Genomic DNA, 72,089 nt, shown 5'->3' with positions numbered 1-72,089 from the left:
AGAAGTATAAGTTTGCCTTATGTATATGTGGAAGATGAACCTATTCTGGACAAGACTCACAGAAACGTGATGGCCTTATGAATTATTTGAAGTTCAGACAATTATGAAGCATTTTTATTTATTACTTTACAGAAAATACTCAAAAGTACAAACCCAAATTAGTAAAAGTACTGATGTGTACTAATTAATAAGAAAGTTAATACTTTACTAAAAAAATTCCTATTATAAGAAAAAATTAAAATCTGAAAACAGCATTCACTATAGTAACAAAATTATCAAGTTTTAAAATTAGACTTTAAAGTGCCATTTCTATAGTTTCTGATCTCTGAAAATTTTCATTAATCTTTACCTGGAAATATGGTGTCCAAATCTCCAAGCCCCTAGTCCAGGATTTTAACAATGCAGATTTCCTTAGAATTTCTTTCCCCAAGGAATTTTTTCTTTCTGTTTTGGGGTTTTCATTTCATATTTTAAACAATTCATTTATTCACACAATAGTTTAATTTCCTTTGAAAGCCAGAATATATCATTTCTTCACCTTGTTTTGTTGTCTTTCCATATGGTAAACATCGATCTTTCCCTAACTCTCATAAAGGTCAATTTTTTAAAAATCTATGCACACACCAAAATCACTGATGAGGAATGTCCAAAGTTCTGGGAAAACTAGTACTTGAATGTTCTTTAAGTGCCAAAATATCACAACTGGGGGATATACCCTTCTCTTAATCATATGGGAAAGAGAAGAAGAAAGCAGATTTTGGTAAAGAAAGACATATAACCTTTCATTGCCATTAAAAACAAAACAAAAAAATCTTTTGGCAGTTGACAACATTGTTTAAAATGTAAATATTTGTATTTGATATTACTTTGTATTCAGCCCAACATTTATCTTTTTTAAAAGCTGCTTCAAAAAATTTTGTCCCTGTTTTTCCTTAATTTTTGAATCAAAGTGTATTTTAAGAAAAATGAAATCTATACACTCCTAATTTATTCCTCTTAATTCTTCATCATTTTGTTTTGGAAGATCATCTGGTGGCCAAAAAGCCTTGGTCTATTTCCAGATTTTGTCATTTAATTATTAAATTTTATTTAACCAACAATTTTTAAATCATAAGTTTGGAAAACTGAGTATTTATTACAATCCTGAAACCTTTAGGTCTTAAACACTAATAAATTAATAAATGAATGAGTCAATGACAAGGAGGGGACAACTCAAAATCAACCAGATAGTACTTAAATAGGTTTTTAAACTCTATCAGTTAGTAGTGGTTGAAAATTTTATCCATGCTGTACACCTTAAACTTATATCGTGCTGTATGTCAATTACATCTCAATAAAAATAGGGGGGAAAGACAATTTTAACCCAGTGCCAAAGAAAACCTTTCCTTCCTTCAAGTATTAATTTGGCTGATATAAATACAATTTTCATACATTTTCTAGGCTATATTATAAATTCCCATATGATCTATATAAGCCATTTTTTTGAAACATAAATCTCTCCAAACTTTGAAATAAGGCACATGTTTACAAAAAAGTGTGGAACATATTGGCAAAATGAAACTTCCCATTTAAAATTGGAATGTAAAAGAAAAAGTTGCTAAGACCTATGAGCTGGACACAGAATATGATCCTAGAACTCCAACAACAGCCACCGTGGACTGAGAGCTTATTATGTGCCAGGCACTTTGCTCCATGCACCATGTACATTATTTCATTTAATCCACATGAAAGCTCTGAGAGGTCAGTAATACTTTTATTCCCATTTTGCAGTTCTGAAAACTGGAGTTTAAAAAGACTGAGCCTTGGTTTAAACCTCAGACTGTGTAAGTCCAAAGCTGGCACTCTGTAGCATCCCTAAATGAAGCTGCAGTGGGAAAGGCCTGTAATGTCACAGAATGCAGCTGCCATAGCAACAAGCAGTCACTCCTCCTTAAAGGATTTTTCCAACCCACCCTGCCACTTAGACTGTTGCTCCTTCCTTTGCCTCTGGGCTGTTTTTAGGTTACCAGGGAAAGTAAGTAAGTGATTAATGTCCAGGCTCCTGTAAAACACAATGTCGTAAAGGTACTGTAATGTGAATCCAGATTTTATCCAGGCAGATCATAGACATGTTCCCGGAGAACCACAAAAGTAAAATACAGTTATCAACTATGATCACTTTTTAACTAGATGCAAGGTGATATGTTTCTAGGCTTCAAGGAAGCATCTTGTGTCTCTATTCCCCCTAGGACTAGACTGATCCCACTGTTACAGCAGAAGCTTGCCTAAGACAATTTCTTCCCTTACACAAAGACTAGGCAAAGTCATAAATGAAAATATACACATTACCCAAGTGGAAAAAATAGAATCCTTTTTCAATGACAGAAATCATGATTTAAGAGCACCAGATGTCCAGTTCCTTGTCTAGGTGGAAACTAGAGACTACAGGAGAAAACATCACTTCTTTCTCAGCACGTTCATAGATTATTACTTCCAGTCCACAACTGACACAGTTTTAGTTCTCCAGCTTGCCCCTCCAAGAGAAACAAAATGAATACCTAATAATCATGAGCTGAAAGTAACCCAATTATAGAATTAAAGAGTCTACTGGTTTTGTAATTAGACAGACAATTTATCAGAGGGAGATTCATACCTCTGGTCCAGAGAGACAGAGAGCACTAACTTTCAGCAGGGATAGCACTTGCAATTACTCCCAAGACTTATATAAGAAGAAAGTAGAAATTTTAAGATGACTTCCACGTCTTGTTTTAAAACCAGAGACAATTTTCGAGAAATTCAGTCCCCTTGCTTGGGGTTCTTAAGCAGTAAACCCCCTTTATCAGATTGAAGTGGCCACAATTTCCAACCCAGATTTCAGTTCTTTTTTTTCTTAAGGAAATGTATTCCCCTTTTCAGATGTGCTGTTCACTTGATCTGGAGTGATTGTGATGTGCTATGTGTTTTGTTTTCAGTTTTGTTGAAACAATAAACCTGTTTAGGACCAAACCACAGCCAAACTTAGTAGCCTCAGTCCATTTCCTTCTTGGAGATGACCTTCATCTGCTCCTCTCTAGATATAAATCCTACATATCTTGCAAAACAGCATAAGTTCCCTTTTTCTGCTGAAGTTTTCTCTCATAATCCTCACATGAGGTGTTTGCTTCTTCCTATGCCTCTACCCATCTGTAGCACGCATGTGGTATAATCATGCATTTCCTAGCACAGTTAATAATTTTATATCTAAACATCACAATTTCACTTAAATTATTGTTTCCTCTACTGAAGGAACTAACAAAAAACAAACTTGATCTAAATCCTCCCCAAACTGCACCTGCTTCAGTGCCCAGCATGATCTCTGCCACACCCATTATCTGCTAAGTCAGAATCTGAGTTTTCTATACTCTGTAGACAGATCTTTGTGCTATCATTACCAGGATTGGATTGATGCTCTTTAAAGTGAAACCCAAAGAATCCAGATAAACAGTGAAATCTTAAACAGCCCAGCTACTAAGAGTTAACCCAGGGGTCTTGGGAGGAGTCTAGGGAGCTCGGGTAGGATTGGTTATTCCTCTCTTCCCCATTAGAATGTCTCATAGTCAGATTGGTCTATATTGTTTTTCTTTCTCACAAGCGAAATTATTTTTACAAAATATTTATATCTACCACTTTTGGTACGTCTTTTCCCTGAACCAAAGCCTTCAAGATCTGCCAGCATTGGGCTTTCTGGGCTTGTCTTTAGGTTTGATTTGGGCACCATTTTGAAATTGGAAAATAATAAAGCTGGTGGTTGCCCAAAAAGTTAAACATAGAATCACCATATGACTCAACGATCCCACTCCTAGGTATATAATCCCCAAAACTGAAAACAAGCACACAAATACTTGCAGAAAAATGTTCATGATAGCACTATTCACAGTAACCCAAATGTCCACCAATGGATTAATGAATAAACAAGATATATTATGTACGTATGATGGAATATTACTCAGCCATAGAAAGGAGTGCTATTTCCTCAAAGCATTAGTCTAAGTCAAAGAAGCCAGACACAAAAGGTCACATGCTGTATGATCCCATTTTTAGGAAATATCCAGAACAGGTAAATCCATAGAGGCAAAAAGCAGATCGGTGGTGGCCAAAGGCTAATGGAAGGGGGAATAGGGAATGAATGTTTAGTGGCTACAAAGTTTTATTTTGAGCTGATAAAAATGTTTTAGACCTAGATAGAGGTGGCACAAAACTGTAAATGTACTAAATGCCATTGAATTATGCACTTTAAAATGGTTAATTTTATATTGTATGGATTTCACTTCAATTAAAAAAAAATAAATTTTGGCCCTTTTAGTCCCTATTACCCAGGGAGCTACAGAAGCAGGGAGAAAGGGAGCCTAACTCAGAGGGGAAAAGTGTTTGGAAAGGATTCGATCTAAGCCAAGACCTGAAAGACAAGTAGGATTTAAACTAAGCTGGGAAGGTAGATGCAGATAGAGGAAGGAAGGGGGAAAGAAAAATATCCTAGGAAGATGTGTATATGACGATCTAATAATATAACACTGGCATAAGTTACTTCTCTTCTCCCATAAAGTGAAATTAACAAACATGTATTAATCATCTATTTGTGGGGAGCAATGCTAGGTGTGGGGAGAAACACAGGCAAAAAATGGGCATACAAGAGAAATAAAACTAGCATTTATTGAGCACCACCTATATAATGGATGTTTTACACATATTATCTCAATTAATTCTTTAAATAGACCACAGAGATGAGTATAAGTAATTCTATGAAGTTAAGTAACTTGACCAACACTGCACAACTTGTAAACGGAAGAGACAAAATTCAAATCTAAGTGTGTTTGACTCCAGAGCCACATACAGCAGGACATAATTAGAGCTGCTGAAAGTTGAATAACTTGTAAGACATCAGTGGAGAGATGTCACAGCATAGAGCACAGTGCTCCCTGCTGGGGGCAAAGGACATGGAAAGAACTGGGACCAGATCTGAGGAGAAACAGATGTTCCAATTCCCAGGGCCAGAAAGTAGAGCTAAGGAGGAAAAAGCTTGGTCATCAACTGCTCCTGAAGCTCTCCCCTGACCCCACTGTTCTGAGGTGAGGGGGCCTCCTCTCTGCACTTTGTACTTACTCCATCAGAGCACTCCACAGATTCAATGTTTGGCTTTGTATTTTTATTCATATCCCAGTTCCATTACTTACTAGCTTTGAGTAAATTACAGAAAAGTACAACTCTCTGTGCCTCAGTTTACATATCTTAAAAACTAGAATAATGTCAGTAAGACATTCTGGATTAAATGATTCAATATATACAAAGGGCTTAAATGTCTACAAAAGTGCTCAATAAACATAAACATTTTTGTTGTGGATGTTGTATTAATATTTCCCTCACCAGGAAATCTCAGCTTCTTAAAAGTAAGGACCTTGTCTTTTTTTTCTATCTCCAGCCTCTAGCACAGACACTGGTAAACAGAAAGTTCTGAGTTAAGGTGGTGGTGAACCCAGTTCTATACCGGTTAGGGAGATTTTTCAGGACTGAGGCTATGGCATCGTCTAAAATCATACTCTTTTGTTGTAACCACTTGACAGCTATAAAATAGAGATTGTCTGTCATCAAACATTTACTGAGTACCTACTATCTGGCAGGCTCAGCATTGGGGATATAGGGTTCTCTAAATTGCCAGGACTGAATCTAGTCCAAATGATTGATTTACCATTCAGTTTAGACAGGGAAATACATAAGAAAACACACACTTGTACAGCCTCAAGAGAAATACGTGTGCAGTGTCAAAGTCTTGGCTATCATTAGAAAGAAAGCATTGCTACTCATATACAAATCAAACTATGATCCACTAGCTCAGCACAGAAGTCCTTTTTGGCTCCAAAAAAGTTGGCACCCAAGCAAGTTTTGTAGTCACACTGCCAAAAAATACCTGGCCGATACATTATAACGTGCTTCATTGTTTTCTTTCAGACATATTTCAGTAATTGCCTGTCTGCAGGTACAAGATGCTTACAGGAAGTGATCAATCTTTCATGAGATTATTCTACAATTCCTTAATGCAGTACAATAAAAGCTTGAAGAGACAGCCACAGTCATGTCAGTGCATGCTTCAAGGAAAGGGTGTTTTAATGGGAGATAAATCTGATCACATAATAGCCATCATGATAAAATCTCTTTTTCAAAAGATATCAACCCAACAGGAAAAATCCACTCCCTGGGAAAAAAAAGAAAAAAACAACAAAGCCCACCTCTAAACCTAAAACCTTTCTTTTTTCTGGTAGGAGGCCAGATGAGCTCCTCAGATGTCATGAAACACTACTGCTGGAAGCTGAATGGTTCATCTGTCCCCCAGATCCCCACGTGGAGATACTAAAGATGAGAAAGGCTCTTGTTTGCTGCTTGAAACAGATGTGGTGGACTAAATGGGGAGATGTCCAGCTGAGAGAACCCATGAACCAGCTGCCCAGGGCAGTCAGCTTAGATAAATACCACCTGTTACTAAAGAGCCAGAGAAAAATTAGTCCTATCCCAGGAACCTGCTGATTATCTGCCTATTATGCTGAGGCTTTTGTGTCTTTCAACCTCCCAAATTCCATGTGTGTCTCAGAGCGATGGTCACATTTGCTGTGCTTAATTTGATTCTGGACAGTGACAGAGGCTTTTGGAGCATTATGTTAAAGTATTTTCTGGGGGCCGAGAGTGCATACATGAGAGAAAAATAAATAACACCTGTAAGCAGAGAGCGACGACTCCAAAAGGCACCTTTTAACTCGACAGTCTCAGTGCCCTGTGGAGTCTGGCCACCTTGAAGGATGGGCCAAGACCCCACCTTCTGCTCGCTGTTCCCGCGCTCTCCCCGCTCCTCAGGTAAAGCGGTCCTCTCTTACGCAGTGAGTGTGAGTAAATACACAAACACATCCACGCACTCACTCCTTTGTTCCTGCTGTTCCCATCCTTATAATGTCTTCCCCTGAACCTTCCAAACCCCACTCTTGAAGACCCAATTGAAATCTGCTTCTCCTGGAGTCTTCCCCGGAATTTTAGCCCAAAATCATTTTCTCTGCACTGCTGCTGCACTGAAAGTCCACAAGGTACACTTAGTCACTCTAAGCTGCTGCTTCCATCTCTCATCCCAAGTAAATCTTTCCTCCCCAACAAGACTCTTTGAGGGTAAAACTCTTCCCTCTGAGGCCTAACCCATCATCCAACACAAAGTTAGACATATAGCAAATCAATAAATGTATTCTAAACTGATACAACACTGTCAAAAGTTATTTGGGATGACAAAATGCTAGATCTAAACTAGAGATCTTACTGGAAAAGTCCTCTAAAGAGTTCTGCCTCAAGGCTACCAGGAGTCAATGTGCTGGGAGTCCTAGACATGTAGCCAGAAAGCTTGGGACTGAATCCTGGTTTTCCTAATTATTAACTTTATGATCAATTATTTTAACAATATCAGTTCCCTCACCTGTAAAATGGAACTCACAGTGCCTAAGTCAGGGGACTATACTGGGAAGCACCAATGAGGCAGTTTTGGACTACAGTGTTCACTTGCATCACAAAAACCAGGCATAATGGTTCTTCAGTAAACTGCACAATTGTTTCAACATCGAACTGATCAGAACACAGTGACACTATCCTAAACTGATGCTTTTTAGGCTCCACAAATTTGACTAAGAGAATCATCTGGGGAGCTTGTTAAACTATAGATTGCTGGATCTCAGTTTTGAAGATTGTGATTTAGGAGGGCTGGCTGTGCCCAAGTGAGTCCAAAAATTAGCCAGTTTAGGAACTACTGGATGAAATCATTTTTGTCCATATTTATTTTGCCCAGTATCTGACTAGTGAAAAGTTATTAGGATTATGATTTTCAGAAATGTATCATAAATGGTATGCACATTGATAATGGCATTAGTGATATTCAGCTTAAAAATAGGTTTTATCTCCCAAATCTTTCTTACAATTAAAATCTATATAATCACACACACATATGCAGGGACATGAATGGGTGTCTGTGTGCATGTGTGTGAATTTCCTGAAGGTATGTGCTGTAATTACCCAGTATTCCGGAAACTCTCATATATCAATTTATCTCTGTAATCTGATCATTTGCTGCAGTCAGGGTATGTCCCATTTCTATTCCCCCACAAAGTTCACTCATGTTTGTAAAATAATTACTTTAGCTAAAAAAGAAGACTTTTTAAATTTCAAAAAGGAAAAAAAGTGACACACAAAGAAAAAAGAAAAAATCGTCAAGGATATGAAACTTACTTTTTAAGGAAGCAATTTAGGGCACTTTTCTACCCTGAAGTCTACCTAGCTCAAACAACCTTGTGCTGAGAACATAGGCACTCTTAAGAAAGCCCTCAACCCAGAGCATTTTGTCCCTCAACTGGGCAGGGGTCAAAGCAATCAACAGTAGATTAGACTAAACAGGAAGAAAACCAGCTCAGTTCATGTGGCAGACACACAAATGGTCATCCCATTCAGAAACAACCTAAGTTTGAAAAGAATTTAGGTTGCAATGGTTGGCTTATACATGTAGATAAATACCTACACCTTCTGTCTCTTTTAAATGTATTTAGTAAGCACACTCAGCCATTATATTGTGCAGAACTTTCCCACAGAGACTCCATGAAAATCAACTCAATGCCTTTTTTTTAAATTATCCCAGACACTGCTTCTGGTACAGAGGAAACAAAGCATCCCCTTTGCCTGGGCCCCCCCCAGTGTAAGGAAAGCCACTAAGTCTTTCACAGGAGCAGGTTGTTCCAGCTTAATTGAATGAAGTAAACCTGGGGAAACACCTGACATTGCCAACTTGACCTCTGCTAAGCCTTCTGAACGTCAATCACCATCCTCCAACACAAAGCCTTCTACTAGGCTTTCAGCCATTTCCCCTGCTTACACAGGTAGCTTATCTTAAGGATTCCATGGTTTCAGTTATCATTTCTGACCTCATTGTGAAATAAGTATTATTTCCATGCTGGGTTTTATGTCTAAGCCTGCAGAGGTATTTGCAGGATTGATTGAGTAAAGAGCATCTCATTTCAGCCTTTTGTCCACCAAGATCCAATAACTTATTTTAAAGGAAAAAAAAGTTTTAATTTATGAGAACATAAGTGAAAAAGCTCAAAGGAATAACACCGGACAGAAACTGTCCAAAATCATAATTTTTGGTATTTCACAAGAACATTCAAAAATAGTATGCTCAAGAAAACAATTTGTAAAGAGCTATCATAATCCTTATTATTATCTTCAATATATTAACATGCAAAATAAGTAATTGTCAGATTCCCTAAATTATGTAAAACAATCTAAAAGGTTATTGTGAAGACCATATATATGTCCTGCTATACTTTGTTATGCTCGGCTATGATTAGTCTGTATTTCAGTTTGCATTTAAACAATTGTAATACAAAATATTGGAGAAAATTATTGTCATTGTATTTATTCCAACAGTATTATACAGAATAGAGTAAACATTCATACTGTTTTGTTCCTGGAACTTCTGTCATAAAATATTCGAGGTTAAATGATAAAACATGCTTCATAAGATAGATACAGAATTTATTTCAAGTAACTCAGTTTTCCCTATTCTCATCAAAGGGAAGAGTTTTTGTGAATTTGTTACCTGAGTTTTCTATTTCTTCTTCAGTCACTTGTTCCAAATCCAGGCTTCACCAATTCTCTTTGGTCCTCGAAGATGAAGGTTTAGTTCAATGAAGGTGAGGCAGGATTTCCATCACATCAACCCTCGTGTGACTGCAGAGAGAAGATCAGGATACATTTAATCACTTTGTCACGTAAGCATATATCTCTCTGCCTCCACAAGACATGACCATATTCTTCAACTTTTATAAACACTTTACAGTTTAAATTATTGAATTATTCAGAGCTGGCTTCAGGAATATATAGTTGATATGACTGATAAGCCATCAAATTTGAAAGCTGTCACTGAAAATATATATCAAGAACAAATTTAAAGCATTATTATGTTGAACTGACCAAATTAATTGAACAAACCTTTAATAATATTTCAGTCAATAATGCAGAGAGCTAAATAATTAAAAAGATAGGTTTTACTTGGGGTATTTTTTAAGCATTTATATGATTATTTTAATATGATTCATGCCTAGGAAAGTAATGGTTTATATTTTACATTTTGACCATAACATTATTACTCAAGGAGAAATCTTCCCCCCGGTAAGAGAAGCTATGACTGGGCACTTAATCAACAATGAACAGTAAATCACTTCAGAGTTGTTAAAACAGTTTGTCCCCAGGGCTGCTTGTTCAAGATTAAATTCACTGAGGAACCATGCTCTAGAGAACTGAGATCTTCTGTAAATCCTACCAGCACATTGTATATCTTCAGAGGCTTCTGCTGCCAATCACTTTAGGGGAATTAAGAGGGAAAATTGCATTCTAATACCAAAGAGTAAGTCATTTATTAAGAGCAAAAACATAAGGTTGTGTAAACAAGAATTTTTATTTTCATTTAACCAGTGTATACTTGAAATCCTCAAAAGCAAGATGGTACTGGAGAGAAGTAAAAGATGAAGACTTTGTGTATGGCAGATTTACTGAGGGAGATTATGGCTAATCAACTTAATAAAATTTCAATTTAGCTCAAATAATGTCCACATACAAAATTTCAACTCAGAACATTTTCCGAAAGAAAACAATCTTTCTTAAAAAGAAATGCAGAAACAGGTAATTAGGACTTATAATTTGAAAGAGATTATTATAAATTAATCTAAGAAGGAAAACTTAAAAGCTAAATTTAGATGTCTTTTATTTAGCTATGGCAGGTCCCTAAATCTGAATGTTTCTACAAACTACCTAACAAAACACACAACAGCATAGACAATATTCTGTACACATAATCTAATACAATATACAATACAATACAATCGGCACATAAGATCACACATAACTAACACATACAGCATAAATAAGTCACTGAGAATACACAAATTTCAAATTAACCCTAAAGAAATAAACATCAAATTCCAGCAGAGAGATCTCTGGAGCTTATGGTCCAAGCCTAAGAGGAGAGTGAAGGAAACCTGAAATGGGTGCAGAGAACAGAATAAGGAAGTAACAATCCCAAGGAAGGTAGACCACAGCCCTACTTACATTTACTAAAGAGTAAATCACACACAACTTTTAAATCATTAAAGAAAAAGATCTGCGATCTGGCAAGTCAGAGTGTACAGAGAAAGAACTTGACAGTGTGTAGGAGCTAAGATGATGTTTTCAAAAGAGCATCACTTCTGGGGGAGATGAGGATGAAGAGGAATAGAAGAAGCTAATGTAAAAGATGGTAAAGTAAAAGAAAGAATTAAGAAGAAGAAATAGAGATCCTGAGGAAACAAACAAAAATGACAAAAACTAAATTACAACAATGCTTCTTTTCTTATTTAAAAAAATACTATGCTTAAAAAATAGTCTACTCAGAACTAGAAATTTTGTAAGACACCCAAAACCATCTACTTTTATCCTGTTGACATAGAAGGCTTACTGCAGGACTTCAAAATGAAGAGAAAGCAAAATCAGTGTAACTCCATATAAAGCTACAGTAAAAATATACCAGAAAATGAGTATCACTACAATTTAACTCATGGTCATTCCAAAAGAACCAGGAAGAAAAAGAAAACTGTTACAAAATTTTGTGGGTTGGATTTTGTAGGAAATAGTTTCTGACACAAAGATCTGTATGAAGATTTATTGGTGTATGACTTGGAGAATAACACTTATAACAAAACATTGAAAACGATTGAACAGAGAAAGAAACCAATAAGAAGTGCAGTTGCAACAAATGTCTCAGTCAATATAAGAAGTGCTAAGGTCAGGACAGTCTCAAAGATGTCCCAAATCAAGGCAAATTGGCTGGAACTTTGTACATTTACATCAACCAATAATTAGGTGCAGGCAAAGATGAAGCATGTTGTAGCAGCCTGTCAAATATGCATAACTTGAATCTAATCATAGGGAATTACCAAATTCAGATTGAGAGTTATCCTACAAAGCAAGTGGGAGATAGCCCTCAAAATGTTAATGCAGAAAAAAGTCACAGAAGTTCTGAGGAACAGGTCAAAATAAACTACAGAGAAGTAACAATCAAATTCAATAAATGATCTAAGATTTGACCTTGGACTAGGAAAAAAAATACTGTAGAGTTCATTAGAATAGTTGGTGCTGTTTGAATATGGGCATATATTTGGCAGTAATATAGTATAAATGTTATACTTAATTTGATAATTCTCTGTATATATGCAAGAAAATATCTTTGTTCTTATAGTATATACATGCTGATATATTTAGGAGGAAAGAGTCATGATGTTTGATGGAAAGGAGACAGAACATCAAAAACAATCTTGAAAAAGAATTGCCTGGTTTCCTGACTACTACAAAATACAGTCATCAAGATATTGTTACTGACATAGGCCAGACAGATGGCTCAGTGGTACAGAATTGAGTCTAGATATAAATCCCTATGCTTATGGTCAATTCATTTTTGACAAGGGTGCCAAGACAAGTCAAAAGGTGAAAGAATAGTCTTTTCAACAAATGGTTCTAGAACAATTGGATATCCACAGATAGAAGAATGAGACTGGATTCTTACTGCTATGGTCTGAGTCTCTGTGTCTCCTCAGAATCCATATGTGGAATTCCTAATCCCCAAAGGTGATAGTATTAGTAGGTGGGTCCTCTGAAAGATGGTTACAACATGAGGAAGGACCCCTCATGAATGGAATTAGTGCTCTTCTAAACAAGATCCCTCAAAGATTCCTAGTTCCTTCTGCCACATGAGGATACAAATAAAAGTCTGCAGTCTGGAAAAAAGCATTCACCCAACCATGCTTACACCTTGATCTCAGACTTCCAGCCTCCAGAACTTTGAGAAATCTATTTCTGTTGTTTATAAACTACCCAGTCTGTGATATTTTGTTACAGCAGCCTTAACAGATTAAGAAACTTACCTTACATCATGTACAGTATTAACTCCAAATGGACTAAAGAAAAAATCTGAGCCAACACCACTGATTCTTAGTATAAAATATGAGTAAATATTAATAATCTTGAATTATGCAGTATTTTTTAAGATATGACACCAAAACCATAAACAATAAAAGGAAAAGTAAATAATTTTAGCTTCATTAAAGCTAAAACTGCTGGGTTTCAAAGGATAAAAATCAGTAAAGTGAAGATAAGCCACAGAATGAGAAAATACTTTTGAAAACCATATATCTGATAAAAGAAGCCTTACAATTCAATCTTTGTTTAACATTTTATAAAAGGATTTGAATAGACATTTCTCTGAAGAAAACATAACAAAAAAACTAGAAGCATATGAAAAAAAAATGTTCAACATCAGTAAATAATAAGAAAATGCAAATCAAAGACCCCAAAATTCTTTGATCTTGAAAACTCTTTGTAAATAGTTTTCAGTAGTTCCTTTGAAGAGTGGTATCTGTTCCCATCAGGACACTGACATACAGGGTGGGGATGATAATTTTTAATGAACACATCCCCATTGAAGCTAAAAATGAATCAAGATTTCTCTATTCACAGTCATTACCCCATGTTTTCCTATATCAAGTAATATAATGATATGTTAAGGAGAAATGTGATATAAAATATTTGAAGAAAGTTATTAGAAAGAAAAATCATTAAGATAACATTATCTTTCTAGCAAACCCAAAAGAGTTAACTGAAGATCTTTCATACTAAATAAGAGTTCAGTAAAGTGGCTGAATTCAAGAGTAAATTGATAAATATTTCTTAGTTATTTTCTTGAATTCTAGCTATAATTATTTAGAAAATAGAATGTGGAAAAATATTTTCCATAAGTATAATCCAAATTATAAAATATACATTAAAAAAGAAAGATGTGAACGATCTGTATGATGAAAACAAAGGAATTACTGAAGAATATCAAAGAAGACCTAAATAAACACAGATATTTTCATATTTCCATGGAGAATGATTCAATGTGAACAAGATATCAATTATTTTCCTAATTAATTAGACATTTAATATATTGTCAGTCAAAATTTTCATAGTTTCTACAACTTCTGAAATTATTCTAACATTTACATGACAAATAATTGTTCAAAACACAAAATCTTGTCTTTAATAAGAGTATTGAGTTATAGGTCTCTTAGCAGATATTAAAATCTACTTACAAGAACTAAAAAAGATGGAGTATTGGCTTAGGAATAAGCAACTGGTCAAAGGAAAATATCCTACAAATAAATACAAAAGCATTTGGACATTAAACATAGTAAACATGACATATCAAATTAGGTAAGTAGGTAAGATTTTTGGAAACTGTGCTGAAAATTTTGTTTTAAGGTAACAGATAACAATTTGCAAAGTAGATTTAAATTCTTTATACATAGGAACACACACAAACATACACATACATTTTCTCACTTTCTGTAAAATCTCCCCCACACATGTGTGCACATATGTGTACTTAATGCTTTAAAATACAAAGACATAAGTAAAGTAGAAAAAAATTATAAATTATTATATAATATTGAAGTTAAAAGGCAGAAACTCTGATAATAGTGATCAACAACATTAAAAGTATAACACTTCCACACTACCAAAACACTATCTAGGAGAAATTTTTTGTTTTATACTAAAACATAAAATCTTTCCTAAGTCAATAAAACATTTTGAACATGCCAATTAAATTGGATGAAATATATGAAAAAGCAATTCACAAAAATGTACCAATGGCAAAACACTTCACTATTAAGTAAATAAAGCAAATTATTGACATAAAGTAAGATATAATTTTGCTTATAAAAAGTTAGAAATATTTATAAATATCTATGTTCAGTAATGCTGTGGAATAGAACAACAAGAATACATAGGAAAGCATTTATTAAAAATATGAAAGAATATTTGTGAATTTTTTCAAATTTTAAGAACATCAAAGGCCTAATTGGGTGCAGATTTATGCTATATTTGGTGTTGGAAGGGTCAACTGTTAATGGCTTCAATGCAATTTCAATATAAAAATCCCAATGGCTTTTTTTCAACATGACAAGCTGAATTAAAATGTATGTGGAAACAAGACTTTTTTCACTTCATAAAAAAGATTGAAAGACTTGTCCTATCAGACATAAAAACTTATTATAAACTTACATAAATAAACACAAGTTTAGAAAAATTAATCAGTTGACAGTAATAAATAAACCAGAACTAGAATCAGACATAAATGAAAACTCAATATGTGATAGGATGGATTATTCAATAAGTGGTGCTTAGACAATTGGCTATCTACACTGGAAAAAAAATGAAAAGGGCACTTTACAGCATATATATAAATCAATGTTCAATGGATTAAAGTTGGAAACTAAAAAATGAAAACTTTTGAAATATTTAGAAGACAATATAGATTGACATTTTTCTGGCCATACTGTAGAAATGATATGATAAGAAAGACATAGAAGTGCTAACTTAAATCCACATAAACACTGAGAAATTTGATTACATTTAGAAGTTCCCATTCATCCAAATATATGAGAGATATGTAGAAAAGTAAAACCAAAAACTGGGAAAAGACTTTTGCAATGCATACAAACAAAAAAAGAATTAGTACAGAGAATTCCTAAAGAACTCCAATAAATTTATGATAACCTACTAGAAAAACTGACAAAAGCATGAATACATGTTGAATAGAAGATGAGAAAAAATGAATGTTTAATAAACATGCAAATATGTTCAAATTCAGTAGCAGTAAGCATTGAAAAATAAAACCATAATACAGTCATAGTCTTATACTCATTAGATTTTCAAAAACATTAAACATCTGACAGTATCAAGTGTTGGTTGTGACATGGACTTACGGATCTGCTTCATATGGCTAACAGGAATTCACCTGATAATACAGGTTTAGAAGAAAATTGCAACTATCTGTGATTGTGAACTTGTAATACTACTTAACAGAAAGACGATTCTTTCAGGATGTTTATAGCAGCATCATGTGCATTATCAAAAATTGGAAACAACCCAAATGACCACTGACTGGATGGTCTATTCAGATATGGAATAACATACAGCAGGGGAAATGGTGGGACTAGAGAAATGTCCAATCACATGAACAAATATTAGAAAAGTTAATTGACATTGTTGAGAAAAGATCCAGAAAGCCACATACTACACAGAGTAATTTTAATAAAGAACATGAAACTTCAAATAATATACTTTAAGAATACATACATCTATAGTTAAACTGTTCTTAACAGTGGTTAACAAAGAGTTCAGCATTGAGATTATCTCTGGGAAGAGGCAGAGGAAGGGAGTCAGGGCAATATACATTGGTAGTTTCAGTGATATTGATCATATTCTAGGTAAGATACTACAAAACAGATATAAATTGCATATATTAATGGATATGCATGAAAATATATAATAAAATTTTTAAGTAAGAAAAATTCTAAAACATTTATTTTAGAAAAGAAAATCCTTAAAAAGCAAGATAACATTCCATAATACAATGAGAGCAAATCTATCTTCTTCCTAATTTGAGATATTCCAGAAGGGACTGCACACTGAGAAAAAACCTGATTTTTTTTACATAAAATTGAAAAACAAAATTCTGTTTACACAGAAACAAATTATTATTAAGTCTGAAAGTAAAAAGTATTTAAGTTGAATATGACTTTTAGGGAATACACTGCTTATGCAAAATAACACATCTCTTTTCTATATCTTCAGTATCTCCAAGACAAAATAAGAAGTTCTGTCTACTGTTTGAAGAGCAGCAAAAATGCTCATATAACTAGTGAAGAAGCGCATGAAAATATATTGACATCTTGGATTAGTGTGGTTTTCTATCCTCTAATCAAGAACCAGAATCTGTTTTCATCTCAACCACATCCCATCTAACAAAACAGCTCACTGATCATGTCTTTAAATGAACACAATAACTTCTCCCATCTGAATATCCTGCACTACAAACTCAAAGACATTGACCTGAGTAACAGAAGTCATCTTAAAGATGAATGCATTATGCAGCTACAGAAATTTGCTGTGCCAAAAAAAATAATTTTAACACTTTAAAATTTAAAAACCATTCTTTTGGCCCTCAGAAATTTGTTCTAAATATTAGCCCAATTGTTTTCCCAAAAATTTGGGTGAAAGTAAATTTTGAAGGTTAGCTTGTTTTTCACAACTCTCCCTTCTATAGTCCCATTTTAGTATAAACTGTGAAAAATAAAGTTACAGGGTGAACTTAGTTTATTTTTTCTTGTAATAGGACAAAGACCTGTGTCTCTTATTCATCCTGCAGAACTTGCCTATTAGATTGATTCAAGCCTTAAAGGACAGTTTATGCTACTTTTTTGATGCTTTTGTATAAATAAAGAAAAGCATCTCTGTGGAGTCTGTTGAATTGGCTAAATCATCCATTGTTAGAATGTCCTGCCTGGTCATTGTCTTTAGGATTAGTGACAAATGTGTTCAGTGTGGGTGACACATTCTTATTCTACCTAGTTAACTTTTTCTCCCAGAGTTTTGCCATAGCACTTTTCATCTCTGAGTTTCTCAAGGTGTATATTAAAGGGTTCAACATGGGAGTGATGACAGTATAAACCACAGTTATGGATTTATCAATGGGAAAGTTGGAAACAGGTCTCACATACATGAAACTATAGGGAATGAAGAAGAGTTCCACCACTGTGATGTGGGAACTGCAGGTAGACAGGCCTTTTCACCTCCCTTCCTGACTATGAGTTTTAAGGGAATTTAGGATGACCCCATAGGATGTTAGTAGAAGGATGAATATGACCATACAGATTGCTCCACCATTGGCAACCACAGTGAAACCCACACGGTGAGTGTCAGTACAGGCAAGTTCCAACAATGGGTACATGTCACAGATGAAGTGATTAATGACATTGGGGCCACAGAAGGGGAGATGTTACACAAAGAGAAGTTGAACCATGGAGTGCAGGCAACCTCCAACCCAGGCCACCACCAGCAACAGGATGCAAACCTGCCAATTCATGACGGTCAAGTAGTGCAGGGCCTTACAGAGGGCCACATAGTGATCATAGGCCATCACCACCAGGCAGAAGACCACAGAGCCCCCAAATAAATGTTCTAGGAAGAGCTATGCCATGCAAACTGAGAAGGAGATTGTCTTTTTACCACAGAGTAAGTCTCTAATCAATTTGGGTGAAATGACAGTGGAGTAAACTGCATCCATGAGGGACAGATAAGCAAGGAAGAAGTATGTGGGGGAGCCCAGGGAGGGGCTGGCAAAGACAGTCACCATAATGAGCAGATTACCCACCATCATCACAACGTAGATGAGTAACAACAAGACAAATAATGCTTTTTGCCCCTCAGGATTCTGAGTGAGGCCCAGGAGAACAAATTCTGTTAGATTGTTGCTATGTCCCATTTAGTTATCTGTGAGGCCAGTGTCAGGGATGAGAGATCAGGAGACCCAGACCTGTAATGAGATTGTGAACATGACTATGAATATATCTGTTACATTACAGAGCATATCTGTGTGTCTGTATGTCTACAGTGGTTTGCACACAATAAGCATTTGGTAAATATCTACTGAATTCTTCTTCCAAAAGCCCATCACACCTTCTCTTGACAGTTCTATTTCTCCTCAGATGATTTTGTTGGGACCACAAATAAGAGGTTATATCTCTATGTCTTAGTGGATCTTCTATAGAGAAGTGTAGTCAAAGACCCAAGAGGCAGTCATAACTTTAATAGAACCTTATTGAAACTAGGTCAGTTCATGACACAGAAGTCAACAAAGACAAGCAAGTAAGGGTCCCTGCTCTCTAGAAACTTACTCTTCAGTGGTGACAACAAACTCTAAGTAAATTGGCATAGAGTCAGTCCTTTGAGTTGGCAAAATTTGTAGTGAGTACCTTTACAATAGACCCAGGCAGCATCAAAACTAACATCTTTTCTGGATTAACTCCCTTAATACTATGATAGCCAACTCTTAGATATTCAATCCCTCCCATTTCAAAGGCTGTTTGGTCTTCATGAATCTCTCATTAAAGTCCAAGGCCCTGGAATCTGGACAGTGTCAAATAATTGCAAAATACTTAGCCCGTTGTTCCCTGCAGCAATTATGTCATCTCTTTGACTATCAGGTTCTTAAGGAGTTATAATTCTCTTCTTTTAATGTTTACCTATACCACAATGCTTAACACACATACACTACATAGCCATATTTCAGAATACATTTTAGAATTGAAATGACTCATGACTACCACCAACTATTACATTGGCAGGTTAACAGCTAGTATTTTTTCTCCAAAACACTTGGGGTGAGCTAAGTAGTGATGGAGGAGAAAATAGACACTAAAAGGAGAGGCAGAGTACAATGGGATATGGTTTTACTTATAATGCTTATGTACTGAGAGTGCTCAAAAATAGGATTTCAGTGCCCGGATTCCAAACAGCAGCACACTCAAGGGAAAAATCCAAGCTCAGTGTGAGAAGACATGTGTCTGGGTCATTTTCTAAATGTAGTTACAAGTCTGTATCAGTGTGCTCACTGGACGATAGAGATCAAACTAGATGCTCTCAGAACCCTTGTGAGTGTAACCACCTGTGATACTTTTTGTGCAGTCTTGCCTTATTCTCCTCTGCTGACTTTTATTTCTTCTTTCATATTTTCATAAGTAAACACAATTTCTCACCCTTATCACTGTCACTGGAGAAACACTAGCCAGTGGGAATGAGATTTGATAATTACAGAGATCAAAGAGTGATCACAGGTTTATCATTCAGCGTGTTCCTATTTATGATCCCAAACATCCTTGAAGAAAGCACAGAACACAGCAGTGAACAATGTGAGCTCTGGGGCTGCACTGCCTGTGTTGGAATCCCAGCTTCACCACTGAATGGGTGACCTTGGACAAGTTAATAAATCTCTCTGTGCCTCAGTTTCATCATTTTTAGAATTGGGATCTCAACAGTGCCTACTGCTTAGCGCCATCATTTTATTGGAATTAAAGCACCTAGAACCCTCCCTGGCACCTCGTACAGGCTCAATAAATGATGGTGATAATTAATGTTTTTTAATGCTTTACTATGAACATTGTATCAGAACAAATCATCTGGATTTTGTCAATCTGACAAAAAGTATAGACATAGTTCAGGATAAAAAGAATAATATGTTCAAACATGGTTGCCGTGATAATTATAAATATCTGCATATAAAGGCCCATATCAAGCTGCCAGAACAGAATGGGCACATATTCCTTTATACTGTAGCAAACTTGACATGATCTACAATTTTAAATTATCTAATTTAAAAATATAAAAGAAATTATAAATATTAACATATCATTTAAAATATAATTAACCCATAATTCAAGATTATCAATCCACAAATTTATTTGTAATATGCTACATTTCTCTTTGTTGTTTGGGAAAATGGACAATAAATATCTTTCATGTTGTAATACTAACACCAAATACATACAAATATTCCATCTAATTTCTGTGTTTTTTTCTAGCTTGATTTTCTCAACTGAGACTTCATCCAATGAAAATATAAGATATTTAAGATTATAGCTATATTTAACAACATATCAGATGAATTTTCAGTGATTATCCCTTGTTAATTGTTTCAAGAACCCACCTCTTGGGTTTTTTCCTTTGTCTTTAAAGATTAGTGCTTCTTCCTCTAAGGGTAACTGCAGATACTTCGAGTATCTATGTGTGATCATAGAACACATAGTATTGTATGGCTGAGCAATGGATCTATAAATCATTTCAAATGGTCACACTTTCTGTACTTCCACACAATCTCCCCATCACATCAGTCTTTCAGGTAAATGTAGAAGCATCTGACATGGATGCCTAGAATATAAAGACACTGAAATACAACAAAAACATCTGCCTTGCAAAGACAGTTGAACACTCTCACCTGCTAGAAAAATTTCTGCAAAGAAAAACAAAGCTGCTGTTTGTGTGCATACTGGCCTAATTAGTGGAAATTAACTTGATTGAGCCCACTATTGGCTGATATAAAAAAACTCAAAAATTTAAAAACACTGAAATTGGTTATTTGAATGTGTCTGTTCTCAGTTAATTATGGTAAGGTAACCAAAAATTACCTTACTTTGATAGAGGGTTTAGTCTAATATTCATATCTCTGGCCATTAATCTCTCTCTGCACCTAACAAGAGAAATTCTGGGATTTTTAACTTCTTGGAATAGCCAATGGCTGAGCATTTCACGGGCAATAGTAGACTCTTTAGGCTTCTGGTCATTTAAATAGCTTTTCCTTAAGGCTGCCTCATCCTTAATTAAAAACATGTTTCTACCTCTCCCCAATTTTATCTCAGAAAATTGGGAACTTCACAAACTTCTCAAACAATAAGTCTATGCTGAGAAAATTAGATGTCTGGAAGATTAGATACCAATTGAGAATAAATTTCAGCCTGGGCAGAAGTTTGGGTTTTCAGAAATCTCCTGGGCTAATCTGTCAGAAAAAATTATTCTTCCATTTATATATGCAGACACAGACTCTGACTTTTTTTGTTACTATTTTATGTGAAAGAGAATATAAGGTCATTATAGATCCATTTATAGACTATCTGGAACAAATTCAAATGAAGAAACCTCTAGACAGTTTTCTTCTTCAGAATAATCCCTAGAGAGAAAAAGATTCGGATCTTGCAAAAAAGAGCAGCAAAATGCCAAATACATAAAAAGTCTGTAATTTGAAAATAAAAAAAAAGTATAGTGAATAATTTATGAATTTCATGTTAGGAAATCTTTGGTAAGGCAAATAATATTTCATCTGTAATTAAGAGAGAAACATATCCAACCATATCCTGAACAATGGAGGTTCTTACTGTTAGCTGTTTGAGCATCTATTCAAGATGCCCTGAGCCTCACAGGCAGAGTGCTTTGGGACTGGGGAAGTTATTGAAGTAGACAGTCAATTCTTGAAATAACAAGTAATCATGGTTCTGTGGTTCTGGGTTGAAGCAGACATTGTTGATCAGGCCTAAATCTATGTCAGCTGAAACCATAATGATCTTCAGGTCATTAATTCAGTCCATTTATTTCAATTCAGTATCAATTGAGTTACTATTTCTACAAAAAAAGAATTATTTTCCAACAAAAGCCTACTTCTATATAAAACCTCTGGGGGCTTCCACTGTTATTTCCTTAGAATGGTTTACAAGGGGCTCCACTGGGCATCTGCATCTCCACATATATTTAGTTTAATATTGCATTTTCTGGGTCATACAGGCCTTAAAGAGTCATTAAATACCTATCTAAACCAACTGAAGTCTTTACTTTGTGCAGAGTCCCACCAAAGTTTTGGTGGTTTTCAGCTTACCTAATAAATGGATGAAATCCAACAAATACAAATGTCACACATGGTACTTCTAAGATTTAGAGTACATCTAAGTGCCACTTCCTCTCTTACCAGTAGGGGGAAAAAATGGAGAATTTATTTTTCATTTGAAAAAATTATCTGATATGATCCAGATTACTGTGGATTAAATTATGACTCGGAACTGAAGAACTAATATATACATATGTATAATCTCTGTGTTCCTTTCAGCTGAATGCAAAGAACTACTAATGTTTCCTGCTGTCTGAATTAAGAAAAAGAATTTGCTAGATCAGTGGTGTCTACAAAAGCACAGACACTGAATTTCTATGTCTCAATAAATATAATACACTGAAAATATAACTGATATGGATGTTGCTTCAAAATATGTAATAACCCACAGTGATGCTCTGTAAGCTATGTCAGTCCTAAAACTAGAAAATTAAATATTGGGATAATATTTGTCATCTGGAAAGCAAGAATGGGTTGTTTTGCACCAAATATTTCCATAAGAGCCACCAGAGTAGCTAGAAAAATGTAAAATGCATGTGTCTGAAGTCATCAGAAAACTAACAGGGAATCAAGGATGTGTGGGGCCAAAATTTTGAAAAGAAGAGAAGCCAGAGAGCTAAAACCTGCATTTGATGCCCTCTTTTTGCTAAAGTGGGCTTATTGTAAAAACCACACATGAAAAGCTAAAAAGGTTGAGTGGAAGTTCCTACAAATGTTTTACCCTGAAGACAATAAATGAGATTCAAATTCCATCAAGAAGAGGACTTTGAAAACAACCAGGCTTTTCTTTGAGACCATGAATAGTTTTACTCTTGGAGTAAGGGTGACTAAAAAGAGAGTAGTGCTCATAGAAACTCAAGCCCACAATGACTCATCTAATTTCCTGATTAGATTATCTGGGATTTTTATTTCCCCAAGCCTACCTGTCAGCCAGAAACAAAATGAAATTTTCTGTTAAAGAAGAAAGCATAATAAAAGTCCTTGAATAACTTCTCAACTTTTTAAATATAAAATATGCCACAAAAAAACAAATGTAACAAACTATAGACAAATACAAGACCTAATTGAAAAGCAAAAGCTATTAAAATAAATATAGATGATCCAAAATATGGGAAAAAAAGCATTTCAAAATAAACTTAGTGTGTTCAAACAATTAAAACACAAGGTGGATAATAAATTGAATGAAATAAATTTGAAAGTTAAAATACATAAAACTGAAATTCAAAATTTATTTGTGGGGTTTAATAGTAGATTGGATAGATATGGATAGGGAACTAGTAAATGATAAGAGAAATTAGAAGAGAATATACAGATGCAAGTAGAAAGAGATAAAAGGATGGACAATGCAGGAAATAGCGTGAAAGGTAAGAGCCTGACAAGATAAACATCTTAAATAACAGAATAAAAAGTGAAAAAGAGGTAGTGGAATAAATTGCATAAAGTAACCCAGAAAAGGTTCCACAGAAAAGGAGCACTCTTTCTAACATCAGGGAAAAATAATAGACTTCTACCTTTATAACATATTTTTAAACTTATTAACCTGAAAGGAATAATAAGTAAATAAGCAATAATAGAGGGAGATAATAGCACAACTCGTGTTAATTGCATGAGTATGGACACACCAAAAAATTTATAAAGATATAAAATGTTTAAACATCCTTAACAAATGTGATTGATTGAAACAAGAAACAATGCATCCAACAATGGCAAAAAGTGCCCATAGAACAGTCTTCAAAAGTAATTATATGCTGAGCCAAAAAGCAATTCCCAAGAAATTTCAAAAATTACAGTCATAAAGTTTGTCTCTGGACATGAAGAAATTAAATAACCTAGAAAATCAAAACCTAAAAGTAGCCAGAAAATTACTCTAGGAATAGACTTACCATATGACCCAGGAATCCCACTCCCGGGCTTATATCCAGAAGGAGCCCTACTTCAGGATGACACCTGCACCCCAATGTTCATAGCAGCATTGTTCACAATAGCCAAGACATGGAAACAGCCTAAATATCTATCAAGAGATGACTGGATAAAGAAGAGGAGGTATATTTATACAATGGAATACTTCTCAGCTATAAAAACCAACAACATAATGCCATTTGCAGCAACATGGATGCTCCTGGAGAATGTCATTTTAAGTGAAGTAAGCCAGAAAGAGAAAGAAAAATATCTTATGAGATCGCTCATATGTGGAATCTAAGAAACAAACAAACAAACAAAACATACAAAGCATAAATACAAAACAGAAATAGACTCACAGACATAGAATATAAACTTGTGGTTGCCTAGGGGGTGGGGGGGTGGGAAGAGATAGACTGGGATTTCAAAATTGTAGAAATAGATAAACAAGACTATACTGTATAGCACAGGGAAATATATACAAGGTGTAATGGTAGCTCACACAGAAAAAATGTGACGATGAATATATATATGTTCATGTATAACTGAAAAATTGTGCTCTACACTGGAATTTGACACAACATTGTAAAATGATTATAAATCAATAAAAATGTTAAAAATAAACCCAGTGCATTTCTAAATACCCCCTGGGTAAAATGAACCACAACAAAAATTAGAAAACACTTTGAGCTTAATGATAATGAAAATACAACATATTAGAGCTTATTAGAGCTTATTAGTGTCAGCTAAATCTTATTTTCATATATTAGAAAATAATAAACCTCAAAAATCCAATGCTTTTGATTATAAACATATATTCAAGAATTTATTAATGTAACACAAGTATAAAGCCAAAATAATCAGTATGATGGAGGGAATAAAGATACAGACAGGTTTATGAATACATCTGCCTAGTACAGCAGCAGCAGCAGCCAAAAGTAGACAATTGCTGCTCTGCAGTTTCACTTGAAATTGATATTAAATGCTCAAAGTGGGGGAGGGAATGGTATAGCTCAAGTGGTAGAGCAAATGCTTAGAATGCATGACATCCTGGGTTCAATCCCCAGTACCTCCTCCAAACAGAAATAAATAAATAAACCTAATTACCTCCCCCTCATAAAACAAAGGGGAAAAATGCAAAAAATGAAGGCTCAAGGTGAAGAAAAACCCTCCTGATAAGCAGTATTTTGAGCAGTACATATGGCTTTCATTTTACATGGGAGAAGAAATAGAGAGTAAATACAAATTTGATACACTGTTGAGGAAAAGAGGAAAATGGAAGAATGGATGACAAAGCAATCTGGAGGTGCTGTATGTAGCTGGATTACTCAGAATGGACCAAACACAAAAATGTCTGTTCATCATATAAAGTACCTATCAGAGAATTTGCTGCAGAGAAAACTGTCAAATAATCTGGTCGACAAGATGGCCTGTCCTGTGGCTATCAATCAGCATTTTCAACCATTTTGTTGGTCACTGTGGCAGAGATGAATGATCTACACAGGCTGAGTGAGCAATACGAGCTACCTGTCACTGATCCTGATCTGGCTCCTGTCACTGCTGAATGTTCCAATTCCATTAGTAAAGTTAATCACTGACTCCCTTATAAGCCACAATTTTGTAGGGAAACTAGCCAAAACTCTGTGGCAGCTTATGCCTTTAAAACTCCTCAACCTCGAGGAGACAATATTTTGTCTCCTAGCCAGCAAACAGACATTACAAGAAATAGAAAAAGAAGTTATTCAGGCTGAAGAAAACAGTATCATACAGAAATCAGAATTTATAGAAAAGGATGAAGAAAGTGGAAATGATGTACATGAATTAATAGAGAAAAGAAAGAAATTCCTTTTCTAAAGTTTTAAATAATTAGTTATGTAATGAAAGATTAATAATATATTCAGAAACTTATAACATATGTAGCAGTAAAATATATGACAACAATTTCAAGGTCAGTGGGATGTAATTGGAATTATAATTTGATAAGATATTTAATTGATGTTGAGAAACCAAATCCTGCCAACAACCATCTGCACAAGCTAAGAAGTGGATCCTTCTTCAGGGGAGCCTTCATGTGAGGCTGCAGCCCCAGCCAGCACCTTGATTGCAGCCTTGTCAGAGAACCTGAAGTGGAGGAACCAGCTAAGTCACGCTTAGTATGTGGACCTACAGAAACTGTGATATAAGTTTGTGTTTTTTCAAGTCACTAAGTTTTGAGGTGACTTGCAATGCAGAAATAGACAGCTAACATAGATATCTAGAAAAATCTTCCAATTAATCAGAAACTTAGCAATAAATATTTAAAGTAATCATGAACCAAAGAAGAAATTTTAATATAATTAACAAATATTTGTAACTACACAATAAAACTGTAACAAAATGGATGGGTTGTGACCAACACAGTACTTAGAAGAAAATGTATAGCTTTAAATGCTTATACTAAAATAAAGTATTTGTCTTTCTATTTCTGCTTATTTTACTTAGCGTAATGCCCTCAGAGTCCCTCCATATTGTCACAGATGGCAGGATTCACTTCTTTTATATAGCTGAATAATATTCCATTGTGTTTCTATATGTATATATTTACATACATACACAATACATATGTATGTATACCATGTTTCTTTATCCGTTCATCAATCAGGGGACATTTAGGTTTTACATTAGGCTATTGTGAATAATACTGCCATGAACATGGGAGTATAGATATCTCTTCAGGTTCCTAATTTTATATTTTTGGATATACACACAGAAGTGGATTGTTGAACCATATGGTAGTTTTATTTTTAATTTTTTTAGAAACCTCCATAATGTTTCCCATAGTAGCTGAACACATATATATTCCCACCACCTGGATAGTAGAGTTCCCTCTTCTCTACATCCTCACAAGCATTTAATTTCTCCTGTAAATCTCATATAGCCATCCTAAGAGGTGTGAGGTGGTATCCAATTTTTATTATGATTTGCATTTCCCTAATTATTAGTGATGTTGAGCACCTTCTTACGTTCCTAGTGACAATTTGTATGTCTTCTTTGGAAAAATACCAATTTAAGTCTTTGCCCATTTTAAATTGAGTTTTTTGGTTTTTGGCTCTTGAGTTGTAAAATTCCTTATATTTCTCAGATATTAACTCTTACCAGATATAAGATTTACAACTATTTTCTCCCATTCTATAAGTTACCTTTTATTTTGTTGATTGCTTCTTTGGATGTGAAGAGCAGTCTGAATTTAAAACTTGATATCCTGGGGGAGGGTATAGCTCAAGTGGTAGAATGCATGCTTAGCATGCATGAGGTCCTGGGTTCAATCCTCATTACCTCCAAAGAAAAACCAAATAAATCTAATTACATCCCCCTGCAAAAATAATAATAATAATAGTAATAATAAAACTTGATATCCTGGACTTCAATCTTATGTCATGTTGGGATGAGACATAACTGGCCTGATAGCTTTTGTCTCTTCCTTCTCAGAGCCCTGAACTGTCATTTTACAAGTCTGAGAACCTCACTGGGTAGACATTGTCTACATTACCCTATATCTACATGGAGAAGAAAGAGACCCAGAAGAGCCCCGTCCTATAGTCATCTCTACCAAGGCTTCATTCATATAAGTGAAGTCATCTTGGAACCTCCTTAAATGTCCATCAATCAATTGAAGAGTGACCTCAGTCCATGCCACATGAAACAGAATTGTTCCATCAAGTTCTTCCTCAATTCATATAGTCAGATACAGACTAGTGAATGGCAAGATATAGCCCTGTATGTGGACAGATACATGCTCATGTGTGATCATATCAGATACATATGCATATACATACATACATGCAGTCATAACAGTAGTCAAATACTGACCCATGTGTTGTGAGATACAGACCCATGCGTGTTCACATATAAATACATACATGAAATTGTATACAGACTTACATATCACTGAATATACACATACAGGTGGTCATACATATTCGCATGAGGTTGGATACAGATCTGAGTGTGTGGTGGGATACAGACGTGTATTGTTGGATACAGGCCTATAAATGTTTGAGTACAGACATATGCTCCTGGCTTTGAGGATTGTGCTGTAATTCACACCAGTGAAAGACATCAAACCCTTTCTGACCAGCTCATTGAAAATGTGAATTAAATATAATTAAGAAAGTCCTCATTTTAAGAAAACCAAAAGGCAAGATATACTCTAGAGAGAAGATTACAAATTTTTATTGAGACATCAATCAACCCTTCACAATATGTGTCTTATTCTGGATAAGAAAACAAGATATTAAAACATGTCTTCCTCAAAATAAATATGTAGAGTCACAACTTTCTAAATTTCTTTTTCTGGGAAGCTTTCAAACTTTGCAGAATAATCCTAAAATTTAGAGGAGGAGGGGAAGGTGAAGGATGAGAAAAAAATGCCCCAAAATTGAAGCTTCTAGTTGATATAAAACCTGATATATTAAATGGAAAATTTTCAAATTATTACTGAAAGTTGTAATAATATTGTCAGATTAGTTTACCTGTTGGGGGAAAGAAGGCTTAGATATTTCCTAATCACTAATAAAACTAAATTCTAGATGGGTTAAAGATAAAATGTTTTGAAAAGTTATTTAAAAAAAAAACAAGAAGTTAAAATTTATAAAATCTGTGGAAGGAAATGGGATTTTCCAAGAGTGACATGATAAAAGAAATCCAAAAGTTAAAGACTATTAAACAACATCTTTTTATAAAAATAGCCATTATTACAGCATAAATAACATGGTAAGTATTTGTAGAAAATGTCAAAGAAGAGTAAATATTTGTGACAAATATATATATTTAATGTAGAAAGAATTAATCAAAGTTTTTCAATAAAAATTTTCACTCCAATAGATGAAGAATTCAAGAAATTGACAGTATATAGAGTGGATTCTATGTCCCACATATTATGAGAACATAAAGACAGCTAAAAAAATTTCCCTGACACCAGGGAGTTTATAGACCAGTGAATACAGATAATTAGCAAAATTTTATAGCTCATCATTTGACAGAATTATACAAATTTGAAAATTAACTAAATTTCTGTCTTAGTCCACTTGGGGAGCTATTTCAGAATACCACAGACTGGATGGCTTTAACAATAAACATTTATTTTTCACAGATCTAGAGTCTCAGAACTCCAAGATTAAGGTGTCAGCAGATTCCATGTCTGGTGAGGGTCCCTCCTCAGTTTACAGACAGCTATCTGTTGTGTCCTCATGTGGCAGAAGGATCAGGTGAGCTCTCAAAGTTCTCTTATAGGGGCATTAATTCCATCATCAGGGCTCCACATTCATGACATAATTATTTCTCAAACAGCCCACCTCCAAATACCACCATATTATAAAGGATTTAACTTATAAATTTGGAGAGGGAAACAAACTTTCAATCTATAGCAACATCCAAAAGGGGAGAAATTAATTCCGTAAATTCCAATCAAATCAAATGCTTGATATTATTTGATGAATACTATGATGTTTGGAAAGATTTTGGGATAATATAAGAAATATCCATATAACAACAATAGCAATACAAATCAGAATATGAGGCTTTTCATACAGTGTGATTTACCAGTGAAAAATCACCCACAGCCCCCTAGCCTTAGCCCCTCATGTATCCAGGATAAATAAGGGAGGTAGAATAGTAAGTTTCTTTGACTGCATGATTTTGACCACTTTAAAGGCAGATAATATTTTGTTTCAAGCCTTATTCAGAGAAAAAGAAGATTTATTAATGATATCTTGACCAAATAGAACAATGTATTCTGGCTTCTTCCTAATAATCTGTATTTCATTAATAAAAGAGATGAGAAAGACATATACTGCAGCATGTCTTTTAACGATATCACTCAAAATATCTGGTGTCAAGTTCTGTAGTGTATATTTGAAGCTGACAGATTATGGTTTATGATGAATTTACAGATGAAAGGCAGAGCCTGTGTCTCTAAAGAATGCCATGGAACAGTATGAGCAAAAATGGAGATGGGGATAATGAAAACCAGCAGAAGTATTATCAGATAGTCTAAACTATCTGGGACGATTAATGAGTCATCTTTATGAAAATGTAACACCAAAAAAAGCTGTTCCAATTGAGGAGATAATATGATTTCCCAATTGTAAAAATAAGTAAGATTGGTTATTTCATGTATATACACTTTGTTTATTTAGATTATTTTAATATACTTAGCCTCTTGGTTATTAATGTTGCATCTCTGAAACATCACTCTTCTTTGATGTTAACATACTGAGCAATATAAGCAAAAGGATATATAAAAATATCTTTCAGATAGAAAAATAAAACACGTGTTTCAAATATTAATATGGGCTGTTTCTGTGTAGGGAGGAGTGAACCAAGTTTTTATGTCTTATTTCTTACTTTATTTTTCCAAAATCTGTAATGAACCCTATTGATTCTGGAAAGATTACATTACTTAAGACATAAACATAAGAAAATCTTCCACTAACTAAAATAAATTTATAGGATTAACTATAGCTTAACTGGCCATATAGAACAGAAATCAGTAGTCTCAACAGAGACATTTTATAACCAAAAACTATACATATTTTCATAGGAAATTTTAAAAATCTTAAAAATATAATTCACATAAAATATATGCTTTGAACTGAAAAATTATGAAAATCTTAAAAATATGTTTTGACCATTGGAAGTATTCAAATAATAAATGTTTTTCATCATTCTCAAGTTATTAAACCTGAGGAGAAATTTACTACAGCTAAATGATCATTCATGGCTAACTTAGAAAGAGTAACTTTTCATAGAAAATAAGTAATACATTTCCCTGATGTCTCATTTTCTTTTTTTGGTCCAGAGCTTTTTCATGGCATTTTTCATCTTTCCATTTCTCAGAGTATAGATTAGAAGGTTCAACATAGGAGTGATAACAGTGTAAAACACAGTCAAGGACTTATCAATGGGTAAGGCAGAAGGATGTCTCACATACATAAAGACTCAAGGGACAAAGAAGAGGACCACCACAGTAATGTGGGAGCCACTGGTGGACAAAGCTTTGCACCTCCCTTCCTGACTAAGATTCTTCAGGGAGTGCAGGATGACCCCATAGGAGATGAGTAAGAGCATAAAGATGACCACACAGATTGCCCCATCATTGGCAACCACAGTGAGGCCAATAATGTAGGTATCAGAGCAGGCAAGTTTTAACAAGGGATACATGTCACAGAGGAAGTGGTCAATGACATTGGGGCCACAGAAGGGAAGGTTGTAAGCCAAGAGCAGTTGAACTACAGCATGCAAAAACCCACCAACCCAAGCCAACAGCAGCAGCAGAATACACACTCACTTATTCATGATCGTCAAATAATGTAAGGGTTTGCAGATGGCCACATAGCAGTCTTAAGCCATGATCACCAGGAGTAAAATCTCAGCACCACCAAATAAGTGCTCTATGAAAAGCTGGGTCATGCAGGCTTGGAATGAAATGATTTTCTTCTCACTGAGTAAGTTTATAATCATATTTGGGGTGATTGCAGTAGAATAAGCAGCATCCATATATGATAAGTAGCCAAGAAAGAAGCACATGGAGGAATCCAGCGTTGAACTGACCACCACAGTCATGACAATGAGTATGTTGCCCACCATTGTCACCATGTAGATGAGCAAGAACACAACAAATAACATTTTCTGACCCTGGGGGCTCTGAGTGAGCCCCAAGAAGACAAACTTGGTTACATTGTTCCTTTGCTCCATAGATTCTTCTATATGTCTTATTTCAGAGCTCAGGACAAAATTACCTGTAAATATATTTATTATTAGTGACTTCTTGAAATCTTAAGATAATTTGTTTATTCAGCCAATAGGCAGTATGGTTTATTATGTTCCAGTACTTTCAGAAATTATAATACAAATCTGATTAAAACATTATCCTTAACCTCAACAATCTTATAGGCTAATGGAGAGGCAAGTAATTAGGGACATATATGGGAAAGGGATAAATTAGTATATAAATCACTTGCCACAGTTAACTTTCCATCAGGAAGCTAATTAAATTGTACATATAGGTAATACTTATTACAAAAATTAAAATTTATTAAAGATTTAATACAAAAGCAAAGCAAGATTTACTTAATATTTACTTTCCAGTTAATAAAAGAGGTAACTTTCTACATTCTAAAGGTGGAAGAATCTTCTTAACCAATCATTAAAATCCCAAATAGATATATTTGACAATTTAAAAATTTTGCATAGATTTAGGAAAAGATATAACAATGTCAATATACAAAAGTAGTTTGGAGAAAAGGTTTACATTTTAGAAGTCATATACAGAGTTAATATCTAAAATAGACAAATATCTCTAAGCAATTAACTGATAAAAGATATAAATAAAAATATAAAATAAATAAAAATATAAACAAACTATTAAAGGAAGGATACATCAAAATGGTCCACAAACATATGATAAGATGCTGAAATTAATATGTGAACAGAAAAACAGGAATTGAAGCAACAGCTTACTTACTACAGTATTACATTGGGCTCTTGGAAGTCACTCAGTCACTTTCTACAGATGCTACATCATCTTTTAGTTTTTAACAGAAGATTTTCTTTTGAACTGCTGGAATTTTAAAAATGAATGTGAATGCCCTGATACCTAAAGAAATTTGATCTTGATTGTGAACAGAGACTACAAATATTAATTGCTGGCAAAATTTGTTCTCTTAACAAAGAAATATTAAACTGACATTTTAATTGGAGAAAAAACTCTAAATTATATTTGGAATGTTTAGATAAAAATGCAATGCTTACAGCACATAATTAAAACTACCATGAGATTTAGAAGTATCTGTTGAGGACAGCTTTTTGTCCTGGGACACGGGGCATGGCCAGAAAGGCAGCTGCCCCCTCACCCATCATGCATCACAGGTTGTGGGGAACCTGGTGCTAAACCATTGATAGAAGACATGCTTCTGTGTCGGGGTTTCCTAGGTAGCACAGCAGCTCCCTAGCTGTGATCTAGTGGAAGTCAGCCCTCAACACAAGGGTTTAAAAAGGGGGGAAATAAAGAATAAGATAGAAATATCTGCCCATTAAATTATTCCCAAATAGTTATACTTGAAATTAATTTTTAAAGTATACTTGATGTTAGAGAAGGTAAATTTATTCTAGATCTTTATAATAAGAGGATATCCCAAAAGGGTATTACATAATAGAATTGATTTTCACATATTTTAGTGATCACAAAGATCCCTAACTTTGCTGATCATGAGAAACAGATAGGGGAACTTCTGAAAGACTGGATTCTCACACCACCAATGTACTTTTGCAAAATATAAAGTCTAGTTCAGAATCTTGTGTATAAACTTTCCTGGGTTACCTGCATAAGGAGACAGCCATTCAATCCATGAACTGGGCTCTGGTGCCTTCTCCCTTGTCCTTCATTGACTGATTCCATCTCTGAGAACACAGACAACAGGACACTTACACCATCACTGGACTTTGACCTGTTTCCACATGACCAACTCTTCTCATGTTGCAGGAAATCTGATTCATCCCAATCTTTTAGAAAAATATATCTTTTTGAACTGTTAGAATTTTCAAAATGAATATGTATGCCCTGATACCTAAAGAAATTTGAATCTTGATTTTGAACAGAGACTAAAAATATAAATTGCTGGCAAAATTTGTCCTCTTAACAAAGAAATATTAAATTAACATTTTAATTGAAGAAAAAACTGTAAATTATGCTTAAATTAATTAGATAAAAATTTTGCCATTTTGTGTTTTATACCAGTAAAAATGAAACAGTGAAAAAGCCTTTATCACATTTTGATTCTCAACCTGTTACACTGTCCTGTCTTCATACAGCACTGTTGAATGTTGGGTTTCCTGAAGGATGAATACTTCATATGCATGCTTTATTATGTTTTGAGTACATCATTCCATTTTGGGAAGAAGCCTATCACGTGAGTACTAGTACAGACAGATACTCTCTGAGGGTAATGGCAAAGGTCCACAAACACTTTATCTACATTTGAACTGCAGTACATATTATAGAGTAATTCAACTGGTGCATCTCCAAGGGTGATTCTTGTCTAATTAAATTCATTGGGACATTAATCATAATTTTGACAGTACACTTCTTATCTCCAGAGATGCCACCAAGGTAATCACCATGTAGAATAGGCCTTTCAGAACCCTGTCCTCTGAGGGAAAATCCTGAAAGAACAACTTGAGGTCATATCTCCAAAAGGGGACAGTCCAGTCTGGGTAGAAGTAGAATATGTAAAAGCTTTCTTGTTTAAATCATGACCTTCAAAGTAGGAAAATCTGTTTAAGCTTTGTCTTTGCAGATGACATCTGATCTGATTTCCAGAAGATAATAAATGTTAATTTCAAAAGAAGTCATTTAAATCTTATTTATAATGCAGATAAAGTTTGTCACATGGTTTCAGAGAGCCAAGTTGAGAGAATCTGTGTTAGTGTGGGAGTAGGGAAAGAGAAAACATTTGTGGGACTGTTCTATTTATCTCAAAGAACTGCTCATGGAGCATTCATCAAAATAACCAATAAACTGGGCCACAAAAGAATTTGCAATACATTTCAAAGGACTTAATAATATAGAATATATGTATATATTATAAAAATGTAATTCAACAAGAAATTGACAACAAAAATATAACATTTTCCAGTTATATACAAATCAAACAACCCAAGTCTAAATTATTCATGAATCTTTGGAAAAATTAATTTTCAATAGAAAGATAATGATACATGTGTAAAAAAAGATGTATTAAAGATATATATGAACTATATATTTAAAAACTATAAAAAGAAGATGTAGCTCCAGGAATGGTTAGAGGGAAATGTATAGCTTTAATTTTAAGCATTAGAAAGCAAGAAATGTTATAAGAAATGCTATAAGAAATGACCTAAACTTCGATGTTAAGGAGCTAGCAAAGAAAAAGCAAAACTATTACAGAGAACATTGTACAATGGAAATAGTAAATAGAACATTGTACAATGGAAATAGTAAATAGAATACAGAAATCACTGAAATAGAAATTGATTGAAAAAATAGAGAAAATATATGAATCCAGAAATTGGTTCTTTGAAAGTCTAGTAAAATTGATAAGATCTTAGCAAAAATGAATAAGAAAATTAAGAGAAAAAAATTATCATAATTGAGAATGAAGAGAGGGTCATCACTGTATGAAGAGTCTGCAGAACTTAAAAAGATAATAAAAGGATACAATAATTTATGACAGCATACTTGACAACTAAAAGAAAATGGACCACGGTTATGAAAAACACAAATTTCTACATAAACACACTAAGAAAAGTAATTAAAAACTGTAATAATCTAACACTCAAGAAAATTATTTCTTTAAAATCCTTCCCAAAATTCCATCCCCATATAGCTTTATCAGTGAATTCTACATAAAAATCAATCAAGAAATAGTACCAATCCTACATACATACTTTTAGGGATGGGAGGAAATTATACTTCCCAGCTCATCTCCTCGCTGCATATGCACCCAGCGTGATCCTTATACCAGAATGAAACAAGGTCCTCATAAGAGAAATAATCAGACCAAGATCTCATATTATCACAGACTCAAAATTGTGAGCACAATATTTAGTTTGATTCTTTTAAATGTTTTATTTCTGATTTTTTTCATGCTGTTATGATTTATGAAGCAGATCTGAAGCGGTACTGGGTCTGGGGCTAAATTACGTCCCACTGCTGATGCAGAATTGTCTTAGTATTTAACTCCCTCTACTGACCCTGTGAACAATGAAGCCTTCCAGCTGCTGAGAATAGGCATTATTCCTAGCCCAGTCTGAGCACCAAGCACTCCTCTCTCTAACCTGTGTGGGTAGATCTTTTCCCATCCTCATGTAGTTTCCTGAAGACTATGAATAATTGAGGGGGATCTCTCCAGATCTCCAACATTGCCTCCCTCAATGCCTCTGAATCTCTCTTTCTCTGCCCCGCAGGTCTATGATCTGCAGTGTTCCACCCTCAGAAATCTAGCTGCCTCAGTGCCTTGGTCTTCTCAGACCCTCAACTTCATCTCCTCAACTCAGAGTCTACCAGGATCTTTTGAGGGATCCTTCTCTGTACCACAATATGGAAACATTTTAAAGGTAATAAATCAGAACAACCTTAGAGCTTCACTTGTTCATTTCTCATCACTCAGCAATCACTGTCAATCATTATTGACATCTGGTGTCTTGAAAATAATTATTTCATATTCTGGCTCTTTGTTTGCCTGACTTTATAAAAACCTATACATGAATATTTGTATCAATTTTATCCATAATTTTGAATAGCTGGAAACAATAAAAATATCTCTTAATGGAGAAAAGGATAAATGTCATACAGTTTGGAATAATACTCAGCAATAAAATGAACTATTAACAAATGCAATATGCACAAATTTCAAATGCATGATACCAGGACTAAGAAGCCAAGTTTAAAAGACTAGATATTCAACATGATCCTATGTATAGAAGACCTAAAAATATTGCACCGCAAACTGTTAGAACAAATAAACAACTTCAATAAATTTGCAGGCTACAAAATCAACATACAAAAATCAGCTGCATTTACATATACTAACAATGAGCTATCTAAAAATATTTTATATTAATTTTGAAAATAATCCCATTTACAATGGCATCAAAAATAATAAATTACCTAGATATTCATGAGAGGTAATTGGTATGTAAATTAGCTTGACTGTGGTATCCATTTTACAGCATATATGTATATGAAATCATGACATTGTATACCTTAAATATAGAAAATTTTGAATTCTCAATTATACCTTTACAATGCTGGGAGGAAAAAAAAGACTACATACTGTATGATTCAATTTATAGGACACTGTGGAAAAGACAAAACTATAGGAATGGAAATGGATCAGTGTTTTCCAAGACCTGGAGGTGAAGGGAGGATGTGATGCAAAGGAGCACGGGGAAATATTTTTGGTGATGAAACATTCTGCATATTAATTGATGTGGTGGTTACATAACTATATATATTTGTCAGTACTTACATAGCTTTGACTTAAAAAGGATGAATGAGGCACTGTAAAGATTTTATATTATGTAAAAATAGAAAACAAAAAGAATTTTTACATTAAAATATCAGACAATTGGAAAATGTATTAGAACAAAAGATTCTATTTACAATAGTAGCAAAAGAACTCAAAAATACTAAATCTATAAAAATATACCAGATTTATATGAACATAAAAGAAATACCCATGTTTGTGGATAAGAAATCTCAATTCACTAAAGTTATAAACTTTCTCTAAATCAAGTCTCATTGAAAATATTAACTAAACTTAGTTTTTGCTACACTAGCTTATTGAATTTTAATTATAAAACAAATATGCAAGAATAGGCATTTCTGTGCTCACTTCGGCAGCACATATACTAAAATTGGAATGATACAGAGAAGATTAGCTTGGCCCCTGCGCAAGGATGACATGCAAATTCGTGAAGCGTTCCATATTAAAAAAAAAAAAAAGAATAGGCATTTCTGATAAGGAATAGAAATGAAGGAGTCCTAGGCTTATGAGGTATCAAAGCATATTTTAAATCAAATGTAATCACATCATATGCTTAAAAGTCACATGAATCACTGTAAGTTAATAGAGGCCTGATTTTTATCCAAGCACATACCATATTTTAGAATACAAAGTTGAGATATCAAGTCATGAGGAAAATACTATTGCACCTATAAAAATGATCTTGAATGATTCTTGAAAAATAATTAAAATGCAATTCCTACTTACATGGTTCAAAAATCTAAATATAAAATATAAAACAATAAAAAAATTTAAAAATTAAATGCTGAAAAAATGTGGGATATTTTAGTAATGGTGAAACAAGGAAATTCTTCCTAAACAAGACATAAAAGCAAGAAAATATGGATAGATTTAATTATACAAATATAAACATATTTCTACATGGCCAAGAATATTCTGCACAGTATAGAAACAACAAAATCAAATAACAAGCTAGAAGATAATTCCACATACATGGAAAAGGAAATCATTTCCTTAGTACATAAATAAATTCTAAAAATTGATATGGAAAAAAATCAGCAATCAAATAAAACACATAAATCACTAATAGGCAATTCATGTAAACGAATACAAATCATTTTAAACATTTGAATAGGTACCCAAATTCAATTCTACTTATTTATAATTAAAGTATACAAATGAAACACAATTTCCTTAATCAGACTGTTATATACCCAAAATATTTATCAAGCAATGGTTTTTGAGAATTCAGGCAAACAGATATTTTCCAGAATGAAGAGGGTAGTGAGTTTGATACAAGCTCATGGATGGCATTTTTTCAATAACTATGAACATCAACATTTTAAATACATAAACCAATTGACTCAACAATTCCACCACTGGGAACTCATACTTAGAAAATTTCAAAAAGACTTAATTGAAGAACTGCTTGTCATGGAGAAAGACTGAAGAAAGCATGAAGAAGATGGATACATCAGTGTCACTGTATATTTATAAAGAAGTTAAGCAGTATGAGGAGACTGAGAATGAGGTAGATCTATAGATTGGTATATGAAGACGTCCAGGAGGCTGAGTATTAAATAGCAAAATTCATACACAGAGACATCATCACAAACACATCTATGAAAATACGCTAATTTTTGCAAAGATTATAACTTGAAGAATCTTAAGAACAGAGTGACTGCATTTGAAGAAATGGGAGATACTGCTATAGGAGGATTAAGAGATTTATTCTACATATTCCCTTTTGTATCAATTCTATTTTAATATTTATTATTATCCACTATTTTCAGTTTCTTATTTTCAAAAGTAGAGTATTACACTAAAAATAGGATATGTAAAGCAAATGAAATTGAATAAAGAGGAAAGTCTGTACAGTATTAAATATTTTAACAAATATAGGAATGAAGATAAAAGACAGAAATCTGACTGACAACAAAAATAAGAATAAGAAAGTAAAAATAAATACAGAAATTAACTAAAAAATAGTGCACCTCTATAATATTCATTGACTAATACATTGCATAACATTTGCTGACTCTCAACTGTAAATGCATTCCACCCTTCCAGATGCAGTGTTAAATTAGACACTATTAGAGTTTACATTTTAGCAGGGAAACTGTTACCAAATGCACAAGTATATACTTCATTCTTTAATTATAATTATCATAAATCTCTTTAGAAAAGGACATTTTACTTCAGATTTATGAAGACTTTTACATTCCAAGGAGATTGGCCTTAATGCTAATTTTATTGCTTCATCATGGATGAAGCACTTATTTACTACTTGATATGACATATTTTTCTCCAGAGTTTCTTCATAACATTAGTCATCTCAGAATTTCTTGGGCTGTAGGTAAATGGGTTCAGCATGGGGCTTATGACTGTATAAAACACACTTAATGATTTGTCAACAGAGAACGTCTTAGCAGGTCTTGCATACATGAAAATAAAGGGAGCAAAGAAACAGACAACCACAGGAATGTGGGAAACACAGGTCTGGAGGGCTTTCTGCCTCCCTTCCTGACTCAGGTTCTTTAGAGAGTGCAAGATGACTCCATAAGAGATGAGTAAGAGCAGGAATAAAATACTGCACATCAGTCCTCCATTGGCCACCACTAAGATGCCAGTGACAAAGGTGTCAGTACAGACAAGTTTCAACAAGGGGAACATATCGCACATAAAGTGATCAATGACATTGGGGCCACAGAATGGGAGCACATAAATAGTACTAAGTTGAATAATTGAGTGCAGAAAACCTCCAACATAGGACACCACCAGCAACACAACACACACCCTTTGCCTCATGATAACCAAATAATGCAAAGGCTTACAAATGGCCACATAGAAATCATAGGCCATCACCAACAGAAGAACAATCTCTGACCCACCAAAAAAGTGCTCAGTAAAAAGCTGAGTCATGCAAGATTCAAAGGATATGATGTTTTCCCCAAAGAAGAAGTCTGAAATAAATCTGGGGGAACTAGAATAGGAATAAATTAGATCTATAAATGATAAGCTAGCAAGAAAAAAGTACATTGGTGCATTGAGGGTCTTACTGACAGTAATTGTCACCACAATGAGCAGGCTGCCCACCACAGTCAAAATGTAGAAAAGCAAGAACATGACAATAAGGACTTTCTGCTTCTTTGGATTCTGTGTGAGGCCCAGGGGGATGAAATAAGTTACATTGTTCCTTGGTTCCATCTAGTCTGTACAGGAGCTGACTTCACATATTAGAAGCAGTTTAGCTACAAAACAAGGGGGACAATACTTAAATGCATTGTAAGTATAATCCTTTATTTATCCATTCAATTAAAACAATTTGTATGGAGTATTTGTTTGTATCCAATGGATCATAGACATGTGATTACCAAGTTGAATAAGGCAGAGTTTCTTATGCACAGTGATATGATACAAAATAGAGATTAGATCCATGTAATAAGTACCATTGTAAGGATATTCACACAACACTAAGGTAACAGTGTAGGAATATATCAATCAAACTAAAATCAAAGAAAGTTTCCCAGAGAAAGGAATGCTTTAACTGAGTTTTAAATGAAAAAGTGAAAAAACAAAAGAAGATGGGAAGGGAATTCCCTAAAATAGTACACCATTTACAATGTCATAAAAGTGTAATAATTTAACTTCATTTAAGCTAAATTACACATTCAGTGTGAGTAGATCAAATTATAAATAGAAGGTAACTGTCCTGAATTGCCTCAAACCACACAGAAAATTCTTAGGGTTTATAGATGGATATTCCTCCTTTTCCTGACCAATAAATGCTGAAGCACTTTAATTTTGTGTCCCAATCTTCTATCTTTCCATTTATTTTTAACCTTGTATAGGCAGCATCTCCAATTTTTGGCATCTACAATTGGATATCAATTTAACCTACATAAAAATAATTTTAAAATTTTCTGTAATAAAAAGGAGTTTCCGTATCATTAAATTGCTTAGACAAATAACCTCCTAGTGTTCTTCACTCCCTATTGTTCTCATATTATTGATAGTTTTAACACATCCTTTTGTCTCCATTTTCAAAATATATCACAAATCTGATCATTCCCTACACCCTCATTTCCTTACTGGCCCACTGCAATATCCTTCTTTCATATCCGTCTTTCCACTTTTATTCTGGCCTCCAAAAATTTATTCTCTTGAATCCACCCATATGATCCTCTTTAAATCTTGCTCTTATTATATCACTATATGTCTCAAAACTCCTATAGTGGATTCCAATCAAGCCCTCACAATTTAATATGTCATATTTAAATGTTTAATAACAGGAGCTGTAACCCCCACTTCGTAGTTGAAGAAATTAAGGCTCAGAACATCCAATTAATTTTCCAAGGCCTCACATTTTTAAGTGATAAAACTACAATTGAATCTGTTTGATTTATTTCAAAGTAATTTAATTTCTTACATAATGAAGACAGTCACACAATTGTCAAGCCTGGTTCCCAATACTTACTGTTAGACATACCTTGTGGAGGCTTGTTCACTATCTGGAGGAAGGCTTTTTAAGTTACTCACAAAGACTTGGAAATCATCCATCATCCAGTTTGAAAACAGAGGACATAGGCTGCATTATTACTTGAGGATCTCTTTTATTTCATTCAACTTTCTGTCCATTTTCTCTGAGGAGTTTTCTGATTATTCAGAAGATTATTTTTATTTGCACTATGAATTATATAAAAAAATCCCTCAGTGTGTGAGCACACACACGCACATACACACACATGATTTATCACACTGGAAATTTATCACACACACAAAAAAACTAGCAAATCTTGTGTTTACATAGAAAGACTGCAACCAGTCATTGGACAAGAAAAGGTGTCTCTAGTAACCTTACTCTACTAACTTCAAAATTTAAAAATAACTTTCAATGTCATTCTAAGTGAAGAAGCCAGGAAGAGAAAGAAAAATACCATATGAGATTGTTCATATATGGAATCTAAAATAAAATAAAATAAAATAAAATAAAATAAAATAAAATAAAATAAATTAAAGAACATAAATACAAAACAGAAACAGACTCATAGACATAGAATAAAAACTTGTGGTTCCAGGGGGAGACAGGTGGGAAGGGATAGACTGGGAGTTCAAAAATTTGTAGATACTGACAGACATATGCAGAATAGATAAACAAGACTATACTGTATAGCCAAGGGATGTATATACAAGATGTTGTGTCAGCTCACAGCGAAAAAGAATGTGAAAATGAATATATGTATATTTATGTATAACTGAAAAATTGTGCTGTACACTGGAATTTGACACAACATTGTAAAATGACTATAATGCAATAAAAAGAAGTTTAAAAAAAAAGAATTCTGAGACCCAGTAAAGCAAGGTTTAATGAGAAAATAGATAAATTAAAAAAATAAAAATATTACTCAATTGCTCAGTCCTTCTCACTGTATTATGTTGCAGAGCCAGACTAGCTGGTTGGTTGTGAGAGACATTCTTCTGCTTTTCTTTTTCTAATGCAATGCTTTAATTCTAACAAAGGACCAACTAAAATGTTCTATCTGTTCTTAAAAACATAGCATCTCTTTCCTGATATTGGCAAAGATCACTGGGCATTTTATCCCTTCTAACCTGATTTATCATTGAGTCTTAGAATTGGAATGTGTCCAAAACTGATCCTCATTTAATTAAACTCACTGTGATTTTCCACAAAGTTTTAAAAGTATATCTTTATATAAAGATCCGATTAGGTCAAATCATATAACTAGGTCAGGAAAGTGTAATATGGAGAAAAAATAGCTTTAAAAATATTATGATGTTAATGCTAGTGAAAAATATGATACCAGCCCAGTCATTTTGTTCCAATTAGTTTAAATGATCATGTATTTTCCAATCTGTCACAATAAGATTTTCTTTTCTTTTATTTAATACCAAATTTATTTTGCCTTGAAGTTTGGTTAGATGTATAAAATATTATCACCAATATAGATATAATAACTAATTAAGTATCCATATTTTATAATTTAAAATACCTATTTAATGCCAGGAACTGTACTGTGAGTGAAAACACAGCCATTAATAAATAAAACAGGGGAGGAAATCATGTTAAATTTCCTTCCTACATGGATCTCAGATTCTTATTTTAGAGTCAAAAAATAAAAGAAAATTTAATAAAGTAATGATGGTCTTATGTACTGCTTATAAGACAACAAATAGGGCACTGCAACAGAAATAAGAGGGAGGATTCTACTATGTAATCAGAGAAGGCATTACTTAAAAGGTGACAAACTGAGATCCAAAGGATAGGAAGTGGCTACCATTGGAAGCACTGTTACAGAAAGTAAAGTTAAGGAAAATTTAATTAAGTAAATCATATCATCTAGAAGATGACAGGATTTATAGATAGAATACCAAAAATATGTCAAAGGAAAATTTTTGCAGTACTATGTTTTTTTAAAAAGTGGTGAGAGTGTTCACTCTTGTCTTGCTCCTGAATTTAATGGAAAAGCTTTCAACCTTCCAAAGTTGAGTCTGATTTGAGCTGTGGAATGGTCATAAATGGCCTTTATTATGTTGAGATACAGCCCTTCTATTTTTTTAATCATGAATGAATGTTGAATTTCTATACTATAAATGAACAAATCAAAGACTAAACACTTCCATTTACAGTAGCATCAAAAAGAATAAAAGACTTAAGAATAAATTTATTCAAGTAGGCAAAAGTCTTGCACTCTGAAAACTACAAAAGATTGCTGAAAGATATTATAGAAGACACACATAAATGGAAAACATTCATGAGTTGGAAAATTTAGCATTACTGAGATGACAATACAACCTAAAGTGATATACACATTCAGTGAAATCCATATTAAAATCCCAAAAATGTTTCTTTGCAGAAATAGAAAAAAAAATCCATCTTAAAATTCATATGAAATTGCAAGGGATCCAAACCAAATAGTCAAAACAAACTTGAAAATGTGAATGAATCTGGGGATTTACTATTCCTGATACTAAAACATACTACAAAACTATGATAATCATAGCAGTGTGGAATTGACATAAAGACAGACATATAGGAGGGAATGGCCAATAGGCAGAGTAGGAAGACCCTGAGCTCACTTCCTCCCATGGGGGCACCAAAATTACAACTATTTTTAGAGCAGCTACTAATGAGAACATTCTGAATGCTAGAAAAATTTCCTCTACAATAAAAGATATAAATAAGGAACTACAACAAATAGGAAGATTGGAGACAGTTCAGTCAAGACCCTTACCCCCAGGTAAGTAACCCATAAAGGGGAGGATAATTACAGTAGCAGAATTTCTCCCTAAGGAGTGAAGATCCTGAACCCACATCAAGCTCCTCAGCCAAGGAGTCCTGCATTTGAAAGATGAGCCCCCAAGTTTGAAGGCCAGTTTGGTCTACCTTTGGGATAACCAGTAGAAGACTGTGGGAAGTAGAGACTACAAACAAAAAGAGCTCTTCCAAAAATCACACACACTCCAACACCGAGGGCATAAATAGTCATTTGAAAGGAGCTTGAGTCAGACTCATTTGCTGATCTTAGAGATCCTCCTGGGGAGGTAAGAAAAATTGGGACTCATGTTAGGGACAAAGACATTGGCAGGAGCCATTTGGGGGAGCTATCTCATGACAAGAGCACTGATGCTTGCACATTGCATTTTGGAACATTCCCTCTAGTGTTTTAGTGGTTGGGCCCAGCCCAGCCCACCAGCTAGTGTGCACCAGACCTAAGAAGCCTCAGACCAAGCAGCAAGGTGGGTGGGGGCATAACCTCACCACCAGAAGGCTGGTTACTGTAGGGAATCCTGAGACCCCAGTCACCTTGGAACCATTCTCGTCCACTAGGGGATGGGCATCAGACCGAGGATCCCGTGTCCCCCCACCCCCATGCATGTGCATGCCAGCAGCAGATTCTGAACCTATAGACCCTGCCACCAGAGACCCCAGGACCTGGCTCCACCCACCAGTGGGAGGACACAAGCCCCAGGATCCACTGGGCAATGGCCTAGAACACCAGTTAGTGGACATCAGCCCTGGAAACACCAGTGTCCTTTAGGTATCCATGTCAGGACTCAGACCCACTCACCAAGCAGAAGATGCCAGCCTCAGGACACCCTTTGCCCTAGGCCTACCAACCAGCAATCCAGCACCAGCTCTGGGACCCCCAGACCCCACAGCCAGAGACCTCGGGACTTAGCTTCATTACCAGTGTACTGACACTAGCCCAAGTGCCCAGCCTCACCCACTAGGGGCCAGGGGCCAGCCCTGATACCCAACAGGCCCCAGCTACACACCAGGCATGAACTTTCACTTATTTTGTTTTATTGAAGTATAGTTGACTTACAATGTTGTGTTGGTTTCTGGTGAACAGCATAGTTACTCAGTTATACAGATATATGTATATATTCTTTTTGATATTCTTTTTTCATTATAGGTTATTATAGATGATAGTTTCATTTATTTTTAAGTGAAAAAAAAACTCTAGATCTTCTAATCGGAAAAGAAATGAATAGAGTGAATAAAGCACTTCCAAATTATGAGAATTGGAGATCATTCATGGATACTGGAGTAGACATGGTTGGGATCAAGGATTAACCACCTATGCTGGGATGTAGGGATGTAGAAACCAGATTCAGGATGAATCTCTCCACGTACTTCTAAAATTCCATGCTGCCCCAAATTTACAAACATAATTTTCTTTAAGCACTTAAAAGTATTTTCCCACATTTGCATATATCCCCACATAGGGTGTATACATTTTCAGATAAGATGTGAAGTAGAAATACACATTCTTCTTGTCATAAGGATAAATAAATTTTCCTCACACATCTATTGAATAATTATTGTTCCCACTACCATGCAATACCACTACTTTCATATATAAAATATATATATTTACTAACCTATTCCTTATGTTCCTATTTTGTTCAGTAAGTGTACGTATTGGAGATCAGCAGAGAATCACAATTGGGGACTGCAACCTTAGCAAGCCATATGCCAGCTCTGCATGGCAAAGAAATAAAAATGTTTTTATGGGGAGGAAAAGAAAGTTGAGAGCGTTATAGTAACCATCTCCTCAACTCAGGAGTCTCCCAAGATCTTCTGAGGTATCCCTCTGTGTACTGCAGCATGGAAACTTTTCCAAGGTAATAAACTGGAAAAACTGTAGAGCTCAAATTTTTGTTTTCAACTGCACATTGATCACTGCCAATTGTTCCTGACATCTACTGTCTTTAAAATAATTGTTTCATATTTTCAGGTTTGTTTGCTTGTTTTTATAAAAACCTATACATGACTATGGCAGTTTTTCTAATGCATTCAAATAACTGGAAATAATCAAAATATATTTTAATGAAGAAATGAATAAATAAACTGTGATATAGCCATAAAATTGAATACTATTCAGCAGTAAAATAAATGGGCTATTGATAAACACAATAATAAGCATAAATCTCAAATGCATGATAATAATAATATCAAGAAGCCAGACTGAAAAGATTAGATACTGGACATGATCTTACATATAGAAGACATAATAAATTGCACCCCAAATTGTTAGAACTAATAAACAATTCAGCAAAGTTGTAAATACAAAAATAGCATAAAAACAGTTGCATTTATATATACAAGAAATGACCTATCAGAAAAAGAATTCAAGGAAATAATCCTATTCACAACAGCATCAGAAAGGGTGGAATAATTTGGAATGAATTTAACCAAAGAGGTGAAAGATTTGTGCACTGAAAATTGTGTGGCATTGATGAAAAAAACTGACACAAATAAATGGAAAGATGTTCCATGTTCATGAATGGAAAAATAAATATTGGTAAAATGTCCACACTATCTAAAGCAATTTACAGATTCAAAATTATCCCCATCAAATTTCCAATGGCATTTTTCAGAGAAATACAAGAAAAAAACTCATTAAATTCATATAGAACCACATAAGACCCCAAATAGCCAAGCAATTTTGAGAGAGGAAAACAAAGCTTGAGACACTACACTTTCTGATTTCTAAATATATTACAAATCTTTAGTAATCAAAACAGCATGGTAATAGGATAAAAACAGCTACATAGACAAGTGAAACTCAACAGCAAGGTTAGAAATAAACCCACACATATATGGTCAAATGGTCAGTGAAAAGAGAGGCATGAATACACTGTGGGAAAAGGAAAAGGCTCTACTTTGAGTTGGGAAAACTGCTTATCCAAATGCAGAAGAATGAATCTGTACCCTGTTTATGGTTTGAATGTATATATTCCCCAAAATTCATATGCTGAAATTTGATTGCCCAAGATGATAATGTGAGGCACTAGAGCATTTGGAGGGTGATTAAACCAAAAGGGCAAGGCCCTCATTAAAGAAATTAATGTCTTATAAAAGAGGAATGTTTGATGTGGGCATATAAGAATTGGAACCCTTGTCCTCTGTTGGTGGGAATACAAACTGATGCAAACACCATGGAAAACAGCATGGAGGTTTCTAAAATAATTAAAGATTAAAAATACTATATCATCCCACAATTCCACTTCTGGGTATATATCCAAAGGAAATGACAGCAGTATCATCAAAGATATCTGCATTCCCATGTTAAGTGAAGCATTATTCACAACAGCTAAAATATGAAAACAACCCAAGTGTCTGACAACACACGACAATGCATTGTTTCTATAACAATGGAATATTATTCAACCATAAAAAGAAGACCATGTCTTTTGGAACATGGATGAACTGGGAAGACACAAAGTGAAATAAACCAGATACAGAGAGAAAAATAATGTATTATCTCACTAACAAGTAGAAACTTGAGGGGAAGAAAAAGCAAACTCAAAGCAGTAGAGAGTAAATGTTGATTGCCAGGAGTTGGAGGGGAATGAGGATATGTTAGTTCAAAGGTTACAAATTTCCAGTTATAAGATGAATAAGTTCTGAGGGTCTAATATACAGCATAATGCTGTATGATATACTGTATTGTATATTTGAAATTTACTAAGAGTAAGGAATGTTTTAATTAGCTCCACTGTGGTAATCACTTCAAAGTGTATATGTATGTAAAATCATCACATTGTACATCTGCAATATATACAACTTTAAGTTGTTAACTATACCTCAGTAAAGCTGGGAGAACAATGTTACATACTATGTGATTCAATTTATATGACATTCTGGGAAAAGACAAAACTCTAGAATTGGAAATGGATCTGTGTTTACCAGGACCTGGAAGTGAAGGCAAGAGAAGGTTACAGAGGGTCATGGAAACACTTTTGGTGATGAAGCATTCTGCATGTTGATTGTGATAATGATTGCAGAACTTATGCATTTATCAGAACTTTTAGTACTTAGACTGAAAAGGATGAATGATATACTGTGAAAACTGTATCTTATCTAAAAAGTTAAAAAAAATTCTATATTGAAAGAACAGATACTTGGAAAATGCAATAGATAATAAGATCCTTTTAAAATAACAGCATAAAAAATTCAGAAAGACTAAACTTTATATATACTGGAAACATGCTAGATATTATTAACATAAAAGATGACGTAAGTGGAAAGACCTACCAGTTTGTGAATAAGAATTCTCTAAAGATCCAAATTCTTTCTCAATAAAATCTTATTCAAAATACTAACTGAACATAGTTTTTACTAGACTAGCTTGTTGAAACTAAATTTCAAAGCATTAATATATAAGAATAGTAATAATTCTGATAAGAAATAGTAATGAAGGAATCCTATACTGATAAGGTATCAAAGTGTATTTTAAATCAAATGTAATTGCATCCTCTGTTACATGGAACATGAACAAAGAGACCAATGGAAGATAATAGAAGCTTCAATTGGATGTAATGCATACCATATTTTAGAATGCATAGTTGGGATAGCAAAGCCATGGGGAAAAATAATCATGTATTGATAAGAATGCCAATCCAAAAAAATAATTAAAATGTAATATCTACTTAACTCCTTACAACAAAATTAAGTGCAGCTGGTTTAAAAATACAGACATAAAATTTAAAAAGCAAAAAGACTTAAAAATTAAATGTGAAAAAATGTGGAAGAATATTTTGGTAACATTTGAATAGGAAAATTCTTACTAAGCAAGACACAGAAACTATAAAATATGGATATATTTGATTATGTAAAATTTAAAATATTTTGACATGGCCAAAACGATTCTGCACAGTATAGAAATAAGAAAAATAAATAAGAAGCTGGAAAAATAATAATTCTACCTACATAGTAAATTGGATAACTTCTTTATTATTATAATTAAATTATAAAAATCAATATGAAAAAGATCAGCAATCAAATAAAACACATAAAATCCATTAATAGGCAATTCATGAAAGAGGAATACAAATCATTTAAAACACTTGAATAAATGCTCAAATTCAATTATATTCATTTGTAATTAAAGTATACAAATGAAACACAATTTCTTTAATCAGACTGAAATACTACAAATGTTTATCAACACTGGCTGTTGAGAATGTCATAAAAAGGTATTCTCCAGAATTAGGAAAGTAGTGAGTTTGGTACAAACTCATAGATGGCATTTTGTCAATAACTATGAACATCAACATTTTAAATGTATGTATCAATTGACTCAGCAATTCCACCGCTGGGAACTCAAACTTAAGAAATTTCAAAAAGACTTCATTGCAAAATTATTTGTCATAGAAGACTGAAGAAAACATGAAGGGGACTGGATTCATCGGTGTTAGTGATCTTTAAAAAGAAATTAAGCAGTTTGAAGAAACTGAGAGTGAGTTAGATCTGTAGACTGGTATATGAAGATGCTCAGGAGGCTGAGTAGTAAATAGCAAAATTTATACACAGAGACATCATTGTGAACACATATGTAAAAATATACATATTTTTGCAAATATTATTATTGGAAGAATCTTAGAGGATAATGACTGCATCTGGAAAAACTGGAAGACTGTAATTTAGGATGAGTAGGAGGTTTATTCCAAGTTATTCCATTTTGCACAGATTTCATTTTTAATATGTATTATCATTATTATCTATTAGCTTTCAATTTTTAATTTAGAAAATTAAATATTACACTAAAAATGTTATATTGAATAAAAGAATAATCTGTATAACATTAAACATTCTAAATTTACAATAAAAACAATGAAGATAAGTGATAAGAATCTGAGTAACATAAAACTAAGAATGAGAAAGAATTAAAAGTAAATATAGCAATTAAGTAAAAATTAATGAAACTTTATAAAATTGAGTTGACTACTTTATTACATATCATTTACTGACTCCCTACTGTAAATGCATTCCAAACTTCTAGGTGCACTGATAAACCAGACATTATAGAGTTTATATTTTAGCAGGAAAGCTAGTATTAATAGCAGAAGGATACAGTTCATTTTTGAATTATAATGATCACAAATTCTTCAGAGAAAAGGAAAGCTTGCATCAGATTTATGAATACTTTCATATTCCAAGGAGGCTCGTTCTAGTGCTAAATTCTTTCCTTTATGATGGATAATGTGCTTATTTATTACTTGATCTCACTTTTTTTCTGCAGAGCTTCTTCATAGCATTAGTCATCTCAGAATTTCTTAGACTGTAGATAAATGGGTTCAGCACGGGGCTTATGACTGTATAAAACACATTTAAAAATTTGTCAATAGGGAAGGTCTTAGCAGGTCTTGCATACATGAAAATACAAGGAACAAAGAAGCAGACAACCACAGCAATGTGGGAAACACAGGTCTGGAGGGCTTTCTGCCTCCCTTCCTGACTCAGGTTCTTTAGAGAGTGCAAGATGATTACATAAGAGATGAGTAAGAGCAGAAAAAAAATACTGCACATCAGTCCTCCATTGGCCACCACTAAGATGCCAGTGACAAAGGTGTCAGTACAGATGAGTTTCAACAAGGGGAACATATCACACATAAAATGATCAATGACATTGGGGCCACAGAATGGGAGCACATAAATAGTGCCAAGATGAATTACTGAGTGCAGAAAACCTCCAACACAGGACACCACCAGCAACACAACACACACCCTTTGCCTCATGATAACCAAATAATGCAAGGGCTTACAGATGGCCACATAGAAATCATAGGCCATCACCAACAGAAGAACAATCTCTGACCCACCAAAAAAGTGTTCTGTAAAAAGCTGAGTCATGCAAGATTCAAAGGATATGGTGTTTTCCCCAAAGAAGAAGTCTGAAATCAATCTGGGGGAACTAGAAGAAGAATAAATTAGATCTATAAATGATAAGCTAGCAAGAAAAATGTACATCGATGAGTTCAGAGTCTTACTGACAGTAATTGTAACGACAATGAGCAGGTTACCCACCATAGTCAAAATGCTGAAAAGCAAGAACATGACAAAAAGGAATTTCTGTTCCTTTGGATTCTGTGTGAGGCCCAAGAGAACAAAGTTAGTTACATTTTTCCTTGGTTCCATTTAGTCTGTACACAAGCTGACTTCACATATTAGAAGCAGTTTACCTACAAAACAATGGGGGACATTTAAATGCATTATAAGGTTAATTGTTTTATCTATTCAATTAAAAGAATGTGTATGGAGTATTTGTTCATGTCCAATGTGCCATTGACATTGTGAATACCAAGTTGAATAAGGCATCGTTCCCCAACGTCAGTGATAGGATACATGACAGGGGATCAGACAATTCCAGACCCATGTAATAAGTACCATTAAAAGGATATTCACACAATGCTAAGAGTGTAGGAATATGTCAATCAAACTGAAATCAGAGAAGGCTTCTTATGTAAAGCAATGATTTAGCTGAGTTTTTTTTTTTAAGTGAAAGAACAAGAAAAGATGGGAAAGGAATTTCATGAAAAGGTACACGACTTATAAAGTCACAAAAGTATAATACTTGAGACTCACTTAAGGTGATTTACATTATCAGTATGAGTAGATCTAACCATAAATAGGTGTTCTCTATCCTGAATTGTGTCAAACCTCAGCGATAATTCTTCAGGGTCTCTAGGTGGGTATTTCCCTTTTCCTGAGCAATAAATACTGCAGCAGTCCAATGTTGCATCTCCAGGCTTTCTCTCTCCCCTAATTTTCAAGCCTGTATGTGCAACATCTCTAATTTTGGACATCCAACTGAATTGAAATTTAGCATTTGTAAAACTAACTTTTAATTGTCCATAATAAACATAAACATTTCCTATACCTAAAATTTAATAGATATTCCCTATTCATCTCATTAAATGGCTATCATTTTCTATGTTATGTTTTTACAAAAAAATTCACAGTGTTCTTCACTGTTGCAACTCTCATACAACTTAAACACATCCTATTGTCTCTACTTTTGAAATATATCACAAATTTGATCACTCTCTACCCATTAGTTCCTTTTGGGTTCACTGCAATAATCTCCTGACTCCACTTTTATTCTGGCCTCCAAAAACTGCTTCTCCTGAAGCAGCACAAACTGTCCTTTATAATCTTATTCTGATGACATCACCCTGTTGTTCAAAACTCCTACAGTATATTCCAGTCACACACACTCATGATTTAATGTATCAATTTAGTATTTACAGTAACAAGAAATGTAATACCCATTTCATAACTGAAGAAACTAAGGCTCAGAACATCTGATTAATTTCCCCAAGGCCACCCATTTTTAAGTGATCAATCTAGAATTGGAAACTAAGTTTGATTTATTTCAAAATAATTTAATTTTTTACATAATGAAGAAGGTCACACAATAGTGAGCCTGGTTCCCACTATTTACAGTTAGATATACCTTGTACAGATTTATTCACAATCTGAAGGTTTTAACTCAGTATGTGGCCCTGGAATTCTTTCATTGCTAACAGAGGGGGAAAGGTTGCATTATGACTTGGGGATATAGTTTATTTCATTTGGCTGGCTGTCCTTTTTCTTGGTAGAGTCTTATGATTACCTGGAAGGTCATTTTTATGTGCACAATAGATTATTTAAAAGGAATTCCATGTTGTGCACAGAGAAGCAAGTTTATAGTGTTAGGAAATTTATCAAAAAGACCAGCAAATCCTATATTTACATAGAAAGATAGCAACTAGTCATTTCCTGGGTAAATGTTTCACAAGTAGCTTCTTTCCCATGAATTTCAAAAAGAAAAATAACATTTGATTGTTTAACCCTTCTCACACCTTCAGTGTAACATGACTAAACTAGTTGACTTGTTATTTTTGAAAGACATTCCTGTGATTTATTTTATGTCATGCTTTAAGCCTAAGAAAGGAACTCCTAAAAAATTTGTGTAGTTCCTAAGTGGATACTGTCTTCTTCCAGATAGAGGTGAAGATCACGAGACTTTTTGTCCCTTCTAAACACATTTCTCATTGAGTCTCAGAATTGGAAAGTGTCCAAAACCGATTCTTGCTTAATTAATTCACTGGGATTTTCAACAAAATTTTAAAAGAACATCTATATGTAAAGCTATTACTAGATCAAATCAAGTAATTAGGGTCAGAAAGACATAACATGGAGGAAAAATATAGCTTTAGAGCCCTTATGAGACTAATGCCAATCCAGAATAAAATTTAAACCCAGTCATTTTCTTCCAGTGAATTTACTTATTCTGTATTTCCTCACCTGTCATAGCAAGATTTTCCTTCTTTTTATTTAGTACTCAATGAAATCAGCTAAAAGTTTGGTTAGATATAAAAATTGTATCATCAATTTAAAAGTAATAATTATTTATCCTACTATAAATTGTTTTTAAAAAATTTAGGGCACCCATTTTATGCCAGCAACTGTGCCATGAGTGAGGACACAATGATTAATAAAACTGGATGGGGGGAATCATATAAAAGGTCTTCCCTGTATGATCTTATATTCTTATATACAAAGTCAAACAATAAAAGGAGATGATTTAATAAAGTAATTATAGTTTTATTCACCCCTTAGAAGATAACAAATAGGGTACTGTGACAGAAATAAGAGGGAGAATTCTACCATGGATAATGTAATCAGGGACAATGTTTCTTAAAATGTGATTAAGCTGAGATCCAAAGGATAGGAAGTGGCTACCACTGAAGCACTGTTACAGACAGTAAAGTTAAGTAAATATTAGTTAAGTAAAATTATATCTCTTCAGAGATGGCATGATTTATACGTAGAAAACTCAAAAATTTTTCATAGAAATTTTTAAATTTTGCTACTGAGAGTGTGCACTCTTGTCTTTTCCAGGTGTTAATGGGAAAGCTTTCCACCTTTCAATGCTGAGGATGGTGTGCACTGTGGATCTGCCATATACAGTGTTTGCTATGTTGAGGTGCTTTTCTTCTACACCCAATTTGTTGAGAGGTTTTTCCATGAAATGATGTTGAATTTCTATACTGTTATGAACAACCCAAGGAAAATTAAGAAAATAATTCCACTTACAAATAACATCAAAAGAGTAATATAGTTAGGAATAAACTTAAACAAGGAGATAAAAGTCTTGAACATTGAAAACTGCAAAATGTTGCTGAAAGATGTTATAGAACACACACATATCGGGAGAGACACATATGAGCTGGAATATTTAGTATTATTAAAATGTTAATACTACCTCAAGTAATCTACAGACTCAATGCAATCCCTATCAAAATCCCAAAAATGTTTTTTGCAGAAATAGAAAAATCCATGCTAAAATTCATATGGAATCTCGGGGGGACTCCAAATTGCCAAAACAATATTTGAAAACAAAGAAATTGGAGGTCTCATACTTCATGATTCTAAAACATTCTACAAAGATTTGGTAATCACAGAACCGGTATTGAAATAAAGATGGACTTGCAGACTAATGGAATAAAATAGACAGCCTAGAAATAAACCTTTGTATATGTGTTTCATAATTTTTGAGGGGGATGCCAAAAGCATTTAATGGGGAAAGGACATTATCCTAAGTGGGAAAAGGCAGTCACAAAAAAACAAATATCATATAAATCCACTTATATGAGGCACTTAAAGTAGTCAAATTCTAGACAGAAAGCAGAATAGGGGTTGTCTGGGGCTCAGTGAGTGGGGATTTTTATTTATTGGGTGTGGAGTTTCCACTTGGGAAGGTGGAAAAGTTCTGGAGGTTGGCAGTGGTGATGTTTGTATAACAATGTGAATAAAATTTTGAAATTATAAATTTTGTTACTTACATTTAATCGCAATTTTTAAAATAAATTTAAGAACAAAAGTGACCTTGTCAACTGGTTTATGATGTGAACATAAACTATGACACGATAGCCCAAAGTATATGCAAAGGTCATTTACATAAGCTACACCAGGGTAATTTGTTTGAGAGGTAAACACATCTTTCCAATAGCAAAATTACTACATTAAAATCTCTAGAACTGTATCCTGAGAATCTGCATTTTACAAGAACCTAATTCTGACAGTAAATTAAACAACCAATTGAGCAATACATAAATTTAAATAAAAATTTTATAATCGTAGGTAATTCCCTACCTGGACCCTCCTCAAAGCCTAGATAACAACATCAACATACTTTTGATAAGCAGTGTTCAGCTGGCCCCAAACCATAAAACTGTCTTCTTTTCTCTTCTCGATTGAAAAGATAAAGTCATTTTATATTGGTTTGATTACTCCCCAAAGTCACTATTTCACTCCAGGACTTCTGGATAGCATTTTTCACCTCTAAATTTTGTATGTAGGTTTAAGCTTAGCAAAGGAATTATCATGACATAAATGTAGCCACAGCTTTACCAGTGAAGAAGGTGGTAGTTGGGTGCAAATATACAAATAATCAGGGCACAAAGACTAAGATGACCACAGTGATGTGAGAGACACATGTGAAGAGGGCTTTGCACCTCCCTCCAAGCTACAGGTCCTTAGGGAGCACAAGATTATCACACAGAAGACCATCATGAGGAAAAAACTGGGGAGATGAACTCACTATTGTCAGCAACATAGAATCCCAGTGTATGTGTCCACACAGACAGTTTCAATAAAGGGTTAAAGTCTCACATGAAGGTTCTATGACATTGGAGCCACAGACTTACAAAATGACTTGTCACAAAAAAATTTAAGAACGACATGAAAAGAAATGGATGCATTAGTTTTAGTATATATATATATAAGGGAGTATTGTGCAGTATGAGAAAAACTAAGAGTTAGATCTAAATGGACTGATATGTAAATACCTTTTAGACATTGCATACAAAAAAAAGTTTACATACACAGAAAAATCACACACATATACTTAGATGCAGTTCTATTTATATAGATTATTACCTGATTAATTTTAAGAAACAGATTAAGTGATTCCCTCTGGTAAAGAGGACTGGAGAATTTATGCTGAGACATAAATAAGAAATCCATTCTACACTTTATCCCATTTTGTATGTTTTTTATTTTGCTCTTTGTTATTATCTAATACACATTAATTTCTTAAAATTAGAATTATACTAAAATTTTTGTGTATAATGCAAATAAAATCTTATTTAAAAAGCCTACATATCATTAAATACTTCAAATATTATTTTAAAAGAATTAAATGACAAGAATCTGTCTCAGAAAAAAGTAAAACAAAATGCATAAATTAATTAAAAACCAGTGTAATTATATAAAAATTTTCTTACTAATTAGTTATATATTGTTGACTCCTCACAATATAGGCATTACATCTTTCTAGGTGAAGTGATAAAAATGACATTATAGACCTTATATTCTACCAGGGAAGGAAACTTACTAACAGCATAATTGTGTAGTTGTATTTTTTAATTATATAGTTGTATTCTTTAGTTATAATTATCATAAATTCTTTGAAGAAAAGGAAGTCAGCATCAGATTTTAGACTCCTGAATTCCAAGACTGTGGCCCCTGATGTCGTACAACTCTCTTCATGGTGGATGATGCACTTATTTACTATGGGATACAATGAATGTTTCCTCTCCAGAGCTTCTTCATGGCATTAGTCATCTCTGAATTTCTGAGTGTAGATTAGAGGGTTCAGCATTGGGGTGATGACTGTATAAAACACACCCAATGATTTGTCAATAGGGAAGGTCTTAGGAGGTCTTGGATACATGAACATACAAAGGACAAAGAAGCAGATAACCACAGTGATGTGGGAAATACAGGTCTGGAGGGCTTTCCACCTTCCTTCCTGACTCAGGTTCTTTAGAGAGTGCAAGATGACTCCATACGAGATAAGTAAGAGCAGAAACACAATAGTGCAGATCAGTCCTCCATTCACTGCCACTAAAAGGCCAGTGATAGAGGTGTCAGTACAAATGAGTTTCAGTAAAGGGTACATATCACACATAAAGTAATCAATAACATTAGGACCACAGAATGGGAGCACGTAAATAGTGCCAAGTTGAATTACTGAGTCCATGAAACCTCCAACCCAGGACACCAGCAGCAGCACAACACACTCTTTGCCTCATGGTAACCAAATAATGCAAGGGCTTACAGATGGCCATGTAGCAGTCATAGGCCATCACCAACAGAAGGAAGACCTCTGACCCACCAAAAAAGTGCTCAGAAAAGAGCTGTATGATACAAGATTGGAAGGACATGGTATTTCCCCCAAGGAACAAGCTCTAAATCAGTTTGGGAGAAGTAGATGAGGAATAAATGACATCCATTAATGATAAGCTAGCAAGAAAAAATTCATTGGTAAATTCAGAGTCTTACTGACAGTTACAGTCACCACAATGAGCAAGTTGCCTCCCATGGTCAAAATGTAGAAGAGCAAGAACATAATAAAAATAACTTTCTGTTCCTTTGGATTCTGTGTGAGGCCCAGAAGGACAAAGTGAGTCACATTGTTCCTTGGTTCCATCTATTCCTTATAGGTGTTGACTTCAGATATTAGGAACGGTTTACCTATAAATCAAATAAAAGAAAATAACCTTTACATGTATTGTAAGCTTTACCTTTTTTATTCATTCAATCAAAAATGCACATGGAGAATCCATCTGAGTCAAGCCTGATATAGACAGGATCACCAAGTTGAACAAAATATGGTTCACTATTCTCAGTGATTTGATATATAATGAGGTGTCAGAGTACAGAGACTAATTTTATTTAAAGTGTACCTATAAATATACTCGTGTGGTAAGGGTTCACAGTTTCAGATCATCTAAATCAACTCTGGATCTGTAAATTCCTCCCAAGGAAAGAAATGCTTTAGCTGAGTTTGAAAGGAGGAGAGAACAAGAGTGGAGGGAAAGGGAATTCTATGAAAAGATGCACATGCATAAAGTCACACAAGTGTGATATTTAGGTGAAGAATCACTTAAGGTAATTTATATATTCAAAGTGGAGAGAACCATTTATGAATGGATCTGTGTATACAACTACCTAATTGACACTTTCAAACAGATATCAATTTAATATTTATTAAAATAAATTTCAAATTTTCCACATAAACCTATTGCTTCCTGGGTGTTCTCCAATTCATTACATGGTACAAAACAGTTTAATGAAAGGAAATGTTAATACTGTGGAATACCTATCATTTTTATGCAAAACTATATATCAGATGCTATATCCATGCTTACATAGGTGTTTTTATATATACATATATACATACATATGTATGTACAACTATAAACATACATATATTAATAAAATCACATTTAATGTGTAACATTTAATCTTTGCTGTAACAAATATTGTTATGCTCATTTTTTAGTTGAAGAAATAAGCTCAGAATATTAAACTCAAAGTCATACATTTTTCAGTGAGAGAAATGGAATTATACTATGGTTGACTTCAAAATTCCTGTGATCCTAGAAAAAATTTTTCAACTTTTCAATTCTTATAAGTTCAAGTTTGTAATTTCCTACATAATACAATAATTTACACAATTCAAAAGCCCGGCTTCCACTATCAACTGTTACAAAGTTACCTTTTGGAGTCTTGTTCACGATCAGCAAGGAGCCTTTTTAACTATGTCATAAGGACCTGGAAATATCTCTTCAATCCAAGGACAAAAAACTACATTATTCCTTAAAGACATATTTGATTTCACATGACTATGTCTGTCCATTTTTTTGCAGAGTCTTCTAAATATTATAAAAAATTATTATTACTTGCGTTGTAGATCTGTTTAAAAGGAATTCCATGATGCAAACAGAAAAACAAAAATTTTTCATATTGAGTAATTTATCAAAAAGGCAAACAAATCTATGTCACATAAGAAGTTAGTAAATATTTTAAAAGGGAAATAGGTCTCAAGTAACTAACCTATAGTAACTAAAATAAGGAAAATTTATGGTGCAGTATTTGTGGCCATCTCATTCTATTGTTTTATTGCAACTACTGTATAAGTTAAAACAGTTCTAAAAAGGATAGCAACTTCTCCCCAATAGAGGCAAAGATCATAGGACATCCTACACCTTCTAACCAGATATATCAAGTCATGCAGTTGGAGTGTATCCAAGACTGATTTGTCCAAGACTTAATTATATTCACTGCGATTTTCCATCAGATCTTAAAAGAACATCTCTATGTAAATATACTGTTAAACCAATTGCATAATTGGGGTCAGGAAGATGTGACAAGGAGAAAAACATAGCCTCAGGACCATTAAGGAACTTTAGCCAGTAGAGAATAAAATATTAACCTTGTCATTTTGTTCCAAGAAAAATGAATTTATCACTTATTTCCTCACTTAACCATGGGAAGATTCTTTCTTTTGATCCAATGCATAATGTTTTCTGCCTGTAAGTGTGGGGCTCTGGATGTTAAATTTTCATCTCCAGTTTAGATTCAAAGCATTATTTATCCAAATTATTATTTGTTAAAAATTTTACTGAGGGCCTACTTGTTTATCAGGCTCTATGCTGTAAGCTAGAGAATATAGCAGTTATTAAACAGAAAAAAAATCAGGAAAAAGGTGCTGCCTGCATTGACCCTATAATACAGTCAGACATTTAAAAAGTGAACAACTTAATAAGATAATTATAATCTGTGATCTTGCTAATAAAACAAAAAACAGGGCATAATGACAGAAAATAAGAGGAAGCATCTACAGCAGATAATAAGGTAGTCAGAAAAGGTCTTTAGAAAATGTAACATTATACCTGAGATCCAAAAGATGAAAAGCTGTAGAATAGATAAATAAGATTATACTGTATAGCACAGGGAAATATATACAAGATCTTATGGTAGTTCACAGAGGAAAAAATGTGACAATGAATATATATATGTACATGTATAACTGAAAAATTGTGCTCTACATTGGAATTTGACACATTGTACAATGATTATAACTCAGTAAAAAATGTTAAAAAAAAGACAAAAAGCAGCTACCAGGTGAAGCTCTGTTACTTGTGTTAAACTCCAACATTGGAAAGAGCTCAGCAAGTTCAAGACACTGAAAAGTCATTGTGCCTGAAGAGAAATAAGAAAGGGAGTGGATAGAACAAACTGAGGTCAAAGAGGTGGACAAGATACGATCTCTGCAGAGCACTACAGGTCTTGGTAAAGAATCTGGATTTCACTTAGTGCTCCTTTAAGGTTAGAGTAAGCAAAGTAAGACAAGCAATTTTTAGTTAAGGAAAATATCCATCTCATAAATAGACCTTTTGCCAAAGTTTACATTGTACGTGGCAAAACTAAGATTTGAACTCAGAATTATCTTTTTGAACACTAAGCTCTTTACCATCATAGTGTACTAAATTTTATCACCTATTCCTCAGCAATGTATGTATGATACATAAAATCCCAATCAACAAAGCAAAACTGGAAAAAGAGATTTTTAATCCAAATATACGTTTAAGATTATAATAACAATAAGTTTTCCACAAATAATACAGGAAAAACATGGTAGACTTTATATTTCAGAGGAAGAAATAGAAAATTAGAGAACCAGACAAGATATGCCAGAGTATTAGAAAGGATCAAAAGAGAAATTGGAAAATAAATACTCTAAAATTCCTATTTTCCCAAAATGCTTTATTTTGCTTTGCAATTTCATAGGTAGTGAACAATTGCATTTTAACAAGAAACAAAACTGGTTCTGATAGTACTTTAACATTTGACTACCAAATTGGCAATAAAAACATCTAAATAGGCTATTTTTATAAGGATGATTTCCTGTTAAGGTCTCCTCAGATTGCCTAATGCCAACATCCACATACCTTTGACAAATAGTGTGCCCTTGGCCCTGAAAATTAGGAATTATCTTCTTTAACTTGTAACCATTTGAGGGATAAAGTTATTTTACATTGTTTTCATTATTTCCCTGATGAAGTCATCTTTTGACTCAGAACTTCTCCATAGCATTTTTAACCTCTGCATATCTTAGGGTATAATAGAGTTTAACACAAAATTTAGCACAGTATAAAATATAGCCATGGCTTAATTAATTGAAAAAGTGATAATTTGAGGCAGATACATACATGTGCAAGGTACAAAGAATAAAATGACCAGAGCGATGTGAGAGGCTTAGGTGGAGAGTACTTTGCACCTACCATCCAAGCTATGAGATTTCAAAGTGTATAGGGTCATGATATAGGAGACCATCAAAAGGAGTAAGTTTAACAGAAAGATGACCCCTTTGTTGGTAGCAACAAAGAGACAAAAAATATGACTGTCCATGTTGATAAGTTTCAACAGAGTTCATGTCACACACAAAATGATCTATGTCACTGGGGCCAAAAAAGGGTGCCAGACTGTGAAGAGGATTTAAACTGCTGGATGGATAAGTCTCCAGCCCAGGTGACTCCCAGAGATGACCACATCTCTATCAGCTTTTGGTGGTCAGGTAGTACAGATGGACACATAGTAGTCATAGGTCATACCCATCAGCAGAATGATGTCTTTATTCCATTGTGTGTTCTTGCCTCCTTTGTCGAAGTTTAGTTGACCAAAAATTTGTGGGTTCATTTCTGGGCTCTCTATTCTGTTCCATTAGGCCATATATCTGTTTTTGTACCAGTACCATACTGTTTTGATTACTGTAGCTCTATAGTATTGTATGAAGTCTGGGAGAGTTATTCCTCCAGCCTCTTTCAGCAGCACCAAAAGATGTTCAGCAAAGTTTTAAGTCATGCACTTACTAAAACATGGTTTTCCTTACAGTAAGAGTGTCAGGACCTTGACGGGGTCAGGGAAGAAGAACAGCCACTATCTATGATGAATAAGTAACACATAAACAACATGTAAAGCATTACCAAAGAGTGTACAAAGGACTAAATGAAAACACCTAACTCTCTTCATGGAGAGGAATTCTCAAATCTCTAAAGATATAAACCCTTCCTAAATTAGTCATCCTAAATAAAAATGCATTGAAAAATAACAGAAATTTTTGTGACTAGCCTAGCTTATTATAAATTTAATTTGATGTCCTAAATTTGCAAGAACAGACATAATGCTGGAAAAGAAGAGTAATGAGGGAGTGTTAGACTTATTATTCTAAATGTATTCTAGATGAATTGCAACTATATCATAAATTAAATGGTACATGACTGAAAAGACCAATGGAACTGAGTCCTGAACTGCATTCAAATATTTATGGAAATTTAGAATACAGTAATATGAGGATTTCAAATTAGTGGTGAAAGATAATTAAGCAACTACAAAAAAAGGTCATTTAGAAAACAATAAAACACAATCTTCTTTAACTATATATGAAAATGAATTATAATTTCTTTAATGAACCTTCTTGTCATATACCAAAAAATATTCACTGGTTGTTGAGAATGGGGACAAGCTGATAGTCTCAGACTATGGGCAGAATTGTAGGTACAACTTCATGAATGGCATTTTGGCAATAACTATGAATATCAACATTTAAATACATATTCCCTGTTGACCCAAAAGTTCTACTTATAGCAACTGACATTTCTAGGAACACATACTTGAGAAGATATATACTTATTGCAGAATTATGTATCATAGAAAAAGATTGAAATGACATGAAAAGTACTGGGTGCATTAATTCAGGAATATTATAAGGGAACATCACATATTATACAAATAACTGAGCATGAGTTATATCTATATAGAGTGGTATGAAAAGATGCTCAAGATGTTGAATAGTAAAATGTAAGTGTTTACATGCAGGCATATATCCACATACACATATGTAAATATGCTTATATGTGCAAAGATTGATACTTGAAACATCTTAAGAAAGAGGCTTTGCACTAACTCTAGGTAAGAACACTGGGAAACACTAAAAAGGATGAAAAAGAAGTTTGGTTTGATTTGGTTTTGCAGGATGTTTTACTAAGCTTTCTAGGCAAAAATCATCCCAATTTTATATGAATACTTTCTCAACTCTTTTTGTAACTTGCCTTTTTACTTTCTTTCAGGTGTTTTTGTTGAACAAAAGTTCTTACTATGGTCAAATTTATCATTCTTTCCTTCTTAGTTTGTTTAGAAATATTTTGAAAGGAGATTTATTTTTCACTTGCACCATTTCATATGGTTCCTATTTTTATAATCATTATTATTGTATTTTCTTTTTCATTTATTTTTTAAACATTTTTATTGAGTTATAGTCATTTTACAATGTTGTGTCAAATTCCAGTGTAGAGCACAATTTTACAGTTATATGTGAACATACATATATTCATTGACACATATTTTTCACTGTGAGCTACCACAAGATCTTGTATATATTTCCCTGTGCTATACAGCATAGTCTTGTTTATCTATTCTACATATGCCTATCAATATATACAAATTTTGGACTCATAGTCTATCCCTTTTTACCCCCCTCCTAGGCAACTACAAGTTTGTATTCTATACCTATGTGTCTTTATGTTTTGCATTTATGTTCTTCTTTTTTTTTTAAGATTCCACATATGAGCAATATCATATGGTATTTTTTTTTCTTTTTCTGGCTTACTTCATTTAGAATGACATATTCCATGAATAACCATGTTGCTGCAAATGGCATAATGTTGTTGGGTTTTATTGCTGAATATTATTCCATTGAATAAACATACCACAACTTCTTAATCCAGTCATCTGTTGATTGACATTAAGGCTGTTTCCATGTCTTGGCTGTTGTAAATAGTGCTGCTATGAACATTGGGGTGCAGGTGTCATCCTGAAGTAGGGTTCCTTCTGGATATATGCCCAGGGTCAGTATTACTGGGTCATATGGTAAGTCTATTCCTAGCCTTTTGAGGAATCTCCATACTGTTTTCCACAGTGGCTGCACCAAACTGCATTCCCACCAGCAGTGTAGGAGTGTTCCCCTTTCTCCACAGCATCCCCAGAATTTGTCATTTGTGGACTTTTGAATGATGGCCATTCTGACTGGTGTGAGGTGATGCCTTCTTCTAATTTTGATTTACATTTCTCTGATAATTAGTGATATTGAGCATTTTTTCATGTGACTATTGATCATTTGTATTTCTTCTTTGGAAAGTTTCTTGTTTAGGTCTTCTGCCCATTTTTGGATTGGGTTGTTTACTTTTGTTTTATTAAGTCATATGGACTGCTTATATATTCTGGAGATCAAGCCTTTGTTGGTTTCATTTGCAAAAATTTTCTCCCATTCTATAGGTTGTCATTTTGTTTTACTTATGGTTTCCTTTGCTGTGCAGAAGCTTGTAAGTTTCATTAGGTCACATTTGTTTATTCTTGCTTTTATTTCTATTGCTAGAGTAGACTGTTCTAGGAGAACATTTTTGAAATGTATGTCAGATAATGTTTTGCCTATATTTTCTTTTAGGAGGTTTATTGTATCTTGTCTTATGTTTAAGTCTTTGATCCATTTTGAGTTTATTTTTGTGTATGGTGTAAGGGAGTGTTCTGGCTTCATTGATTTACATGCTGCTGTCCAGTTTTCCCAAAACCATTTGCTGAGGAGACTGTCTTTATTCCATTGTGTGTTCTTGCCTCCTTTGTCGAAGTTTAGTTGACCAAAAATTTGTGGGTTCATTTCTGGGCTCTCTATTCTGTTCCATTAGGCCTTATATCTGTTTTTGTACCAGTACCATACTGTTTTGATTACTGTAGCTCTATAGTATTGTATGAAGTCTGGGAGAGTTATTCCTCCAGCCTCTTTCTTTTTCCTCAGTAATATTTTGGCAATTCTAGGTTTTTTGTGTTTCCACATAAATTTCATTATGGTTTGTTCTAGTTCTGTGAAATATGTCCTGGGTAATTTGGTAGAGATTGCATTAAATCTGTAGATTGTCTTGGGCAGTATGACCATTTTGACAATATTGATTCTTCCAATCTAGGAGTGTGATATGTCTCCATTTTTTTAAGTCTTCTTTAATTTCTTTAATCAGTGTTTTATAGTTTTCCATGTATAAGTCTTTCACCTCCTTGGTTAGATTTATTTCTAGGTGTTTTATTAATTTGGGTGCTATTTTGAAAGGGATTGTTTCTTTACTTTCTTTTTCTGTTGATTCACTGTTAGTGTAAAAAAATGCAACTGATGTTTGAACTTTATTCTTGTAATCTGCTACATTGCTGAATTCTTCAATCAGCTCTAGTAGTTTTTGTGTGGAGCTTTTAGGGTTTTCTAGATTTAGTAACATGTCATTGGCATATGGTGACACTTTCATCTCTAGTTTTCAAATTTGGATCCCATTTATTTCTCTCTCTTGCCTGATTGCTGTGGCTAGGACTTCCAAGACTATGTTGAATAGCAGTGGTGATAGTGGGCATCCTTGTCTTGTTCCAGATTTTAGTGGGAAGCTTTTGAGTTTTTCACTGTTGAGTACTCTGCTGGCTGTAGGTTTGTCATATATAGCTTTTATGATGTTGAGATATGTTCCCTCTATACCCACTTTGGTGAGAGTTTTTAATCATAAGTGGGTGTTGACTTTTATCAAATGCTTTTTCTACATCTATTGAGATGATCATGTGATTTTGTCCTTTCTCTTGTTGATGTGATGTATTACATTGATTGATTTGCATATGTTGAACCACCCTTATGTCCCTGGGATGAACCCCACTTGGTCATGATGTATAATCTTTTTTATGTGTTGTAGGATTCTATTTGCTAATATTTTGGTGAGGATTTTGGCATCTATGTTCATCAGTGATATTGACCTATAATTCTCTTTTTTGGTAGTGTCTTTGCCTGGTTTTGGTATCAGGGCGATGGTGGCTTCATAGAATGAGTTTGGGAGTATTCCATCCTTTTCAATCTTCTGGAAAAGTTTGAGAAGGACTGGTATGAGTTCTTCTTTGTATGTTTTGTAGAATTCCCCAGTAAAGCTGTCTGGTCCTGGACTTTTATTTGTAGCGAGGCTTTTTATTGCTAATTCAACTTCATTTCTAGTGATTGGTTTGTTCAAGTGGTCAGTTTCTTCTTGAATCAGTCTTGGTGGACTGTATGTTTCCAGAAATTTGTCCATGTCCTCTAGGTTATCCATTTTGGTCCGATATAGTTTTTCATAATATTCTCATATGATATTCTATATTTCTATGTTACTTGTAATTTTTTTCATTTTCCTTTCTTATTTTGCTTATTTGTGCTCCCTATTTTTTCTTCTTTGTGAGTTTGTCCAGAGGTTTGTCAATTTTATTTACTGTTTCAAAAAAACAGCTTTTGGTTTGATTGATATTTTCTATTGTTTTTTAATCTCTGTTTTATTTATTTCCTCCCTGATCTTTATTATTTCCTTCCTTCTTCTGACTTTTGGGGGTTTTTTTGCTCTTCTTTTTCTAGTTCTTTAAGCTGTTGGGTTAGATTGTTTATTTGAGATCGTTCTTCTTTTTTGAGGAAAGCCTATATCACTATAAACTTCCCTCTTGGCACTGCCTTTGCTGTGGCCCATTAATTTTGTGTGGTTGTGTTTTCATTTTCATTTTCTCAAGTTATTTTGTTAATTTCAATTTTGATTTCCTCATTGAACCATTGGCTTTTTAATAGCATGTTGTTTAATCTCCATGCTTTCCTTTTTTTGTCCTTTGTTTCTCTGTAGTTGATTTCTACTTTCATGGCATTGTGATCAGTAAAGATGCTTGAGATAATTTCTAGCTTCTTAAAATTGTTGAGGCTTCTTTTGTGCCCAAGTACATGATCAATCCTAGAAAATGTTCCATGTGTACTTGAAAAGAATGTGTATCCTATTTTTGGGAGCTGTGATGCTCTGAAAATATCCACCAACTCTAATTTTTCTATTGTATCATTTAATTTCTCTGTTGCCTTATTTAGTTTCTATCTGGAAGACCTATCTGGTGATGTCAATGTGGTCTTAAAATCTCCAACAATGATTGTATTCCCATCAATTTCCCCTTTTATCTGTGTTAGTAATTTTTTTTATGAACTTAGGTGCTCCTATACTGGGTGCATATATATTAATGAGTATAATATCCTCATCTGTATTACTTCTTTAATCATTATAAAATGTCCTTCTCTCTTTCTTTATGTCCTTTCTTTTAAGTCCATTTTGTCTGAAATCAGTACTGCAACACCTGCTTTTTTTGCTTTTCCATTTACATGGAATATCCTTTTCCATCCTTTCACTCTCAATCTATATGTGTCCTTCTCCCTAAAGTGGGTCTCTTGTATGCAGCATATTGAAGGTTCTTGCTTTATTATCCAGTCTACCACTCTATGTCTTTTGACTGGCACTTTTAGTCCATTAACATTTACAGTAATTAATGATAGATGTGTGTTTATTGCCATTTTGAACTTATTTTTGCAGTTGACTTGGTATTTCCTCTCTGTTCCTTTGTTCTTCCTTTTGTGGTTTGGTAATTTTTCTTTGTATTATCTTGGACTTTATTTAGTTTTTGTGACTCATATGTAAGTTTTTGGCTTGTGGTTTCCCTTTTGTGCATCTATTAACCCATCACTATAACTGTTTTTATTAAGCAGATAGTAATATAATCTCAAACTCATCCTACCGACAACAAAAAACTTAAAAAAGCAAAATAATTACTCTATATTTTCTAGCTTCCCTCTCCACTCTTAATGATTTAGATGTCTTCTTCTACAATTTTGTGTTTATTCTATTTGGAATTCATGATAGTTATCACCTTTCCAGTTATGGATTTCTCATTTCTGTAGCATCCTGTTTCTTTTCTATTTAGAGTAGACTTGTCAATATTTCCTTTTAGCATGGGTTTAGTGTTGCTGAACTCTTGTTGCTGTTTCTTGTCTGTAAAGTTCTTTACCTCTACTTCTATCCTAAAGAATAGCCTTGCTGGATAAAGTATCCTAGGCTGTCTCTTTTTTTCATTCAGGGCTGTGACTATATCTTGCCACTCCCTTCTGGCCTGTAGTGTTTGTGTAGAGAAATCAGCTGAGAGCCTTATGGGGGTTCTTTTGTAACTCACTCTTTGCTTTTCTCCTGCTACGTTTAGGATCATTTCTTTATCCTTGACTCTGGCCATCTTGATTATGATATGTCTTGGTGTGAGTCTATTTGAGTTCTTCCTGTTTGGGACCCTCTCAGCTTCCTGTACTTGGATATCTGATTCCTTCTTTAAGTTTGGGAAGTTTTCCATCATGATTTCTTCAAATACCTTTTCAATCCCCTTTGTTCTTTTTTCCCCTTTTGGAACCCCTATTATGTGTAGATTTGCATGCTTTATATTATCCCATAGGTCCCTTATATTATTTTCATTATTTTTTATTTGTTTTTCTCTCAGCTGTTCTGATTGATTGCTTTCTGCCATCCTGTCTTCTAGGTCACTTATTTGTTCCTTTGCATTATCTAGCTTGTTTTGTACAGCCTTTAGATCAGAGTTCATCTCTGCAAATGAGTTTACCAATTCTACTTGACTCTTCTTTATAGCTTCAATTTCATTTTTGACATATTTTATATCTCTAAACACTATCTCTCCTTCAATACTTTGATCATTCCTTTTTTGAAATCTTCATCTAGTAGGCTATCAATGTCTATTTCATTGATTGTTCTTTCAGGGGATTTCTCTTGTTCTTTTAATTGGGAGTGGTTCCTCTGCTTCTTCATATTGCTCATATCTCTCTGGCACTGTGGCTTATAGAGTATCAGTTATGTATTGTGGTCCTTAAGGAGTTTATTTATTTATTTATCTAAAGCCTATGCAGGAATAAAACTTTTAAAAAGAGAGATTTTTAAAAGAAGGGAGGAAAAAAGTTTAAAAACAGTATATAATCAATAATAGAAGAGCAACTTGAAGCAGAATAGCAATTGAGTTGATATGTTTTTTAAAACATTAAAAAAGGAGAAAAAAATCAAAAAACAATAATTGAAACCTGTTTATAATCTATAACAGGAGATCAAAACCAAGAGAAATAAAAATGAAATGAGGTGGCTTTTAAAAATAATAATAATAAAAAATTTGAAAAGAAAAATTTAAAGGAATTAAAAATGTAGTTATATAGAATTGTTTAAAATGTAAAGATTAAAAAGGCAATAAAAAGTAGAACAGATGAAATAAAAGGTTAAAAAAATGTGTTCTCCTGGAGACCATGTGCTCTTGATGATTTTATTGATAGGTCTTTCTGTCTTCACCCTGTTTCTCAGACTCAGCTTGCTGTTTCCAGAGGCCCTCCATTGGCGCTCTCATCTGTGCTGCTTCCAGTGCCTGACGGCAAAGATCACACCCCCTCCCAACACTGGGTCAGGTGCTGCGCTCCTACATGGTGGGCTGGCAGGTCACTCCCCCTCCTGGTGCTGCAGTCAGATGCTGTGCTCGTGCGAGATAGGCAAGCAGAACATGCTCCCTCCCAGCACCATGGTGAGGTGCTGTGTCCCTGCTTGGAAGGCAGGTGGCCGCCTGCCCTCTCCAGGTGCTGGTTGCTCCCATGCTGTATGCAGCTGCCTGCTCCATCTGGGGTCAGTGCTCTGTAGGTGGGCTCAGGGAAGACCATGAACAGCCCCTCCCCTGCTCTTTGCCAAAACCCTGCTCCTTGTTTGTCGTGGTGGTGCAAGTTCTCTGAGGTACCAGGGCAGGAAGATCCTATCTTCCCCAGGCTGTAGACAGATCTCAGTCCTGCCTAGGAGGTTGCAGAGCCTCCAGGTGCAGATTCAGGTCTAGGTCCAGCCCCCGCCCCCGACAGGGCACTGCACCCAGGAGAATATGGTGGCTGTGGCTGTGCCCCGCCTCTCTTCTCATGAGAAGCACCAGTAATGGTGCCACAGGGCTAAAGAGACAAAGACTATTGTGCCCCTTCCCACAGGGCACATCAGCAGTATCACTTTGCTTTTTTTGTTTTGTAATTTATGGAGGGCCCAGGTTTTTCTGCTCTGTATCCCCTCCCAGCCATGGCATGCAGCACCTTGCTGTCCCCCAGGGATACCTCAGTTCAGCCACCCCAGTCTTCTGCCTGGCTCGGGCAGCCTGGACTTTCCCCCAGCTTCTGGCTCACATCTCAGGCTGGGTGTCACAGGGACCCTTTGTGCCCATTTAACTTAATCCTGTCAGCCAATGGGTGCTCTGTACAGACCCAAGCCTAGGAGGCTCCCTCTCTGTCCTGCTGGCCTCTCCGTTGGAGAGGGGGAGACCTAGCAAATGAGCACTAGTCCTCCTTTGCCACTTTTTCCCTGCAGGACCAGATCCACATTGTTTTTCTTTTTCTTTTTTCCTTTTCTCCTACCAGATTTGTGGTGTCTTTGCCTTTTGAAGAGGGCGATGTTATGTTTGAGTTCAGCAGGTAGGTGGGTCCATGGATGTGACTACTAGTGTATTTGTGGGAAAGGGTGAGCTAAAAGCGTCCTTCTACTCCACCATCTTGACCCCTTGCTAATTATGCTTTCTTTTATACACTCTATGTTTCAGTTAGAAGCCCTAATTTGCCAAAATGCTAATCATTATATTTAAAATCTTGACATATCCATGAAGTTCTAAATTATCTTATTCCTATCATTTTCATATTTTCATTTAATCTTTTGCCCTTGCTTAGTAACTCTTCTGTGCCATGATGGACTCATGGACATATAGAGTCTTTTATAGAATAGCTTATCAAAGTATTAATGGTAAATGATAATGTTCTTTGTAAGATTTACAATCTGTTGTGCTCCATATTTTTGCAATTTTGAAAACTATCAAAATCTTGTGATAGTTTAAATGCTCAACCTCACTTTCAGTAGTTGTCTCATCATAGAGTGAAAGCAGAGAGTGCAAGGACTGATGCTGGTCCATGGACCACACATTACGTAGCACTGCTCTATGGTGTCCATCCATCATAATTTACCTATGTGCTTTTGTAGTGAGGGAGAGCAGATTGCCAACAATTTGTCTTCACTACAAAGAACTCACTGTCAAAAATTTTCTAGGGTATTTTCCTATAGAAAAATATTTTAAGTCTGAGGGTATGCTTATATTTCATTTGACCAAGTTTTTTCAGATTGCTTTCCATAATGGCTGCACCAGTGCACACTCCTATTATTTGTGTATGGGGATCCCATACCCTCACTTCCTAGTGAATATTGGTATTTTCCTAATAAATTTTTAGCCAGGAAATCAGGTGTACTAGGTGATATATGATTTTATTTGTTTCCTTTCCCTTTAATTACAAATATATTTGATCATTATTTAATGTTCTCAGAATTTTGAGATTCTATGGTTTTGTAAATTGTTTGTTAACTTTTTGGTGAAAGTTTTTATTGAGTTGATTGTTGATGGTATTTGTTTATCCAAGATTTGAATCTCTTGTCAGTTTTTGACTTAACAAATCTTTCTTACATTGTACCATCTACTAATTTTGTCTAAGATACCCTTTATACAATGAAATCTTTAAATTTAAAATAACAATTTATCTTTTTTGCCTTGCAGTTTGTTCTTTTGAAAAAAATAATTGAATAAAGATCATTTCTTTCACTAGCTTGTTTCTCCAGGACAGTAAAAAGCAATAAGAAAACTTTTTTTTTCATTTTATGCTGGGTTTCTGGCATATGTTATTTGT

The 72,089-nt window shown here is 34.2% G+C and overlaps 2 protein-coding genes, 1 non-coding gene and 3 pseudogenes across 3 annotated transcripts; 1 reads left to right on the top strand and 5 right to left on the bottom strand.

The window, feature by feature from the left end:
• Positions 1–17,478: 17,478 nt before the first annotated feature.
• On the bottom strand, positions 17,479–18,424 carry LOC140693459 (olfactory receptor 4A47-like; annotated as a pseudogene).
• A 12,660-nt stretch (positions 18,425–31,084) lies between these two features.
• On the bottom strand, positions 31,085–32,005 carry LOC140693330 (olfactory receptor 4A47-like; annotated as a pseudogene).
• A 5,667-nt stretch (positions 32,006–37,672) lies between these two features.
• LOC116278517 (U6 spliceosomal RNA) lies at positions 37,673–37,779 on the top strand. The gene has a single exon (XR_004187843.1). It is a non-coding gene; the product is annotated as a U6 spliceosomal RNA (small nuclear RNA).
• A 1,815-nt stretch (positions 37,780–39,594) lies between these two features.
• Positions 39,595–40,518, bottom strand: LOC140693506 (olfactory receptor 4A47-like). The gene has a single exon (XM_072957324.1). The coding sequence runs from the start codon at positions 40,516–40,518 to the stop codon at positions 39,595–39,597; it is 924 nt and encodes a 307-aa protein (XP_072813425.1).
• A 10,312-nt stretch (positions 40,519–50,830) lies between these two features.
• LOC140693605 (olfactory receptor 4A47-like) lies at positions 50,831–51,760 on the bottom strand. Its single transcript, XM_072957362.1, has one exon. The coding sequence runs from the start codon at positions 51,758–51,760 to the stop codon at positions 50,831–50,833; it is 930 nt and encodes a 309-aa protein (XP_072813463.1).
• A 5,414-nt stretch (positions 51,761–57,174) lies between these two features.
• LOC140693197 (olfactory receptor 4A47-like) lies at positions 57,175–58,103 on the bottom strand (annotated as a pseudogene).
• Between the last annotated feature and the right edge of the window lie 13,986 nt (positions 58,104–72,089).

The sequence above is a fragment of the Vicugna pacos genome, unplaced genomic scaffold, assembly GCF_048564905.1.
Source record: "Vicugna pacos unplaced genomic scaffold, VicPac4 scaffold_19, whole genome shotgun sequence".
Lineage (NCBI taxonomy): Eukaryota > Metazoa > Chordata > Mammalia > Artiodactyla > Camelidae > Vicugna > Vicugna pacos.
This window is presented reverse-complemented; position numbering and strand designations above follow the sequence as displayed.

Coding starts and splice junctions, on each gene's coding strand:
- LOC140693605 (XM_072957362.1), bottom strand. CDS start 51,760: ATGGAACCAAGGAAAAATGTAACTAACTTTGTTCTCTTGGGCCTCACA.
- LOC140693506 (XM_072957324.1), bottom strand. CDS start 40,518: ATGGAACCAAGGAACAATGTAACTTATTTCATCCCCCTGGGCCTCACA.